Source organism: Protopterus annectens, chromosome 15.part0, assembly GCF_019279795.1.
Source record: "Protopterus annectens isolate FY-2018-M chromosome 15.part0, PAN1.0, whole genome shotgun sequence".
Taxonomy (NCBI): Eukaryota; Metazoa; Chordata; order Ceratodontiformes; family Protopteridae; genus Protopterus; species Protopterus annectens.
Genome location: NC_056749.1, coordinates 441457269 through 441529357, shown reverse-complemented (window position 1 = coordinate 441529357; position 72089 = coordinate 441457269). Strand labels below are relative to the sequence as shown.

The 72089-nt window shown below is 38.2% G+C and overlaps 2 non-coding genes across 2 annotated transcripts; one reads left to right on the top strand and one right to left on the bottom strand.

The window, feature by feature from the left end:
• The first annotated feature begins 37466 nt into the window (after positions 1-37466).
• Positions 37467-37538, top strand: TRNAP-UGG. Its single transcript has one exon. It is a non-coding gene; the product is annotated as a tRNA-Pro (tRNA).
• Positions 37539-37746: 208 nt separating this feature from the next.
• Positions 37747-37818, bottom strand: TRNAP-AGG. Its single transcript has one exon. It is a non-coding gene; the product is annotated as a tRNA-Pro (tRNA).
• Positions 37819-72089: the final 34271 nt, after the last annotated feature.

Here is a 72089-nt window from a genome sequence, read left to right as displayed (position 1 = left end):
GAAAAAAATGTGACTTTCAATTCCTCATCTGATATATAGTTTTCAGTCATCCACAAAAAGTAGATGAGAAGTTCTTAAACAAGGTTGTTTTCTGGGAGCCAAATTGTAACCATGGCCTAATCTATTAAGTAAACCACTTTTAATGGGTTAAGGGCAAAACAAAACAGCAGCATAGACAAATAATTACCCTGGAATATCCCCCTTTAAATTTTTATCCCTAGGAAAATAATTTGCTCTTTGCCGTGGCTTAACTACAAAGTGGATTGCCACTGATACATGGTCATTGCAATGTAGTTAAACAATGTAGAGTGTATCTTATAAATCTGTAAGCACTCCTTTCTCCATGAATGTGGGATGCTGTGAAATGCTTTTTTTTAATCTACCTATGCCATACTTAGATTCTTCCCCCTTTTCCAATTCTTCTTTAGAAACAAATGCTCCTTTGTTCCTTATGACTTTCTTTTGTTACCCTTCTGTTCTATTGCCATTATTGTTTTTTTTTCTAAATGACTATAAACTCTGTCTCCATCAATTCCAGTACTGGTACCCTTGATAAGTTTAAGCAATGGCTTGGGAGATAAAACATTTACAAGTAGGGGCCTGGGAAATGAACCATTTACAAGCTACCTGTGTTCTCTAAAGGCATAGGTGCCAAACCAGGGTTATATTTCCTGTTCCCCATCCAATTGTCTAAGTTCTACTTCAGTTGGGGTAGAGTAGGAACTCTGTCTCACATGGAAGGGAAGTCTCTTCCAGAGAAGAGGGTTGTCTCTGGGTTACATACCTGTCTCTCCAGCAGGTCCTATTTATATCACAGGCAAAGGTTTAAGTCTTTAGAATGGTTAATTCCAGTTCTGTCTGTTTTGCAGATATGTAGGAGGTCCATCAGGGTGGAATCTGACAATACCTTGCATGTCAGGCATAGATCTCCCCTCCACAGTCTGTAGAAGACAGACTACAGGGGTAGGGCTTCGAGGTGGTCTGCATAAGATGTGTTACTTATGCCCTGTATTCTCTTAGTGCCTGGTTAGGTACATACCAAAGGGGGAAATGTGCTCAATGATAGGTCTGATGAATGCAGACTACAGTGGAACAATGACTTCCTTGGACCTAGATGCCATGTCTGTGTTTATAAATTGAATAACATGATTTCCTCCCTTCTGTAGACACATGATGGTCAAAGGCTAGATTACTGTCTTTGTGTGTCCACAAGTCCTTGACTACTGGGTCAGCTCTTAGGGGCATGTGGTCATTATGATAGCTACCAGGGGTGGATGACTTCTCAAAGGATACTATTATGTATTTTTTGACATTTAGTTTTTGTCCATGGCTCTGACACAGAGAACATTAGTGTTGGGGGAGTCTAACACTGCTCCTAATTTGCAATTGCTATAGATTTGGTCAGCCAAAGGCCCTTGACACTGGCCTTGACTTCAGAGAAGTAGATGCCAAAAAGAAGCAGTCAGAGGACAAATCCTTGAGGGACTCCACTTGTTACTGGCCTTTTTGTACAGGTGGACTCCCCATTCTAAGTTCCTAGGTCCTGTCTATGAGCTAGCTGTCTATCCACCGGGTGACATAAGGGTTTACACCTAACCTCTTGAGTTTATCAGCAATGCTTTTGTGGGGTATTGTGTCAAATAGCTTGGCCAGATCAAGGTAGACAGTGTCAACCATTTTGTCCTCATTCATTGCTTTGGTGACCTTCTCAGCAAAGTCCACCATGCTGAGTAGGCATAACTTGTGCTTGACGAAGTAGGTTCAGTCCTGTGTTTAGAGGTAGGATTTGCTATGTCTTCAGGCTCAGTATAGATGGCTGCATTAACAGTGGGCTCTGCACAATTGTGTATTGCCTTTGAGACTGCAGACCGAGCGAAAGAGAATGTCTTGTGGTTGTCCTTGGCTTGGGAGGCCAAATTTACCTCATATGTGGCTTTGGTAGACATTATTTGTCCTCTGAGTTGTTTGTTTAGTTTGATGAGAGTGCATTTATCCTGCTGGGTGCTATACCTCTTAATTTTTCCCATGAATTTTTTCCTTGTATTATACACCCTATTAGTGTTGTGATTCCACCGGGGGGGGCTTATATTTTGAGTTAGTTTAATACTTATTCCAGATGAGTACAGCTGTTTCTATTCAATTAATAACATCCTTGAATATTTATTTATTTATTTGTTTATTTGTAAATTTATTTATTTATTTAAGTTTGATGACTGGGGAAGTCCACTGGGCCAGAAAGAGCCCCTTTTCAGTGGAGACCCAGGGAGAAAAGCTCCACAATAATGTAGGTTACATCACAGATTTTTACAAAGATATAATTCAAACATTTCAAACATTTTCAGATTTTGCAAAGACAGTAATTCAATACAGAAATGTTAAACTTTTCAGATTAGATGCACAATATCTGTAGACATAAATTCTTACAGGAATTTAGCATTTTAGATTAGATTCATTACATTTTGAAGTTTGAATACATAATTTATAAAGAAGGACATGATAAATACAGAGAATAAACATTACATAATAGTGTGAAAATTATGATATGAAACTTCTTTGTAGGTTGACCAATTTTAAAATATATAACTACTAGGTATATGTAGGTTAGGAGAAAAATATGTATACAGAGGAAGATTGGTATAATAGTCATTAGAGAGAAAAAAATATTGGTTTCAGGTGGGGAAGGGAAAGATTTTTGGAGAAATCAGACATTTTTGAAGGTAATTGGAGAAGATATCAGTGCAAAGTAGGGTTTCTGTGAACAGTTCCCCATAATCAGCAGTGACCTCAGGGCTTAGAGAGGCTTGAAATTTTGCCAGGTTAACACTTAGTAGGAAATTAGCCTTAAAGTAACTCCTGAACATTCCAGGGTTAGCTGGGCTTCTGGATTTTATTTTTGTTTCAAAGGAGACCATTTTGTGATCTGACCTTACCAGAGAAGACAGTACCCTAAGGAGTGTACAGCCCTCTTCCATATTAGTGAGTTCCAAATCCAGTATGTTTGCGTCCCTGGTCAGTATACTGAGAATCTGGTCCAGGGACTTTATGTTATCACAGTCCATGAATCTCTGTACCTGCACACTTGGTGTCATATATGATTCAAAGTTAATGGTGGGATAATTAAAGTCACTCATGAATATGGTATCGGGTTGGATGGTTAGTGTGTTTCCAATAAGCTTAAATACATGTTATGGATTTCCTGTGTCATAAACAGGGACCTACAGCTTGCAAGGAAGTGGTATGTGATTTTTTTATGGTGATTGAAAGTGGAGAAGCCTTGAATATATTTATTTTTGATGTATACTGAGACACCTCTACCTTTAGTTCCTGCTTGCATAGTAGCTGGTGTAAATGTGTGGTAGGCATTATAGGCTTGCTCTGCTAGCATTATAGCTTTACTCTCTGACAGCATAAGAGAGTTATAAATACTTACAAGTCAAGCAACTCATTTTATTTTACTTTGGCACTGGAGATTTCAAGCAATCTACAGGAAATACATATTGCCAGGGGCCTGAGGTCTGCTAGGCCCTCAGAAACCATGAAGCTTTAGATGCTCTGTGGTGAGTTATTCCCTGCTCATTCTGTCAACAATGTTATTCACAGCACATAGCTGTACTAACACAGAAAAGGTAATCCTGCAGCAAAGGTTTATCATTTATTTTATTTATTTATTTAGCATTTGCTTACTGGTAAAGTCCAACAATAATGACTATCATACTGTTTAAGGCCCAGGTGGAAAAGCTCCAACAGTTTATAAGTGTTCAAAATTAGTTATACAAAATGTATTTGCACAAACAGTAAAAACATTAAAAGAGATAGCAGTAGGGAAAATATAAATGTGAAAACATAAGTGGTATTGAGGTTTATGAGATTAGCACATTGCATTAAGGAAAATCTAACTTAAATAACATAGAGTGTAACAACTCATAACCAAAGCAGATAAATCAAGTTTATAGTAAATGCATATCTGATTTTCAGTCTTAAGACAGCAGGTAAACAAACTGTCCACTCCAAATACCAGGCTATTTAAAATACATGAACATTCTCAAGTCCATAGCTATTTTTTCTGGGGTTCCAGGGGTTGTTGCTGGTTTCTTACCTCAGTCAAAAACTGTATTCTAAATGTGATATTCCATTCTCCCCTCTATTTCCAGTGCTCCAGTTTGTGACTCATTCACAATGTATGCTGAGAGATTTAGTGTTTCTTCTGTTAGATAACTGTCCTTACTACTTACAATGGACTATGTCTCTCAGAAAAGCACTTTCAGCAGACAAAACAGTCAGCAGGCTTTCACTAATACCAGATGTTATAGGGCAAGATGTTTGTGCATTCTTTTACTTTTAGATTATTTTTATTATTTTCTTGAGCAACAACAGCAGTCGTAATAGTTTGCAAGTCAATCTTTTAAACTGGCAAGTGGGTGAGAAAAGAACTGCAAAGTGGGATGCACTCATGAAATGCAGGAAATGTGGATATAAATTAATAGTTTTGCCATGGAATAAGAAAAAAATGTAACTTGATCTTTCAGAGTGAACAAGAGGCCCACCATGGATGGCCATGTGGCATTTTTTCCTCAAGAAAAGCAGGGGCATGCTAACAAGTCATTATCATAGGAACAATAGGAAATACTAGGCTAATAGAATAGAAGCTATGTGTGCCTTGCCAATAACCTCCCTTAGACTTTACCAACCTTTTCAAGGAGGGCATAGCTTGTAAATCAAAGATTATTTTAGGATACCCATCCAGTTGTCTAAACTGTATTTGAAGGCAGACAAGGAACTGCACTTCTTAGCATGCAAGGAGAATCTATTCCAGAGCAAAGGAATGTGTTGAATGATGAATCTCTCTCCCTTTATTTTTATTTGTCCCTTATGTAGATTCTGATCTCTTGTTCTCCTGTTGGCTGTATTATTTGACATTCGAGAAAAAGGAGGTCTCGGATATTGGGATCCCTGAGGGCAAGGAAAGCAAGTTTTCCACTCAGAAGTCTACATAACATTAAGTACAGGGAGACTGACTCCAGCCATTCTTGACAGCAAAGATTTTTGAACCTTGAGATTGTCTTTTCAAGAACCTCTACAATCTTTTGAGTTTTTTTGATAAATCTAGTGAGATACATGACAAAGGGAGCATTATATTCTATAATGGTTTACGAGGGCAGAGTACAGTGGATCAATAAATTGCTTTGCTTTGGAAGATGATGGCTTCTTATAAATGTCTTAAATTATGCTACGCAAACTAAGAGAGGATATCTATAGGAAACCAGTGCCAAATTCTAACTCAAGGAACATCAAAGGAAAGAACAGAATCAAAAATGACTTCTCAGTGGTTGTACTCTGTGGGCAATTGAACTTCTACCCACATGCAGAAGGATTTAGCCCTTATTCTTAAATCTATATCACTGCAGTATGAAATTAGCAATAAACCAAGCAATAACACTTCAAAGGCTTATAATAAAAATCCAAAAACCAAAGTAAACTCACACTGGAAAATGACCACCAAGAAATAAAACATTTATTCTTTAGTGCAAGTTTAAACACTGTCGTCCTGTTCATTCAATCAGACTGCATCAGAAACCTGCAGATCTTGAGATGATGTTAGTTTGATTTTACTGACAACTATTAGCAAGCAGTTGAAAGAGGCCTTCTTTACATAAGGAAAGTTGTATGTGGATATCACATTGTTTTCATTTCCTGTTGGTCATTTTTCAAAGTAGCAATAAACTCTAAACGCATGGCCTTGAAATTCATTCACTCAGAATTCTGAGACTTCATAAATAACTGTTTCACAATGTATCACTCTCTAGATATTGTGTGTGTGTGTGTGTGTGTGTGTGTGTGTGTGTGTGTGTGTGTGTGTGTGTGTGTGTGTGTGTGTGTGTGTGTGTGCGTGTGTGTGCGTGTGTGTGCGTGTGTGTGTGTGTGTGTGTGAGTGAGAGAGAGAGAGAGAGAGACAGAGACAGAGACAGACAGAGACAGAGAGCTCTGTATCACTGTATTGATGGACTGTTCCACTGAGAACTAAAAACAGGAAACACATAGGAAAAAAATGAAAAGATTCCATCAAATCCATAGGAAACAACAACAAAGAAAGAAAGAAAGAAAGAAAGAAAAACTGTTTTTGCATGAGGCAAGCCCCTATTCTTGCAACTTTAAATATATTATCTTTGAGATTGCACTTAAGTGGGGCAAAGGACAAATTACTACACTGTCTGCCACTCCTGGGAAAGGCACATATCATATAAACACTTAACGGATTAACTGAACAGAGATTAGCAATTCACTTATGCTGCTAGGTCCCTATTAACCTCAGTTTGCCAATGACTTGCAGCAATCAAAGAATTAACTTTAGTGAAGTGCTACATTAGTCAAATCTTGTAAATACAGTCTCAAACAAAGCAATGACACACACACTATATATATATATATATATATATATATATATATATATATATATATATATATATATATATATATATATATATATATATATATAGATTTACTATTGTTTATTTGAACGGAAAAACATTTTCTGTTCACATAAATGAATAGTAATACTGAAAGTAAAAAAACTAACGTTGACAATGTCAAACCAAGTGCTCAACGCATTTGGTTCGACATTGGTGTCGAAAATGCCACGTGATAGCTGTATAGGAGCTGATGTAAATCAAACTCCTATACAACAAATCATGCTTTTACACCCCCCTGTGCCCCCCACACCCTCCCTACTTATATATTGTAACTCCAAGATCACACTACAGTAGGGATGTGGATGAATTTCCACCCCCCACTGTACTGCAATCTCCATGCAGATAGTCGACTTACACTTATGTGACTGCAGTAGTGCATTCGCATAAGTGGAGTCGACTATCTGGTGGACAAATGTTTGTGCGTTCGACATTCTGAGTTTCGGCACTGTGCAGCTGACAGAATGTCATTCGCACAAACAATAGTAAACTATATATATATATATATATATATATATATATATATATATATATGTACATACATATATGATGTTGAATTGTCAAAAGCATTCTTTTTCGTGCAATGGAGGTGTCAAAAGGAGCAAGACCGAATGCAAGTGGGTAAAGTGAGTAGGGGTTTGAGTTTTTATTGCCAAAATTTTAGGTGGTACCAAAAGTTTTGGCATTAAGGGTGGGAGTTTGAGTGTGCAAGTATTTGAGGGTTAGAATTAAATTAAAGTTTAGCAATGGGAAAGATTAGTGTTGTTCATATGTGCTGCTGTGTGTAATGAGCTTCTTTTTTTTACTCAAATGATTTTTATTTTGATGAAATAACACAATAATTTAAAACATTCATAACATTCAATAACTATTTACAGTATTTATATTCAGCCTGACAAAAAGGATTCAGATAAAAAAAAAATCTGTAGTTAAATAATAAGTTAATATATAAACTATGATAGTTATGAAAAATTTGGTTCCATCTGCAGGGTATCAGTCAAATTCAAAACTTTCCTCCATGGACTATTAACCAATAGCTTAGGAAAAGTTCTTAACTCTTTAGTTCTTTTCTCCATTCGTATGCATTTCTTCAGTGATGATAGAAATTCCTCCATTGTGGGTGCTACATTAGAGTTCCATCTTCTAGTTATACATTTTCTGGCTATTGCTAACATTGTCCGCAACAAATACAGGTCATATTTCTTCATATTATTACTACTAACAACATTCAATAAAATTAAAGACTTTGTCAAAACAAATATATCAGTATAGACAGCTTGATGAAATGTATTAATCTCATTCCAATATGGTTTAATATTAGTAAAGTCATAAAAAATATGAGACTAGTCAGCATTAGTGGACAGATGATATCTCCAACATAACTTGCTATTTGAATGGTTCATTTCTGAGAGTTTCTCAGGTGTCAAAAAGGATCTGTGTAGAAATTTCCAATGAAAAATCCTCCAGAATTGTGAGTAAGAAGTTAGTTTAACTGAAAATAAAATGTTTGCTTTATCTTCCATTGATAATGATACTTGAAACCCTTTAGTTAGGAATTAGGTAGGTAAGAATCTTTAGCAGTTGTCTTAGAGACAATTAAAGTGTTATATAGATATGATAATTCATTCTTAACATTGCTATTATTATATAGAATTCCAAAAATCCAGTTTATAATTTTTGGTATGGTTTTGACAGATGAGTTATGTATTATTCTACACAGATCCTTAGTGTATGCTGTGACACTCTTGGATTATTACGTATTAAAATGGCAAGTATTTCTATGGCCAGAGCAAATAGGATAGGGGACATGGGACATCCTTGTCTAGTACCTCTACTGATTTGGATTGCTTTAGAAGTAAAGGGACCTAATCTGACATATGCTAGATTATTTTCATATATTTTCTTTATCAATGTTATAAAAAGGGGGAAAAATCAAATAACTGTAAGACTTTAAATAAATAACCCCAATTTAAGGAGTCAAACGCCTTTTGAATATCTAGACCTATTATCAATGTTTCATGGTTTCCTCTATTGAGGTAATCTGTCAGAGTTAATAATTTTTTAATATTATCCTGTGTATGCCTGTTATGTATGAAACCATTTTGGTCTTCATTATTTTAGATATGGGTATTTTCACTCTATTGACCATAATTGACATAAATAGTTTATAATCATTATTCAACAAAGAAATTGGTCTATATGAGTTGCAATGATTAGGGCCCTTATTCCCTTTTAATATAGGGTAAATTAGAGAATATCTCCAAGAAGGAAGAATATTTGCTAATGTTTGAACTTCAAGAAAGGTTTTATGTAGGATGAACCACAACTACGAAGAAAGTGTAATAACCCACAGTTATACTGTAGTTGGAGTACTGCAAGTTAACTGTAGCATAATTTGACAAAATAAACCAAGGGCAGTTTTAAAATAAAAACTGTCCTTGATTTAATCAACTTGCGACAACATATGAAACAAATCTGTCGGTCTATCTATCCATTTATTTATCTATGTATATATTTCTTTAAATTGATGATGGACTTTGACTGCCAACATGTTGAAGAAGTTTGTTGGTGGTTGTAGTAGTCTAAACCAAAAAAAAAAATCTAATGAAAGTGAAAACTGAATTGGAAAATGTGTGGAAGTAGTTGTCACCCTATTCATACTTTAACATCTATTCCTTATGGTGAGTTTGTTAGAATTAAAAGACTTAGTAGCAATGTTAAATTGGCTTTTGATGAAGCTTTAAGGGCAGCTGATATGTTTATTGATAGAGGGTATAATGAATTTACTGTTATGGAAACCTTTAATGAAGTATTTAAAAAAACTAGAACAAAAAAATTAATTAATAAATATGAATTTATTAATTATAATAATAATGACATGGATTCAGACAAATTATTTTTTGTTACAAAATACACTAATTTTTCTCCTATTATTAATAACATAATAAAAAAATATTGGGATTTTGCAAAAAAGGAGATTATTTCACTTAAAAATGTGGAATTGGTTATTTCATACAAAAGAGGTAAAAATATACAGGATTTTTTAGTCCATAGTATATATAAAGAAAAGAAAAATAATATGTTAACCAATGTTAATGTTAATGAAATAGGAACTTTTCCCTGCAATAATTGTTCTATTTGCAAATATATAAACATGGAAGTAAAAGAAATTAATGGTAAAAAGTTCACTAACAGAGCCAGATATTCTTGCTCAAGTACTGGAGTTATTTATGTCATTTTTTGTTCTTGTAAGAAATATTATATTGGTGAAACGAAAAGGACTCTATCTCATAGAATAAAAGAACATGTTAGAGATGTAAGAAATAAAAAAATGAGCAGCCCTATTTCTGAGCACTTTAATAATGAACATCAGGGCAATATGGATTGTATGAAAGTTTCTGTATTAGAACATGTATCAGTGTATTTTAATAATGTTGATTTTCAAAAAAGTGTGCTAAGACATAAAGAATCACTTCTTATTATGAAGTATAATACTTTGTGTCCGTATGGACTTAATAAGGAGTGTAACTGGCATAGTTTTATTTGATTAGTATAGCTTTAACATTTTGAATTTTATATAATTAATTGTTTAATTGTTTAATTGCATTTGATCTGCTATATATATTGTTTAGAGTGAGTCTTGTATTTTTTTACTCTGTAAAGGCTGTGGCCGAGGTGCTAGAGAAGTTGAACTGAAGAGTTGAACTGTGCATTAAATTTTATGAAAGTAGAGCTGTTACTCACTGGTATTCTTTAGTTGTTGCTATATTTTATGCTACTTCATATTGTTGTTGCTTAATATGACCAGTGAGTCTCTGTGCTCCTTTCCGAGGATATTCAGAGAATCGGGTATGGAATTACCAAATCGGAATGGTGAAACTAGCCAATGCAGTAATGTTCCTGCACCTTTTAATGGGGACACCCATTTTCAAGGAAATAAGAATGTCAGCTCGGATGTGTCCGGTAATACTGGTATTGGTATAATGAAAAGATGGGAAGATTCCCACAAGAGAAATTCTCTCAATCCTTTTGCCATGGTGGGGAAGAAATCTGAAATTTCTGATAATCCTGATGTACAGGAACTATGTTCTAAACTTGAAAAGTTAATATTTAAAGAGACATCTGTTTTTTACAATATCGGAAGTTTACAACGATATTGTGAATTAGAAATCACTCCACGTGGACTTAGGTCCATTAAAAATCCATCTTCCCCTTTTGATTTGACTGATGAATTGGAATTAAAATTCCAAGAGCGATGGATTGCAGCAGCCCATCGCTGTAGTCTTGAATGGGTTTCCATTCTGATTGAACGGGACAATATCAAAAGAGAGAAACTTGTCTCTGAGACTAAATCAACTTGTGAACAGTTAGTTAATCTAACATCTAACTCTACACTGGAAAATCTTTTGATTAATATTAATGCTAAACTAACTAGCTATGAAAAAGTACTTGTAGATAGAAAAAAGTACAAACTAAACAGAGACATTCGTGACTATGACCACAAGTGGGCGTTTGTTTTCTCCATTAACTCTAAAACTAGGAGAAAGAATGTAACTTTTCAAAAAGGAAATCCAGTTTCAGAACCATATAAAAACAAAAGTTTCTTCTCAGGTGAAAGTGGGGCATCATCGTTTGATGAGGATGAAAGAGATGCAGAAGACTTCCCTAATTTGCCTAGAGCCGCCAATTCAGAAACTTTTCGGAAGACCTACACAGAACAACATGGGCAAAGTAATAATTCCAGGAAAAGAGGCTGGCAGAATTCAGAACGCCAAAGAGACTCGGGCGATGGACGTTTCAAAAAAGGTAGATGGACATAATTTTAGTTCAGGGACTATTACTACTGAATATGTAATTAATTTGTCTAACTACCAGTTTGATGATATTGAATTATCAGTCCTTATGAAAGGACTTAAATTCATTCCAACTAGTTTACCACGTAAACATGAATTGAAAATAGAGCTGTTTAATTTGTATCATAAAATGAATTTGAAAGATTATTTTTTTAAGATGCAAGATGGTACTCATAATGAATGTAATAATACTACTAATGAAACATTCATAGAAAGTGATACAGATAGCGAGGATGCATATTATTCCTGTATGTCAGATAATGAGGGTGATAATAATGCATACAGCTGGTTAGATACTAACAGCTTAAAAAATAACAACTGTTTTGTGCCTTTATGTAAAAATGCTAATATTCAAAGAGTTGACACTATGCTTCATATTTTGTTAGAAAAAGAACTTGAAGATTTCTTAAGTAAAAAAACATGCTTTAATTTAACTAAAGAACAATGGGAAAAGTTGCAATTATTAAGTAGAAATAATGATATTATTTTCAAACCCTCTGATAAAGGAGGGAAATTGGCTGTTCTTAATTCGTGTGATTATTATGATATGTGAATGAACCATCTCAATAATAAGGAAGTTTATTTAAAGGTAGATGCCGCTCTCCTTTTAAAAGCGGAACAAGACTTTAAAACTTTGCTCAATAAGGGTGTTAGATTACATTACCTTACTAAACCAGATGAAGATTGTAAAATTATTGTTAAAAATAGTAAGGTAGCAAAATTTTTTTGCTTACCTAAGGTGCATAAGAATTTAGAAAGGCCACCTGGTCGTCCAATTGTATCTGCTTTTGGTTTTTTCACATACAACTTATGTAGTTTGTTACATGAATATTTGTTAAAGGAAGTCATTAAATTGCCCTCATATATTAAGGACTCTTATGACTTCCTTTATAAAATACAGGATATTTGTTGGTTAGAAGGTATGTATTTCATTACTACTGGTGTTGTGAGTCTTTATACTAACATAGCCCATAAATTTGGTCTAGAGGCTATATTATTTTTTATGGGTGATAGTCCAAAAACACATTATATATTAGAACTTACTGAATTTTGTTTAACCCATAATATTTTTGAATTCAATGGTATTTTATACCAACAGTTGAAGGGAACAGCCATGGGGGCTGCCTTTGCCCCTGCTTATGCAAATTTATTTATGGGTTTTTTTGAAAAAGAATATATATATAGACATCAATTCTTTAGGAAACATGTAATTGGATATTATAGATTTATAGATGATTTAGTTTTTATTTGTTATGGAGGTTATGATGTATGTATTAATTTTATTAATGAATTAAATAATAATAATTTAGGCATTAAATTTGATGATACCCATATAGGAGAAAAAGTTAATTTTCTAGATATTGCCCTGTCTGGGGTGAATGGTAAAAAATACAAACCAGTATACATAGAAAATTTGATCAAATGAATTGGAAAATGTGTGGAAGTAGTTGTCACCCTATTCATACTTTAACATCTATTCCTTATGGTGAGTTTGTTAGAATTAAAAGACTTAGTAGCAATGTTAAATTGGCTTTTGATGAAGCTTTAAGGGCAGCTGATATGTTTATTGATAGAGGGTATAATGAATTTACTGTTATGGAAACCTTTAATGAAGTATTTAAAAAAACTAGAACAAAAAAATTAATTAATAAATATGAATTTATTAATTATAATAATAATGACATGGATTCAGACAAATTATTTTTTGTTACAAAATACACTAATTTTTCTCCTATTATTAATAACATAATAAAAAAATATTGGGATTTTGCAAAAAAGGAGATTATTTCACTTAAAAATGTGGAATTGGTTATTTCATACAAAAGAGGTAAAAATATACAGGATTTTTTAGTCCATAGTATATATAAAGAAAAGAAAAATAATATGTTAACCAATGTTAATGTTAATGAAATAGGAACTTTTCCCTGCAATAATTGTTCTATTTGCAAATATATAAACATGGAAGTAAAAGAAATTAATGGTAAAAAGTTCACTAACAGAGCCAGATATTCTTGCTCAAGTACTGGAGTTATTTATGTCATTTTTTGTTCTTGTAAGAAATATTATATTGGTGAAACGAAAAGGACTCTATCTCATAGAATAAAAGAACATGTTAGAGATGTAAGAAATAAAAATGAGCAGCCCTATTTCTGAGCACTTTAATAATGAACATCAGGGCAATATGGATTGTATGAAAGTTTCTGTATTAGAACATGTATCAGTGTATTTTAATAATGTTGATTTTCAAAAAAGTGTGCTAAGACATAAAGAATCACTTCTTATTATGAAGTATAATACTTTGTGTCCGTATGGACTTAATAAGGAGTGTAACTGGCATAGTTTTATTTGATTAGTATAGCTTTAACATTTTGAATTTTATATAATTAATTGTTTAATTGTTTAATTGCATTTGATCTGCTATATATATTGTTTAGAGTGAGTCTTGCATTTTTTTACTCTGTAAAGGCTGTGGCCGAGGCGCTAGAGAAGTTGAACTGAAGAGTTGAACTGTGCATTAAATTTTATGAAAGTAGAGCTGTTACTCACTGGTATTCTTTAGTTGTTGCTATATTTTATGCTACTTCATATTGTTGTTGCTTAATATTATAAAATATATCTCTTTTGTACATATCAGCTGCAGTTTCCTGCTCTTTTCCAATGTATGTAGGAAGTCAGTCTCTGTCAGTTCAGCTAATCTATTTTCTTCATCTCGTAACTGCTGTTGAAAAGTTTCCTCATGGTCTGCCTGATATGTCTCAGGAACCTGTTCTGCTGAATCTAAACTCTTATGCACTTTTGAAAAAATGTTTGTATAACTTGTCTAAGCTTCCTGAACACATTGTGTCTGTCTCTTAGAAATTTATTACATTCTTTTGTAAAAAAATATACTAGAGGTCCTGTCAGTAACTGATTTGACTCCTGTTGTAACTCTGAAATAAACCTTTTACATGTGGCTACAGGACATAACTGTTTAACACCTGAATCACACAATAAACATTTGTCATACCCCACATGGTTTTCTTTGAGATACCAGTCAAACATTGTAATACATGTGCATAATGCCTTACTATCAACCTGCCCCACTAAGGTTTTATGTTTACTGATGTGCTGTGTATAACAACATTGCAATTTACTAAAGCTTGGTTTACATTTGCTTGAATTATGTCTGAAAATATCCATACTGTCTAATAACATCCAAACTGTCTAATAATATGCAAACTGTCTAATATCTAAACTGTTGAATAGCATCCATACTAAAAAAATGTGATGTAAAAAAAAGTCTTACCAGTTAGCAAGAAAACAGGTGATCAGGCTGTTGTTGCTGATGGTTGGAAATTTTTCAAAGTCACTTGAGAAGCTGGAGAAACACAACAGGCAGCGGACTGCTGTGAAAGTAGATATCCACCTTTTCTTGGAGAATTTATGGCACTGCACTTTCCTGAACTAGTCTCACTCCGGATGTAGACATCTAAAAAACTTTACTACTGCAAGTTGCATAAACTGGAATACTTCTGTTTAGGATTTACACATATGTACAAATGTTAGTTACTGCAATTTGACTGAAGTAACCCTCTGCAGGGCTTACCATCACTCTCTCTGTGTTTGAATGCAGATTTTAGGTTCAAATGTAGATTTTAGGTTCAAATGCAGGCTAGCTTGCCATTGAAAAACTTAATTTTACTGTGCCACAGTACTGTGCTGTTACTCTGATGCTTACTGTGATGGATTTGAAGTCTTCTTAAGACATTCAGTCTTGCAGGCTGGTTTCTGCTGAAATCAAAGTCTGGTTGCAGTTGCATTCACAGTCTGTTGCATACAGAAACTTGCAGAATATACACTGATGAGAAAATATACTTTGGAGCACCTGTCTTTAAGAGCAGTAGCCAATAACATTTATAATAAACCACACGTACTTCTGTTACAGCTTCAGAAAATGTTCTATTTTACTTCTCATATAATACAGATGATGTGAGAAATATAACATTTACCTCAGGACAAAATGTGTCCCTACCATTACCCCCAACATAACTGGATTTAATACAGACTTTATATATATATTTTTAGTTAAACACACACCCTCTTGGTTTTGGAAAGATACTGCCTTGATGACGCAAATGCTGACACATCTGTTCTTGTGCAAATGCTGATAAGTAAACTGTCTTCAAGGAAATGCCTTGTGGATTAGAAAAGCATATTCTTAAACTTTCTTAGAAAAACATGTCCTGTTGTCAGTTCTTTAAAGAAAACAAATTACATTCTTGTCATGTCTGTAAGAAGTCAGCTTTCTTGATGTGTGTGTAATACACTCATAAGCAAGTTCCTTATTTTTTTTAAGCCACGGTCATTTAGTATGGATGCCAATCACATATTACTAAACTCTATTTCTACATTTAAGCAAGCTTTATCTTATTCCTTATTTATGTTGTATATTTGTAGCAAAGTTACATTCAACCTTAATATCTTGTTGAGCATAATCTTACAGAAAGCAATCACAAATGAAAACAAATGCATTACATTTGTGATCAAGTAAAACAAATGAAACCTCTTTCACCCCCCCAACACACACATACACATACCTCCAGAAATTAAATATACCAACTCCAAAGGCACATAGCCATAGAGAAAGAGGGAAATTCCTTAAGTATATAATGAGACCATTTTACCATTTTCACCACCAACAAAAATGACTAAAATCAGCAGTACCCATATATGTATGTTGACAATCTGCATTATCAACATTTACAATATTGAACCTCTCCTATCAGAACATGATTCACTTTAACTCCAGGACAGGCAATACCATGAGACTTCCCTGGTGACCAAATGATGTTACACATGCTTTCCAACTACTGAAGCAGGTCAGTGTGACCTTGTCTCAGGTTACTGTACTGATGGCTGCACTGCTCACTAAAATTGGAGATGCTAATGGAATTGGTCAAAATCCTGGCACATTCATGTTGTATATCCATCTTCAATAAATGCCCATCACATTGCCCTAGGAGGAGACCCTGAAACTCCTCATGCCAAAATAACAAGAAAATCTTCCTCTCCCAGATGCTCCAAGTTTGAACTCTACATTCCGTAGCACCTGAACTAGTCAGGTTCCCTTATTAGTCTATTCAAGGAGCAAAACGGTAGCCTTGTGTGAATGGCTGTATGTTTCTGGAGATTGCATTGCTCAACAAAGTGCTGCATTGTACACTACTTTATTTCCCTAATGTATCCTGGTGCTATGAACAGTAATTGTACAATTCAGTGGTACTGCAGGCATAGACATGCTGTATGTACAAGCATACTGGTCACATGTCTTGTGGCTTCTCTGCCATGCATGGGTATTGCCAGCATGTATGGATAACACAGTGCCCTGTGGTTGAAATTTAGAAACAGTGGTGATAATTAGCCTTATTAACACAGCCACCTCAGTAACTGGTCCTTTCTAGCATGGTATAAAGTAACTTTGTCATTTTGTGCAACATCATATATTACGATACAGCTGATGAACAGTGGAATTTCCATAAAGATTCTGTAGAACTGTAGCTTTACTGAGTTAAGGAAAGTACTACAGAGTTAAAGATGGAGTCCTTCATGGTAAGGTATCATCTTCTGAATGATGTCAGTCACACTGAAGTAGACAATGTGACATATATGCAACTGGAAGCCCAGGACACTGGTATGGCATGGCATGGCATGGCACAGCACAGTCTACCTGTTGTTTGATGGGGGGCAGAATCATGTACAGTGAAAACCCTATGAAGGACATGCCATAGGGGTTTGAGGGTTCCAGGTACACATGTTAAAGCATGGAAACTGTAGGTAATTGGAGGAAGCCTGTATGTAGCACTAACTGCAGCTGATTAACATGTGATAAAGGTGTGGGGGAGGCTGTGGCCACAAGTACAGTGCAAAATGACAGGAGGATATGTACAGCACTAACTCTAGCAACTAAACAGGGAGTAAAGTTGGAGCTGTGGTCATAATTATGACAATCCCACAGCATACCATATGCACCAACTGACTGACATATTTTCCCCTAAGATGTTCATAAACTAACTATCCAATATAGCAAAAATAGCCACCAGAGGAAAACAATGCCAGGAAAATTTCACCACCCAGGAGAATGAAAAACTACTGCAGCCCTCCACACACATTGCATGCACCTCCTGGACAAAGGAGCTGTAGACAAGTATTACTGAGACCAGATTTTACTAAAATCAGTGCCAACACACACACACACACAAACACGCACACACACACACACACACACACACACACACACACACACACACACACACACACACACACACACACACAGACACACACACGCACATACACACACACGCACATACACACACACGCACATACACACACACACATATATATATATATATATATATATATATATATATATATATATATATGTATGTATATATACATATGTGTTGACAATCCACATTGTCATTTACAGTATTGAACCAGTCCTATCGAAACTTGATTCACTTTAACTCCAGGACAGGCAATACCATGAAACTTGCATGGTGGGGGTAAGTACCTGATTTGCTGTAATTTAACTACAGAGTTAAAGATGGAGTCCTTTAAGGTAAGGTAGCACAGCTGTAACAACAAACCTTCTGAATGAATAGTGCAGGATATGAATACTTTAGCTAACCATAATAGGTCTCTGCAACATGTTTTACAAAAGATTACTAATACAATACCACATGTAAAGGAAAAAATGCAGGGCACTATGACAGACTGCTGTACCACAGGGACAGGCCATCAACATTAAAGTTTTTAGAGTTACTCCTCAGCCTGAGACAGCAACCTCTCATACCTGGTAGTGGCTCAGATGTGGGAACTGGGTTGATGCTGGTCGCCTTTGTATGAGTAAGGGATGTAACATATTAGTATAGTATAGCACACTTGACTGCATTTGAAGGGAAGGATTGACTAAGGTCTACCTGATATTCATCTTTCCAGGTACCTGTGGTCTGCAGCTGCAACAACTTGCACAACAAAGTATGTATGCCAAAGTATGCTATAACTTTAGTTTAATGTGTAGCTGTCAACATATCAAAGGGTTTTAGGGGCATCTCTTTGTGGGTAGACAATGCTGTCATGTATATTCCTGTTTTTATTGGTTCTACTACTGGAAGGTCTAGCAGAACAGGTTAACAGAGAGTTGACAGCAAGCACATATGGTTAATGATGTTGGCAACATGCATTTGGCATGGTTCGATGACACAATGGTAATATTTGCAACATTACAGGGAGAGGTGTCACTCACATCCATCATTACAGTGATCTCTGCAGTAAAGGCTGAGAACACAGCATCACCAGGGCATGACAGACATCTTGCATGTGACAGTCCCACATGGGCTCCACTTAGGTCCCTAGCAAACACAGCATTTGAACTGTGCAGAACATTTGAGGTATACATACTTGACACAGGAGACAAATGTTGGCATGCTTAGCCACTGCTGTGACTAACGGATCATCCCTTATGTGGTTATGATGCTTGGCATTAACCATTGGATATGCAGGTCAGTGATCCAGGCACAACTGACTGCTCCCCACATTGTGAAGAAAGGGAGCATGCTTTCTGGATTCTGCTTTGATGTGCAGCAAGTGTACAGTGACATGGGGTACAGGGACAGGGAGTAGATGATGGCAAGTAGGGCCTCCACAGAACTTCATTGAAACACACTGCGATTGGCCTCAAGTCTGTTAATAGAGGGCACAATTTCCAAGTCCATCGGAGATTCTTGATGCACAGACATCAGACACAGCCCATCCCAGGGTAGACTGCAGAGGATGTGGTGAAAAGGTATCACTGTTAGCTGTGGGCACTCAACTTGCCATACCTGGTCATGGGCATTATCTAGGACGTGAACAATGGTGCTCTTCCAGCTCAACACCCGAGATGCAACATCAAGCTGCACATGCATGTTCACATAGTTCTAACCTTACCCTCATATCTCTGGGCAAACAGCCTGCCACCTCTACTTATTGTTGATGTCCACTTTGAAGTCAGCAGTACTTATCCGGATTAGTACACAATACATAAATCAAGTTATATGTGCATTGTCCCATAGTTCTTTCTCCTCCTCTAACATGGACTGCATCAAGCCCTGCATTATAAGCCAACAATGTGGACAATGCCAATTGTCCCATCACGGCAGCTTGACTCAGCTACTGCTGGATGTGATTCTTGACTCCTCACAGCCTCCTAGAGTATGTGACCTTCATGTTCACCTCCTATATCCCTAACATATATACAATTGCAGTTACCTATCACTTTCTCTCCCCACCCATGCTAGTAATGATAACTAAGCCCTGCCACCCCCTAGCATGTATGGGTATGGTGATGTCTGAATCATACTGTGGCCAGTCTGTGCACTGCCCTGCATAACCTAGGTATGAGAATCCATATATAATTTTCTTCTGTGTTCTCTGAGCCATGTCCCATAGTCATAGGGTATATGCTACCTCTGTCCTAGTGCTGCAATGTACTGTACCTGCCTTTGTCTCAACTGTAGTCCTGTTGTTCTTCAGCCACTCTCCACCCTGCCCTTCTGCAGCTGGTACTACTGGTATGGAAGATCATGCCAACAAAGTCCACTCAATGCTCCATCTATCTACACAATGCCAAGTTGTGTACCATTGCACACACATCAGATATCTTGCTGCAGACTTCTGGACTGTATTTCTTTGCTAACATATCTGGCCAACAGAAGCATACCTTGAGTAGTTCGGATAGTTACTCTGCTATATTACATATTTCAACATGCAATGTACTATAAGCAGTTTCCTGCACAGTCTGTGGGTTGTGGATTGGGGTCATCAACCAGGGTTCTAGAACACATCCAGTATTGCCTGCATCACACAACAGACGTTTTATAAGTAGCCTGCTCTCTGCCTGAACAGTAACTTTGTATATACTCCTTTCTATGTAGCCTGTGAGAAATCCCCTCACAGGAACCTTTGGTAATGGATGAACATATGCTAGAGGGGAGAATAATGTGAACTGCCCAGGTGGCACAGAGACACATTGCAAATAATGCCGTGATTATTACAAACAACTTGGCAATTAAGGGAATAGAAGATTGCATAGCAGTTCCCCTGGACCAAGTGGTTACATGATGGCAGTGTGTGTGTGATCTATAGCTCCCAAAAGCTCAGAGAAAAGGACACTTGTAAAATGCCAGCATGGAATTGGTTCTCTCCTCTGCAGTCATGGTGAACCAGGTATGATCTCCAAAATGCTGCAGCATAATATCAAGGAACTAGTTCAACATTTATGAGACTGATGCCTGCAATATCCCTAAAGTGTCACTAAAAGGTCACTGCAACTAAGATGGTTAAACTGAAATATAGCTTAGTATCCACAGGAATGGGCATAAAATACATTTGATTTGATTCTGCTTGTAAGTGACAGGCTTCAACAAGATTCCTTACAGTTTCCCTGTCCACATGGAAATGATCCACAATCTGCTGGCCACTCAGCTGGTGGTATGTCAGGTGCTGTCTGTACCTCCTCTGTTGGTGCAAATGGCCTAAACATGCAGCAGTGTACTCACTGGCTTGTTGGCACCCATTAACATATGTTGCCTTGCTATAGTTGCTGCTAATCCAAGCATCACTTCTCTCATCTACTCCATTATTCTCGGTTTATAAAACATGTATGTGCTACAATACTTTGTGCCCATTTTATACATTTCTGAATTTATCCACCATTTTGGATATTTATATATACATCTGGCTTATCTGCATGGAGATCCCTATTCCCATGTCATTATGAACTCATTATTGCATTACATGCTATTTTGCCTCTTGCATGGCCCTACTGAGTCTTTCACTTGCCCATACCCTGCACTTTGCTGCTACCCATCTTTATTTGGTCTATGTATTGTGCTAAATGTCTAATGAATCCCAGCCATAAACATACACATAAAAAAGACACTGGTGAAATGTAAAAGTAGATGACAACCCCAATATATTTCCTGAGGAATCAAGCCCAGCCATTAAGATTACTGGACATATTTTAGCACTTTTCTATAGATTTGCTATGGCTACTTCTGAATACACAGAAAATAATATGGTGTCCTGAGTATGGCTGGTAAGTCACTGCACATAAGCTCCCAGGATGACTTCCCCACTAGGCACCTTGTGCTATTTTAAATATGTAGCTTCAAAACACATCCCCATCTGATATCGACTTGTATTATAAACTAGTATAGTATAGTATAGTATAGTATAGTATAGTATAGTATAGTATATCTTCTTTTGGAGTGTCTGTCCAGTTCCTGCCTCATACTCAGGATCTACAGACAGAATATGTGATGTCCTAACTGAATATCAGACATTTTCTGCAGATGTCCCAAACTCAGGAAATTATGTGTTGCTTCGATTTTCCACATTAGAGGTTCAGTTTTTAACTTCAAGCTTGTGACTGAATGTTCCTCATTATGTCACAATTTGTAAGTGTCCCTAAAGCCAGCTGCAATCATATTTTTTCCATTAATGGAATACTCTGATTCCTTATTAAAGGCCCCATCCACCCCATGCATCATGGGAATGAATCCCCATCCACCCCATACATCTTAGCAATACTTCTTTCCCCTTTCCTGTCCCTGTGCATAGTATTCATTCCTACCTTCTACAGCTCCAGTCATTCATTCATGTTATTATCGTAACTGTTCTTAGACAATGAATTAATTCCATTTATTTAGTAATATGGACTGGATTTTACATATTCTTGTCAGCCATTACCTAGGATGAAGGGCCCAACAGTACATATAATAGGCCTAACACAAATGTCTTTATTGTTTTTCTGGTTCCTCACAGCTGACTATGAGCTGTTTCCTTAGCCTCAGCTTCTTCACTGGGTCTGCTGATCTCTCTTTATAACCCCTGGACTGATTGCAACACATGTTTAAGGCAGTGAGGAGTTCAAGGCAACTGCTGTTGAGGAGTGTTTTCTTTTTTTGTGCCCAGTCCTGACCCCATACATGTCATCCCACGGGCTTGTGTGAAATGGGTTTGCAGCAAATTATCCATGGGGAGGAGTCAGAACATACATGCACACCATACACTGAAGGCTTAAAAGCACCACATAAAACCAAGTGGTATAAAATGCTAATGATAACTACTCCTCCACAGTGCTATTATGGGAAAAATGTTGCTTCCTTAAATGTTAATTTGTACAAGGTGGTATTATAGAGCCATGCAGAATACATTAACATAGACGTTTGTGGAAGTTCTGGCATCTGTGAGCCATAATGTTTCTGAGAAATGCTTAGAAAAATCTATACTCAGTAAAGTTCATCAAATGTGTCTGGTATGGCAACGTCTTTTCAAGTAAATGGCAGAAGATCAAAAGAACTGTTGGGCACTTCCCTTTAAGATGCATGACTGTTTTTGCTCATCTGGTAAGGTATTGGCTGGTATGGTTTCCCAAAAAAGTTATTCTGTATTTGTCTTAGACTCTGATTTTTTCCCTATGGGAACGTTCATCTCTTCAGTTGTTTGGCATTTCTTTGCTCTTTGGCTGCTCTTCTCTTTTCTCCATTTACTATATCCATGAATAACTCTGGTCTAGTATTAATATGGCTGTTATTTTTATGAGTCGTCTCTCTCATTTTACCTTTTTATAGCTTGTGAAAGTACATTTCCTTTGTCACCATTTTCAGGTTGCAGCCAGGTTTCTTATGTGTACTCTTAAGCCCTACTATGACTGCAGTCATACTTACTGGCCTGTCCTCTTATGGCAGTCCATCACAAAGCCAGTACATGGTCACCAAATACAGCAGCAGTTAACCTGTGGTTGTATACCAGCCTGGACCACCATGCTGTTACACCTGTCATAGTTTGGCAGTTAGTGCAGAGGATTAAGACTCTGAGCTGTTAACAAGCTGCTAATTGTAGTCCAGGATTCCACTCCATCAACCTCCATTTGCCTTCTGTGTGATTCTGAGTAAGTCACTTACCCAGGGAGTGCTCCAGGGAAATTGTGAAATGGGGCTATACAACCCAGTGATCTCCTCAACTATATATCAACTACCTACCTACAAAGCTTCCTGTTTATGATTTTATTATAACATCACTGCTACAGTCAAATAATCTAATTTACGCTCAGCATTTTGTAACAGTGTTGCACTACAAAGGGCAATCTTTACCTATTAGCAATTTCCCACTGTCAGTGTATGTCAATAATTGTAAACGTCATTTTTTTGTGTGTATGTCACCATTACAAATTCCCCAGTCTTCAGATTATAGCCTGTATCTTAAGAAGAGTTTTTAGAAAAAACAATGAATTTTTGCTGCACTGAGATGCATTTAGCAGTGCCAGTATTACTACTGCTTCTGGTTCTGGACATTAATATTCCTCATCATGCACTATTAAATAAGCAGTTCTGTTAGTAAATTCAGTGAAGGTCAATTTATTTGATCAACTCAAAGCCTAGGATGGGTAAAAAAATATAAATTATAGCAAGCAATTAAAATAAGCAATAATACTTCACTCTAGCATAGGTAACAAGGAAGATGAAATCTGTAACATATATGAACAGTATCAGGACTATAAATGATATCGAAAGTGGGTCTGCATTAAAATGGATTTTATGAAATCCATTAAAATGGATTTCATAAAATAAGTACAGTTTAAAAAGCCTTTTGAAATGCTTGACACGTGGCTTTATTCATTAATTCTTACAAAACAAGCAAAGTGATGATATTTGAGCAGAAACATTTCCTTTCCTGGGCCAACTATGTATAATCATGCCTCATTTAATCAGCACACATTTATTCAAATCCTTAATATCTAAAACCTTGGCAGGTCAATAATCAAAACAATGGCACACCCGTGATTGTTAAACACACACACACAAAAAATTGTTGCGGGGGGAGGGGGGGGCTTTTCCATGCATGTATGTGTGTGTGTGTGTGTGTGTGTGTGTGTGTGTGTGTGTGTGTGTGTGTGTGTGTGTGTGTGTATGGATCCCCTTCACTACATCAAAGACTCACATTATAGAATCCTACTTCATCAAACCCACTTTTTCGAATCTTCATTATGTCGAACTCCCAGAACAACAAAAACAAATCCTGAGAAAGGAACTATTTGGCTGCCATGGTGAACCTTGCCCTTCCTCCACTGTAGTTCGATCTTAAGAGTTGGTATATTTAGTTAAAGGGGGGTGTGAGGGGGAGAAGCCCCACCACTTGGTGGTTTTTTTTTTTGTTTTGCTATTTATTTTATTCTGGTGCTCAAGTGGTTCCTTTCCCAGGGTAAGTTTCTCTTTTTCCAGGACTTCAATCTAATGAAGATTCGATGAAGCTGGATTCAATAATGTGAGTATTCAGTGTTTTGAAGTAGACCCGTGTGTGTGTGTGTGTGTGTGTGTGTGTGTGTGTGTGTGTGTGTATGTGTATATATATATATATACACACACACACACACACACACACACACACACACACACACACACAGACACAGACACATACTATATATATATATATATATATATATATATATATATATATATATATATATATATATATACACACACACACACACACACACATATATATATGTATATATGTACATTAACTCTGAGGCCATAAAGATCACACAAACTCAAAAAAAGAGGCAGAAAGTGAGAAAATGTCAACACTCACCTTCTCAAACTTATTGGAGTCTGGCCTTCATGACAGGACACTGGCAGTCTTTTATATTTGATGCTCTAAGTGTCAATCAACTATATGGTAACAAACAGCAAGCACCAAAACCACTTAAAAGCAAGAAAAGGCAATGAGAGACACCTTGGAAATTAACATATTCTTTATTTAATCTCCGCTTTCATCACAAAACAATGACTTCATCAGACAAACAGCAAGGCTGACCCTTTCCTGATGGTTTTGAGTTGAAATACATTAATTAATTAATTAATTTACTTACTTATTTACTTTTGTTTACCAGGGAAATCAAACTGAGTGTCAAACCCCTTTACAGTGAAGGCCTAGGGGAAAAGGTCTAAGTAAAAGGATACCTTGTAACATTAAAATACGAATATATAATTCATTATAAAGGCAAACAGTAAATTGGAATGCATATATTATACATACAATAAAGCTGAGTAAATAGATTTGAGGGAGTAGAGGAGGCTAGTGGAGGGAAAATATGTTAGCAATCGGGTGGCAGAAATAAAGAGAATAACAATGGTGATAACTGATGTTAGATTTGTGAAGAGTGCTGCACTTGGTAAAATAGGGATGTGCAAGTTTGAAAGGGACATGGGTATGAAATAGATAGAAAAAGGCATGAATATTTAATGGAGAAGAAAGCAAGATAATTAAGGGAGAAGAATTAAGAACTGCTTTTTATAAATGACCACTAAGTTCAGAAATGATTTAGCCAAAAAGCACGTATGCTTCAACAGCAAAAATGGTCCTCCTCTGAAGTGATAGAAAAAGAAAAAAAACTTGGATAGATGTTCCAGAAATGATAAAAGATGGCAAGTATCGAAATGCTGATGAGTGTTTGTTATTGGAAGTTACTACTGTTGTAGTTTTTATGTGTACATCAGCAGTGATTTATTTGTTTTGGGAGATTTATGATGACTTTGTGTTTGTGTGAACCCAGAGATGATATATACATGAGATATAAAAAATGTTTTCTGGAGTTTTTGTTTCCATGTGTTTCAGACATTTGTTTTCAGCAATGTGCTTCACTGTTTTTTTATTTTTCAAGGGTTCATAAAAGAACCCCTGAAACTAGGGTTCATTAAATATTTGTTTAGCTGTGTTTTAACTGCTTATGCCACTACTATCAAATCTTAATGGTGACGTGATGGAGAATGCTAGAATAAAAATAACCTGATCATGTAATGCTCATGAAGCCACAAAATGATAATATCAAAGTGAAAGTAAACATTATTGTTATTTAGACCCACACCTCAGTGCAGGCTAAATGAAATGTTGATGCTTCGTGCTCTTTGCGCAGGCAATACATATAAATATAATGGATTCACTTTATATCCTTGAAATACTGAAATGTCGAAATTCAGTATTTTGAAGCTATAAAGTCGAAAATTTAAAACCATGAAAACTCAAAACCGCAAAATTCAAAATCTCGCACACCGGAGATTTTGAACTTTGTGCTTTTACTTCACACACACACACACACACACACACACACACACACACACACACACACACACACACACACACACACGCCTACCTCCCCACACACAAACACAAGCTCTCTACTACATAAAAGCAGGGGGCAAGCCCCCTGCACCCCACATGTGTGGGGCTGCGCCCCCACCCCCCCTACTTAAATATTCTCACTCCGAGGTTTCACTTCATACAAACACACACAAAACACCACCACACGAGCTACATTCTCCTCGCACACACATATCACGGCAACAAAACACACTGACACACACCACAGCCCCTTCCCAAAACCCTTAATGCACACACATTTACCTGAATCCATAACCACAGCAAAACCTCAGAAGCGTGAAATTCAAAACCTCCGGTATTCGAGGTTTTGAATTTCGCGCTTCTGAGCTTTTGCTCTTCTCAGGATTCCACTTTATGGGCTCGAAATACTGAATTTCGATATTTCAAGCTTCTAAAGTGAATCCAAATATAACAGATTTAAATAAAAAAAAAATTGAAACATTTGACATGACACTGGGACATAATTACATTTTTATGGCTCTGTCTATCAGCAGCACTGAGTGTTGCAATGGTAGATATATTGCACAGTTGAGACTTGAGCCTTATAAAACTAGAGCACTTTTAAGTGTGCAGAACTTAACTTGTTCTTTGAGTTATTGCACAAAAAAGTAAGAAGCTTTCAATGAGCTTTGCACAGGTGAGAAAAACCTAACAGTGGGTTGATTGCACTTTAAGGAAAGAGATTCCCTTCAGACTGTATGGCCTCTGAGTAGGTGACCTATTGGTTTGCATTGCTACTAACGTTTAGTCGTCTGATAGCCCCAGGAAAGAAGTTATTTCTGAATCTAGTAATTTTGCAACATATACTTCTGTATCACTGGCCCGAAGTCAAGTAGAACAGTTCCTGAGCTGGATGGGTTCGGCATCTGGCAATCTTTGTAGCTCTATCAAGACACCGTGCAGAGTGCAGATCCTGTATAGATGGAAGTGTGGACCTGCTGATCCTCTCTGCCACCTTCACCACCCTTTGGAGAGCCTTACAATCTGTTGCCTTGCAGTTCCCATACTGTTCTGTGATATTGCTTGTCAAGATGCTTTCAGTGGAGCCTCTGTAGAAGGTTCTGAGGACCAAAGATGAAAGGTTTGCTCTCTTCAGCCTGCATAGGAAGTGGAGCCTTTGTTGTGCCTTCTTGACAATGTGATTTGTGCTAATGGACCATGCCAAGTCTTTTGCGATGTGCACCCCCAGCAATTTGATGCTCTTCACCCTTTCTACTGTTTCTCCCTTGATTGTGAGAGGCGTTGTGCCTCACGTTTTTTCCTGAAGTCCAATATTACCTCTTTGGTTTCGTTTACGTTCAGAGCCAGGTTGTTGTTGCTGTGCTGTGAATCACAGCTACTGAGAAAAGTGACATAAGAAAGTTGCATGACGGATCTTACAACATATTCTAGGAAATCGTTAAGGTTTGATCGCAGTGCTTGGTACCATCGCATTCAACCTATATGCTTGCCTAGTAGCAACATTTCTTATTTAGCTTGTGTACTAACTGAATTGCTCTAGTAACTTAGAATGGACAGCTTTGGATATTCTGTCTTACTTAGCCGTAAATATAAAATACAAATTGTAAATCTCAATAATGTTCTGATGTCTCAACCTATGAACATAAAAAAAATCATAGTATCGGTCTTTAAAAAATCATAGAAGAGGGTCCAAAAGATGAGCATTTTCTTATCTTTTGAAACAGAAGGTATTTAAATGCTAGACCCCATACAGTTAGTGATAAGAAATTCTTGCAGTCACTTATGTAAGTTACTTAATAATACTTGTATCATTGCATGGGTGTCAGGAGACATATTCAAGTTTACACAGCTGCATACATTCCTTGCAGAACAGTGTTCCAGAATAGAATTCTGTCTTCAGTGATACTGCGGGTGCGAGTGAATGTGATTGAGTGTATGTTGGTATGAGTGTGCACAATTGCATGTGTGTGTGTGTGTGTGTGTGTGTGTGTGTGTGTGTGTGTGTGTGTGTCTGTAAGAAGGTCGAGTCATTAATAAAATAGAATGGTAGACAAAAATAACCACAGAAGAGTCTATACAAGATGGAGTATGGGGCAGAGTTTCAAGACTGTCTTGGTAACTCAGGATCTGTAGTCTGGTGGATCATTTAGTTAGGAACCTCTTTTGTCTTTGGAGCTGTGTGATATAGGTTCATAGGTGTTTACTAGGCTAACAACCACAATGGCCTTTTTAAGCCTAGCTATGCATCCCAAATCTCTGACAAGTTCTGATAGCCTTGATAAGTGTAAACACTGGCCTGGGAGATGAACCATTTATTGGTTACCTGTGTCCATTACAGACATAGGTGCCAAACCAGAGATGAATTTCCGGTCTGCCATCCATCTGTCCAAGTTGCACTTGAATTGGGTTAGAGAGGAAGTCTGCTTCACATGGATGGGGAGCCTGTTCCATAGACAGGGTAAGGCCTTGAGGTGGTTTGCATAGGACATATTACTTACACCCTGTGTTCTTTTAGTGAGGAACCTCTGTGGACGTTCCAGTTGTTGGATATGCCTGGTTAGGTACATACCAAAGGGTGCATTGTATGCAATGATAGATCTGATGAATGCCGAATACAGTGGAACAATGACTTCCTTGGACTTAGATGCCATACCTTTGTTTATAAGTTGCGCAACATAGAATGATTTCCTCATAACGGAAGACACGTTATGATCAAAGGCTAGATTACTATCTATGTGTGTCCCTACGTCCCTGACTACTGGGTCAACTCTAAGGGGTGTGTTGTCAATATGATAATTACCAGGGATGGATGACTTTCCAAAGAATACTATTATGCACTTCTTGGCATTTAGTTTTAGTCCATGGCTCTGACACCAGTTGTTTACCTGTGTTAGCCCCTTCTGGAGAATATTTGTGTCAGTGTGGGATTCAGTGACAGCTCTTAATTTGCAATCATCTGCAATTTTAGTCAGCCAGAGACCATTGGCAATGACCTTGACTTCTGAGAAGTAAATGCCAAAAAGGAGCGGTCCGAGGACTGATCCCTGAGGGACTCCACTTGTGACTGGCCACTTTGTAAAGGTGGACTCCCCAATTCTAACTTCCTGGGTCCTGTCTGTGAGCCAGTTGGCTATGAACCGGGTGATATATGGGTTTGTACCCAACCTCTTGAGTTTGTCGACAATGCCCAAGTGGGGTATTGTGTCAAATGCTTTGGCCAGGTCAAGGTAGGCAGTGTGAATGATTTTGCCCTCATCCATTGCTTTGGTGACCTTCTCAAAGAAGTCCACCAGGTTGAGTAGGCATGATCTGCCCTTAGTGAAACCATACTGGGTTGGGTTCAGTGTCTGGAGGTTTATTATATCTCTATTTATCATCTCCATAATTCTTTCCATGGCTTTACATATGAGACTAGTGAGACTTATGGGTCTGTAGTTTCCAGGGTCTGTAGATGGCCCATCTTTGAGTAGAGGGATGACTGTTGCCTTTCTCCATTCATGAGGCACAAAGCCTGATCAGAGACTACAGTTAAATAGTAATTCCAGTGGCTCTGATAGGTCACATTTCATGTTAATTAGAAGGTATCCTGGAATATTATCTGGGCCCATTGATGCAGTGTTCTTGGTCTTAGAGAGAGCATTAAGGACCTGTTTCCTACTGATAGTAGGGGGAGTTATATTTGATGAGGGAAGGTTGAGGGGGGAGAGAGGAGTAAAGCTGGAGTTGAATTTATCAGCCAGGAGGTTTACTATATCTTCTGACTCAGTACAGGTAGCTCCATTTACAATGAGCTCTGCACACAATTGTGTACAACCTTTGAGGTTGCAGATGTAGCTAAAGAAAGCTATAAAATGAAAGCTATAAAGGAAGTATGAAAGTTTGTCATAATGGTTAAGGTATTTATCTTACAGGCACAAAGTGCAGGGTTAAATTCTCACGTGGGATAACTGGCTAGGCTTAAAGTGGCCTACAATGGCAGTTAGCCTAGTACTAATCTATGAACCTATAAACTTATCTGTTTGAATAGGTGTGTGTAAAAGTGGCATTATATTCTATGATTGGTCTGATCAGGGTAGAATATAGCTAAAGGATAACTTCTTTTGACTTGGTGAGCTACCTTTACTTATTAACTGGGTTAGACAGAAGGATTCTTGACTACTGCTGCTGAAAAGTGGTAAAAAGATAGGAGTTGTCTACAAGGGCAATGAGATATGCGACGGCCATATCATTCTGGAATGGGTGCCATCTATAATTGAAGCTGTTGTGATTTTGTTTATTTATTGTATTTTGAATTTGATAACCAGGGTGGAGAACTGATCCCAATGGACCGATTTCAGTCTCATGTTTTGTTCACCAAAGGTGACAATGCTACGCTTTGCTTTTCACTTAAACGCGTTTCGTAATACACCATTGATGTGTATGGTTTAACCTTTGCTGGTATCAGCTGCTGAGTGAATGACAATACCCAACTTGTATTAACTGGCACATTTAGTTTAATGATATGTCTGGGTTAGTGGTTTGGAGATCCAGCAAGTAGAAACTGAACAAAGGTTCCCAGTACTGAGCACCTGAGAAATGCCTCTAACCACCTTTTTACTTTCCGAGGTGACACTTGCTACTTTAACTTCATGCCAAAGTGGTTAGAAAATCCTTCTATGTAACCCATCTGATTATGAAAGGGTTCGCATCAAGATCTAAGGATGTAATGGTGCCCCTCTACTCTTCCCTCATCAGACCCATTATTGAGTACAATGCACCAATTGGAATGTGCCTGGCTAGACATCTCCAGCAGCTGGAGAGACCATAGAGGTACCTAACCAAGAAGATTACTGGTCTCAAACAGTTGCCCTATGCAGCACGATTAAAAAAGCTAAGACTGTTCTCTGTTGCATACCGCTTTCTCAGAGGCGATCTCTGTCTAATGTACAGAGCCATGTCCAACCCAGAATTGTTGAACATGCTCCATCTTAGCAAAACCAAATCTACTCGAGCTACACGCTCTAGGGATATAAACCTCAACACAACAATCAACAGAACATGCTGCAGGGACAGATTGCCTTCGCAGAGACTTCCCTTACTATGGAACAGGGTCCCGAACTGCATAAGACAGAGCCCCTCACTATCACTCTTCAAGAGGAACCTTGATGAGTGGATGGGTAACAGAAAGTTCACACCTGGGATCACACCAACAGCACTACTAGATAAGGGCCAAGGGTACTAGCTGCTAGTACAAGGGTCTAGGGAACTACTAAAGGGGCGGTGAATACCGCACAACGTGGCTGGGCTAATATATGCCTTCGGGCAGATAGCTCAGTACCAACCTATGAACCTATGAGTTCTATCAGCCAGTCTTACAATATAAGGGTCTACATTTAGGCACTTAAGATTACTTGGAATATCAGAATGAGAAATTGTGTCAAAACTCAAATGTCTTAGCTAGATCCATGCATGATTGCTATCTACAGCTTCAGTAACGCTTGAAGAAGTTTACAAAATTAAATGGACATGATCTCCTTTTGACAAAACCATACTGTTTTGGGTCTAGAGCATTAATCTTTATTATATTAGTGATGATGAAATAAAAAATTATGTGTTGCATGGCTTTGAATCAGATGTTAATTAATGTGTTGCAGTGCCTTGCAAATTGTGCTTATTGGGTCTGTAGTTCTTAGTATCTGAGATGGGGTTCCTTCATGAAGGGGGATAATGTTAGCTATTTTCTGCAACTTGGGAACATACCTTCTGGTTATGCTTGAAGTGAACAGTTTTAGAAGGGATTAAGCGTGGTTGTGCCTGGTGCTTTTGGTTAAGAAGCCCGGTATATTATTATTATTGAGGCTCACAAAAGTGATATTTTATGCTTTGGTGAATACAATTAAGACATGTTCCATAATAATCCTGTGGGGGTGGAAGAGACTCAGGAATGTATGGAATTTCAGTAGCTGTTTCTGGCAGAGATGTAGCTACACAACTGGTATACTGGATAACCATGCCAGTTGGTGTCCTTCCCTTAGAGTTGCAGAGATGAGGACCAAAAAACAAATGATCTGAGCATGGTGGTATGTTTTACATAACAGCTCTTTACCTGTCTGAAACATGTTTCAGAAGCTGTAGCAAGGTCATCAGTTCCTAACACACAATCACACACACACACACACACACACACACACACACACACAGGGGATAGCACGATCCATGCACTCGTGTAAGTGCTCATAAAGTGCATTTGTGTAGGATTCAGCAGTCATACCTCTATTGTCCATCTGCATGGGTGTTGTGAAGTTTGCCACTTCTGTCGTAAGAAGCGTGAAGTTGGCTTTGGATAATTTTTTTATGGTGGTTTCCCTAATGGGGGGTGGGGTGGGATGTGGATGTGTAGGCTGATTAGCTTGTGGACGGATCTGACCAACAAGGAATTGACCTCTGGTGGGGAACACCAGTCGCTCATGTTGGTAATGACCAGGTCTAGGATATTGCTGCCCCTGGTGGGGGTGCGATTAAGATGATCCAAGGCGTTGGAATTTATGAATTCCAGAAAACGTTGAGCAAAAGAGTTGGTACATGAGTAGTTATCCCAGTTAATGGTGGGGTAGTTGAAATCGCCCATTATTAGGGTGTTGGGTTGTACCCTAATATTTTCCAGTGTATCAAGAAATGAGTAGTGGGAATCCTGGGGCATGGTGGGGGATCTGTAGCAAGTTACAATTTAGATTGCGGTCTTGCCCAGAGTTAGTTGCACTTGGATATTATGCTGAGCAACTAGCCTGGAGGTGTGGATATCCTTAATGAATATGGACACGCCTCCACCTTTAGTGTTTCGGTCCAGGTTAGGTGGCCGAAAGGTGTGGTATGAATTATAGCCTGGTAATGCAGAGGTGCTCTCTGGAGCCTTGAACAAGGTCTCTGTCACTGCACAGATGTTGATGTTCTCCATTTTAAGGAGTGCCTTGAGTGAATGCATTTTGAGGTTTAGACTTCTAGCATTGAGTAGAATTACCCTCAGATTTTGCTTGCTTGTACCTGTTACGGTGGTGAATTTGTCATTTGAACTTTGCCTAAAAAAGACACTATAGGAGTGGCAAGAGCCTTAGCCAGTATCTGGAATCCCAAGGGCGACAGGTGCAGGCCATCTCTGACAAAGCACTGTGGTCTGTCGATCATGTCATCCCAGGCAGACAGATACTGGATCCCCTTAGAATGATACCAGAAGCTTAGCCAATTGTTGAAGTTAATCATTTTGTCCTTGTACTGTGGTATCATTCTGGGTGATGGCAGGATGCTACTCAGGGCTAGAGTCATACCTGCCTGGGCTACAAGATCAGAGATCTCTTCCATGTCTCTTTTCATGTAATCCAGAGAGGTACGTCTCAGGTCATTCACACCAACATGGACAATGACGGAGTCATATTTGTACTTGTTGTGGAGTGACCTGAATGCTTGCATTATGTGGCGGATCCTGGCACCCGTCAGACACCTGCCAGTAACTTTCTCCTTGTTTAGCCTGGTGAGTGGAACATCAGTGTGCCTGACTATAGAGTCACCTATGACTAGAGTGTTGGGTACGTTGTTATGCCTTATGGGCTGTGGTTGAGTGGCACACTGAGTTTGTGGGCTATGTGTCATTTGGGTTGTGTTGGGGGGTGGAGGTTGCATGTGTTTCTGCTTTGGAGGTCTCTGTTGCTTGAGCAGATTTTTATTGAGAGCCTCCGCGAATGTAGGTGTGTGTTTTGTGTTGCTATGTGTGTGTTTGGTGGTGTAGGTTTTGAGGGACTATGTGATGAGTGTGGTGTGCTGCAAGTGTTTACCTTCTCCTCTTGACTGTCTAGTCCAGTCTTGGGTGAAGAGAGCTTTGCTTCCAGTTTGGCTATATAAGTGCATCTCTCACAGGTTGTAGTGTTGGGTGGTAGGAGGAGAGGGTTGGCTGTGTACATGAGGCAATTGCTGCATTGCCCCAAGATGCCCAGATTCATCAGGTAGACAGGAGAAAACACCGGGAGCTGACCCTTAGACATGCCTGGATAGGTGCTTATTTATTATGTACTAAAAACTGTTTTCCTCTAGACAAGTGAGGAAAGTTGAGTATGTCTCCTAAACCTGATTGACTTCTTTGAAGCAGTCTCCAAAGCCGTAGACAAGGGTAAGGTGGTTCACACAGCCTAGCTAGATCTCGCCAAGGCTTTTGACACCATCCCCCACTCTGGAATTATAGATAAATTCACTAAACTAGGTATAAATCCCTATGTCACAAGATGGGTTGCCAACTGGCTCACTGACAGAACCCACACTGTGAAAGTAGCAGACTCCAAACCCAACTTCAGATCAGTGACAAGTGGAGTACCACAGGGTTCAGTCCTGGGTCATCTCTTGTTTGGTATATACTTTTCTGAAGTACAGGCTAACACAGAAGGTCTTTGGCTAATGAAGTTTGCAGATGACTGCAAACTAGGAGCCATAAATGTGGACATCCTACAAAAGGGCCTCACTGAGACAGATGCCTGGTGTCAAAGCCATGGCCTCAAGCTCAATGCCAAAAAGTGCATCATCCCCTTTGGTAAAAACTCTGTACCCATGAGCTACCACATAGGTGGTAGTCTACTTAACACCGAAAGTGTGATAAGAGACCTTGGAATACAGGTGGACAGTAGTCTCTCCTTTGATAATCACATCACCACAGTAGTCAGGAAATCCTTCTACGTGGCACACCTCATCACAAAAGGTTTCTCATCCAGGAAAAAAGAGGTCATTGTTCCCCTCTACTTGTCACTCATTAGACCCATTATAGAGTACGACGCTCTTTTGGTATGTACCTCACAAGACATCTACAACAACTGGAAAGGCCACAGAAATACCTCACAAAGGGGATTACTGGCCTCAAACAGATGCCCTACGTAGATCGTCTAAAAAAACTCCAGCTTTACTCCGTTGCATATCACCTACTCAAAGGCGATCTCTGCCTAATATACAAAGCTATGTCAAACCCAGAGCTGTTGGACATGCTCCACTTAAAAAAATCACAATCCCTCCAAGTTACATGCTCTAGGGACCTAAACCTTGTCACCACTATAAACAGAACATGCTGGAGGGATAGATTCCTGTCCCAGAGACTTCCCATACTCTGGAACAAACTACCTATCTATATCAAACAAAGCTCCTCATTAGCACTCTTCAAAAAAAATCTTGATGATTGGTTGGCAAATAGGAAATTCACCCCAGGGATCACCTCTGTGGCTCTGCTCGACAGGGGCACAGGAAAATAATGTTCTTGGTTTGCAAAAGCCAGGGTGCCTTTTTGGCAAGGCTTGTATAGGCCCTAGGACTGACAGCCTAGTACCTACCTATGAACCTATGAGACATAGGCCAGAGGACAGATTCAGGGACAAATCCAGAAATAATCAGGGTAGTGTTACCACCTGTCCCACTTTGCGAGGGACAGTCCCTCTTTGGGCAGTTGTGTCCTGCAAAAAAAAAAATTGTAAAAATGGCAAATGTCCTGAGATTTTAGGGTAAAATTATTTCCTATATTTTATGTAATCGTTGCATAAAACAGTTATTCTGTATCTGAAACACCTAAATGTTATAAGAAACAGAATAAGCAACTGAAATGCTATAATAATAAGCTTTTATTTAGGCAACAAAATGAAATTCTGTCCTTTTACTAGCCGTGGATATGTTTTGGCCTTCAAAATCTGAAGTTTGTACCAAAAACGTCCCACTTTGGGCATTTTAAAAGGTGACAACCCTAAATCAGGGACACATTTAAAATCAGTACTATTAACTTGAGAAATTGACAGAATAATAGAATGTTAGCGTTACCACCTCTTTGCACAGGATGGGCCTTATTTAGGCAGTTGTTTCGTGGGGGGGGGTAAAAAAATTGCATATATCCTGAGATTTTAGGACATAAATTATTTCCCAAGTTTTCTTTAATAGTTATATGAAACTATTTCGTATCTGAAACATCTGTTATATGAAACAACATAAAAATGCAAATCCTACAGGGATAAGCTTTTATCTTTGGCAGAAAATGGAACACTGCACTTTATGGTTTGTAACGTGTCCTGCAAAACCGCATATTTCTACAAAAAAGCCCCACTTCGAGCATTTGAAAATGTGGCAGCCCAACATAATGTGAATTAATTTATATTTTCTTAAGCAAAATAAGTCTATAACTCAATGTTTGCCATTCTTAATACCCTTATTACGTGCAATTCAACACCTTTTCTCGGATTTCAAAATCAGGAACGTCCTGAAAATTATGGACAAGTGAGAGGTTTGCAGAAGAACAAGGTGAATTTAAAACAAATGTGCATTCTTCCTTAGCACATGCATGCCGACGTCTCTCTGTATTGTCGGGGATTTCTATCTAGGAAACGCCTCGTTTATTAACACGTGAAAAGAATTTAAACGACTTATTGGCAGCAGGCGCTCTAACTTCCTGTAACTTCGTCGTACCTTAAATATGGTAACAGCTGCTATCCTATGACATAGTAAAGCGAAACTTACAATAGTCAGTAGTTTGTGATGTTTTCATTTGGTTTGGGTTTAAATACTCTAGCTACATCTTTTAAACACGGATTTTATTTACCGAAATAAATGGCATAGTAGAACGCTTAGGCATTACCTTCACCTCCGGAAATAAAATTCGAAGCGCTGCAGCTTACTGTCTTGGTATCACAGTAGCTGTTAGGAAAAACTATCTTTAAACAGTATAGTCTATTTTATTGGCCTGCTAACCACCCTGAAAAACGATCGGAAACAATTGAGCAGCAGATCAGCGAGTCGTTGGCCTATACCCTTATATAGAAAAGGGTATATCGGGCTTGGTGGCAGATCTATACATTAACAGTTGCTCTGTAAATGTAACGCTCCTTGGGGAGCGAAAGACAATGGAACTTAAAAGAACTGTATGTAGTAAGTAGAAAAATAGTAAAAAAAATTATAGTATGGCTCGTTGGTCTAGGGGTATGATTCTCGGTTTGGGTCCGAGAGGTCCCGGGTTCAAATCCCGGACGAGCCCTAGTACTTATATTTTTTTACGATAATTTAAACAAAAAATCATGTATTTTAGTATTGCGATTCCTGCATATATATTCCAAGACACATGCGTCACTCCCGTTTTTGCATATTTTTCAAAAACCGTAATACAAAGTATTTTAACTACTAATATGGTGAGGCGTGTTGAAGTGAAATACTAAAAATGATTTTTGAAATGTTTAGGAAAAAATGGGCTCGTCCAGGATTTGAACCCGGGACCTCTCGCACCCTAAGCGAGAATCATACCCCTAGACCAACGAGCCACCGACTTCAAAATGTAGTATTTTTTCCATTGATAAATGTACAGCGTGACTTCTGTTAAATATTTTTAAAGAATGTTTATTTAATGGGTACATTTTACTTAAGACGTGTTATTCCAACAGTAATTATAATATATGCTGTGATTTAGTAACAAATATTAATTTTAAACATCCCAAATGAAATCTCATACCTAAAGGCTTTTTAGTAGTTGTCACATAATACTGACTGGCGTCACCTGGAAAGTTAGGCATTAGTCACTTGAAATATAATGTAAATTGTTTTGCAGCTCGCTTAACTTTCTACGATGAATAATCACGCGATTATGCAATGAAGGGCAAGTGAAAAAGGTGACTCCCACAACTTTGATGAGGATGATCCTGAATGACTGTAAGCCCTACGATGCCTGCAGTCCTTCCACCAAACTACAGGGAACTGGTGATGTTGGAAATGTTGCAGAAAATGATGCCAGTAAAATGCTGACAAAAGCGTCACCCTGATAAACCCAACCGAACAGGTTTCAGCAAGTCTGGTAAAGAAATGCAACAAGCTATAAAAAGAAAATAAAGCGTAGCTCCTTTAAGAGTAAGACATTTTCTTAAATGTCATACAGTTAACTAATAACTGTGCGTGTTAATAATGTCCGCGATTTTATGGTGTATAGACAAGCTTTTTTGTGTTATGTATTTTAGGCTGGTGTTGATGTAGTGCACTAATACAGCGTAACATGACTTCTCTAGTTACTATACACTAGTATTATGTAGGCCAATTTAACGGTAATTCTCCAACAGTATATACGCAAGTTTGTTACACCGCCGTGCAATACTGTGTGTGTGTGTGTGTGTGTGTGTGTGTGTGTGTGTGTGTGTGCGCGCGCGCGCACAATCTGTCTATCGATAGACACACACAAACCACTTGCAGATACCACTACCGAAATGTTAATCTTGTACATAGTGCAGTTTTTAAAATGCCTTATTTACCACTGATTTAAATTCTGGGAGGTGTTCTGCAAACGTACCTCTCAACCTTAGCACTAGAATTTTGGGCGAAGCCGAAAACAGGGAGGGGGTAAAGGTCCTAAATCAAAAACAGATTTTAAATGTTATTCTTATAAACTCAAGAGTCCTAGAATGATATGGTTTGCATTTGCATGCGTTTTCTCAAGGATACTAAGACAGAAACTCAAGGGCATGTGAGCATTAAGTGACCTTAGTCCTCAAAGGGTTGCAAGAAAACCTTACATTTTATGAGGAAGAGACTAAAATATTAGCAAAAAAAAAACAAACGTTCTGCAAAATTCTAGACAGTTGAGATGTATAGTAAAAAGATAAAGTTTTTGGGCTACAGTTTAAGATAATGACTTACACACCACTACTTAGCTTACTCAATATAGTCTACCTAATTACTTCCTATGATAAACAACATGCCACTTTTATATACTGTTCCACTAAACCAATCACTACCACCCCTACAATCAGACACACAAACATTATCGTAACACCACATCTCTATAATTCCTCCAACACAGAACCCTTTTCATTTAGATACACTCGTCCAACACTTTCAACATACTTGCTCCACAAATATGCTAGACTAGTGTTTAAACTAGAACCTTGCTCTATCTCTGCTGATAGCATTCCTTCCTACTTCCTCCAACTAGCAGCCAATACTATTGCCCTTCCTGTATCTATCTTGATTAACTGCTCTATCTCAGTCTCATGTTCCATCCATCTTTAAAGAATTCTATACATTACCTATCCACAAAGGAGGAACTTCCCAAGAAATCTCTAATTTTAGACCTATAGCCATTCTATCACACCACTCAAAGCTACTTGAAAAATGTATACACAAGCAAACTCCCACTCAGCATGGTTTCCGCCCAAAGCACAGTACTAGTACTGCCCTAATCTCCTTTACCAACACTATTTCCTTGGCTCGCAATAACAACAAACTTGTTTCTTGTTTATTTCTAGATCTATCTAAAGCCTTTGACACTGTCTCACATTCTCTTTTTACTAAACTGACTAATCTTAATTTCTCCCCTCCTACTGTCACTTGGTTTTCCAGCTATCTCTCTGATAGATTACAATCAGTGAAATGGCTCTCTGCACTCTCCCGTCCATGTAAAAATGGGAGTTCCCCAAGGATCCATACTGGGTCCATTGCTATTTAATATCTTTGCCAAACTACCCTGCACCTCTTGCTTTCAGTCATCTCTAGTTCAATATGCAGACGGATTCTACTGTGATTACCATCTCAGACTGTCCCTCTGGTCTTATTGCTATTACTCAAGCAGCCTTTACATCAGTAGAAACCTGGCTCATCAACAACCAACTAATCCTAAATCCCCCCAAAAAACAAACTCCTATTATTTCTCCCCAAATCTCTTACTAATCTTAAATCTACTTTTACTATATTATCCCTTAATAACACTCCAAAAGTACATGAACCTAGCTCCAAACTCTTAGGTGTCACTATAGATGATCAACTTAAATTTGACTTGCACATAAACAACTGCATCAGGAAGACCATCAGAAACTAGTTCTCCTTTAAAGAAATAGAAAGTTTCTCACCTGCAAAGCTAAAGTAACCCTATCTTACACCTATCTACTACCCAGTCTACTATATGGTTCTCAAATGCTCACAAACCTTAACGCCTCACTCCTAGCAAAACTTAACTCAGCCTATAATAAAGTAGCCAGATTCTCTGCCCAACATACTTATAAAACTCATCACTGTGTTTCACTTAACCACTTAAACTGGCTGAAACTACCTAACCTGTTTCTGCTCTCTCACTTTCAGATTTTACACTCTACAATATATCAACCTCTCTACTGCCCTCACCTATCCTCCCTCATATCCAACTATTCTCCAACTAAATCACTTGCAGCTCTGACCAAGACTTTGTACTTCTCTATAAACCTAGGACAAAAATTGGAAGCAACCTATATAGTTACCATCCTACCATAGCATGGAATAAGCTTTCACTTCAAATTAGATTACTAAATCAACCACAACAATTCAAAGCAGCCGCCAAAGAACACCTAAAAACACTCTGGTCCTGCCACTGTACTCATCCACCATGAAGTGTTGTCTAACCACTTCTCCTAACTTTGTACTATTACTCTCTTACTATCTCAACACTTCTATTCCTCCTGGACTGTCTACCTGTACTTTGGCAAACCCTGACTCCTATATACTCCAGGATAATCTCTCTCCCTTACAGATGTCCTTTATAATCTTGATCTGACAGCATCATGTATCTGCACTGAAGAAATACTTAGACTGTTAGAATGTCTTTTTCCCACATTGACTGCATTACTAATTGACTTGTAAATATTCGATAATTGTACAAATGTTGTAAATACCAGCTAAAACATCGCTGTAATACCTTTTTTGATTTTGCCTCTGTGTTTGTTTTACTGTACAGTCTAATGAATGTATTACTGTAGTTTATAATATATTTCTGGAGCTTTTCTCCCTGGGCCTCCACTGAAAAAAGGCTAATTGCAGGTTATTAGGACTACTCCTGGTCAACAAATGTAAAATAAAAATAAATAATAAATAAATAAACTCACATCTATTTCTCTTTAAGTTAATTTAAACTAAGTGGAGATAAACATCCAAATTTAGGCCCAATACCACACCAACAAACATCCCAGCCACCAGAAAATACTTTCTACCAGAACATTTATTTATTTATTGCCATCTGTTAACCGGGTTAGTCCAGCTGAACGAATAACCCGTTTTCAGTGAAGACCTGAGGAGAAAAGCTCCAATTACAATTACAATCATTCCAAAAAGGAAAATTACATCACAAAACAAATTTATACAACAAAAGATGCTAACACAATTAAACTGTTTTGTACAAGTTTTTATATAAATGTATTTATGTATAGTATCAACATGACGGTGTGGAAGCAAGGAGAAAAAAGGAACTATTTACTCATAGAGGGAGTTGGAAATTTTTTCCAAGGAAGAGGGGCAAGAAGAGAAGAAAGAGAAAAGGTGGTGAGTATAAGGAAGTGGTATTAGGAAGAAGGTAAGTAGGATCAGGTTGGAGCTAGACAGGGATAGAACCAGGTGTTCTGTAGGTAGTGCTTGAGTGCTACTTTGAATTGGGACTTATGGGGGATACTTCTTATATTGTGAGGAAGGGAGTTCCAGGAATGAGCAACTGAGTATTTATATAATGACTTGCCAATGTTTTTTGATAGTTTGTATATGTCCAGAAGATGTTTGTCTGATGAACGGAGTTGACATTGGGGGTTATATAGTGATACAATATTAGAGATAGAGGAGCAGGATGTGGGGTTGTAAAGAGTTGAGTGTATTATATGCAGTTGTGGAAGGAGAAGTTGTTCTGGGGATTCAGGCCATTGCAAAGATTTAAGGGCAAGGCAGTGATGGGATTTATAGGAGAGGTTAGTGGCAAATTTAGCTATTTTATTATAGGTTTGTTCTAGTTTGCTGAGAAGAGAAGACTGTAGGTTAGTGAGGACTGGGGCTGCATACAGAAGACTGGGTAAGAGGAGAGATAAGGCTAGGGGGGGGTTCAGAGGAGTTATAAATAAATTTTTGATTTTGGTGCAGCAGACCAAGTTTTGGAGGTTTTTTTATGCATAGATTGATATGTATGTCGAATTTTAGTTCATCATCGATAGTAACACCAAGTAATTTGGTTTGTGGTTCTGGTCTGATAATGGTGTTATTGAGGGAAGTAATGAAGAAAGAGGATTTATGTTGTGCAAGGTTTTTTGGTAGGACTAGCAAACGTTTAGTTTTTTTTGGAGGTCTAATATTAATTGTCTGTCAGTGAGCCAGCTCTCAATGGAAGTGAAAGTGTCTTGAGTGCAAGAAAGGAGTTCAGGGATGGTGTGGGCCGTGGTTATAATAGTGGAGACATCAGCATATTGTAAAAAGGTTAAGAAGTTCATAGCAGAGTGCAAGCTATTAGTAAAGATAATGAACAAGAGAGGATCCAGGATAGAGCCTTGGGGGAACTCCAGTGTAGATGGGTAGAAAAGGACAGGTGATGGTTTGCCAGCATATAGATTGAAGTCTGTTAGATAAATAACTAGAGAACCAAGATATAGAGAGGTGAGAAAGACGAAGGTCAGAAAATTTAGTTAACAGTTTAGAGTGGGAGACACTATCGAAGGCCTTGGAGAGATCAAGAAATAGACAGGAGAGAAGTAGGCCTGTTATCACTGCCTTCTGCCACAGTTTGGGTGAAAGAGGGCAGTGCAGTAGATGTGCTGTGATGGGATCTAAAACCATGTTGGGTGGGTGTTAGGAGATCATTTTCAAGCAAGTGTTTAAGTAACTGGGAGTGAATGCATTTTTCTAGTATCTTGAAAAGTGGGGATAGTATAGCTATTGGGCAATAGTTTGAAGGGTCAGTGGAGTTACCTCCTTTGTGGAAAGGATTGTGTAAATGGATTTCCATATGTCATGATGATAACATCATCAATCAACCACATAATAGCACTGACCTTTTAATTATAAATATGAATTTCAGGAGCATCTTAAACAAAATTCCTGAATTTCATGCAACCCTCTCTCTATATTCTCCAGATATAGCAGTCTTAGCAGAAACTTACAAAGACATGCATCTGGAGCTTTTCTCCCCCGGCTCCCACTGAGAATTGGATTTGTTACAAGTTGGACTTTCCCGGTAAACAAATATTAAATAAAAAATAAAATAAACTTAATTAAAACCTCACATGAATGATACTGAAATCCTAACCAAAGGCTACAATATACATAGACTTGACATGACCCAGAAACTTGGCAGAGGTATAGCCATAATATACAAAGACTCTCTTATACTTGAACAATTAGAGCTTAACACTCCAAGCCTCATGAACTCTGAAATTTTAATCTCACGCCTTAATCTAAATGCCAATAAGCAAAATTAAATAATTATAGCAATTTATACTTCCCCAGGTAACATCCCATCCATTATTGAAAACCTTCTTAGTTGTGCTGACGCTCATCTTTAACCAGAAAACCATAATAAAGGGGAATTTCAATATGGAATGGTATACTTAGTCTTCAGACACCACCTCCAACTTTATTAACCTCTATGGTTTCACTCAAACAATACAAACCCCAACCAGGATTGACAAACATAGTAACAAGCAATCTATCCTAGACTGGACACTAACAAATAGACCTTCCATCTATTACCACTCCAGCTGCCTCCCAGCCAGCCTCAATGATCATCTACCCATGTATATACTTAGGGGTCTGACTGGAGAGATGATAAGTCAGCAAGTAATGGAGAGTATTATTGATGAAATTGAATTCACCTCAAGTCTTGGTGAGTACTTTTGCTAGGTGCACCCTGTTTTTCACAAAATCTCACCAAGACAACACTGATAAATAGTCTGTATTTATACAACATATATCATGGACAAAAGAAGGTTAAAATTAAAAAAAAAAGATAGCTGGGTGCACAAAACTCAGGATAAAAAAAGTGCCCGATCCTGGTAGGCTACTAGTGTCAGGACTGGAAAAGATGACAGTGTAGAATCCTCAATATATGAAAACATTCCTACAATGGGGCCAGGCCAGGCCTAGGGGAAGGATGCCCCCCCGAATTGTAGAAGGAAGTAGTATTCCACAAAAATCCCAAAAATTGATAGGCCAAAGAAGAGCTGATAAAGTGGACTATTGAAGATAAGAAAGAAATATCTATTGTTACTATTATGCAAAAAGACCAGAATTACCAGACACAAGATATACAAAACAATTGAGAGAAATTAGAGAAAAGAAAAATACTTCCACAAGAAAAACTGTCAGAAGCTTCAAATAAAAAATTGTATTCATTAATACAGCAATTTTTTTAAAAACGGTACATAGATCAAGAAACTTTGATCTGTTTTGAAAAAGAAGCATCTGAGAAAGTGTAAAAACATAAACAACAAAACCTAGAGATTTTTGAAAAGTATAAAAAAGAAATATGGGCATGGAAAAGAAAGAGAGATTTCATATGGTGCAATATTTATGCAAAGAAGAAAGCCAAATTAATCAATATAAAGAAGTCAGCTTCAATGATATTCAAAGAGAAATACAGACAAAGACATCCAGATATGGAAAACTACACAATAAAAAATATCACAAAGAGGGAATGTGGAAAAGTTGATTAGTAAAGTAGAAGTTAAAAATAGAACTTGAAGTTATGGAGTGCCTGCAAAGTGAAGGATTTGGTGTAGAAGGTCTAACACAGGTTATATCACAGCATGATGGAGTGAGTCTCCAAAGTTAGGAGAAGCAGGAAGATCAGGAGACATCTGAAGAAGAAATATGGACATGGGAAAGTAAAAGAGATTTAATATGGTGTAATACTTATGCAAAGAAGAAAGCAAAACTAACCAATACAAATAGAGCACCACCAAAGATATTTGAAGAGAAATAGAGGCAAAGAAATCCGGACAGGGAAAACTTTACAGTACAAAAAATAAGAAGACAAAGAGGAAAATAGAAAAGGAGATTAGTAATGTAGAAGTTAAAGAAATAGAAACTGAGGTTATGGAGCACCTGCAAAGTGAAGGATTCGGTGTAGAAAATGTAATTCAGAAAGCACCACAACAGGAAACAGCAATGGATATCCAAATTAAGGGAAAACCAGTGGAATGGGAAGCAATTGGTCAGGTGCCATATAAAGATATTTTGGAGCCTTCCATAGGAAACCAGTATAAACATTCACTTGAAGCTAGACAGCAAGGGAAGAAACACAAAATTGTGGAAACTCTGATGCAGTCAATGTTGAGGAGTGATAGACCATTGAGTTCCCATATGACAGAGCAATGGACAGCACAGGATGAAATTGAAGAGAATGTGCCACAGGAAGATGCTATAGAACTTTCTATGAAATGCCTGCAGGAAATGGTAAACAAAAAATATGCCCTCAGTTTAGAAGAAAATGAGCTAAGAGAAGAGTTGCTTGATTTAATAGACATAGATAGACATATTAAGATCAGTGAAAGAAATAGACTGCGGAAGGTCAATAAAACCCAAAAAGTCAGAAGTTTTATAAAACAAATGAACAAGTAATTAGGACTGTCCATAGAGATCCATGCAATATAGCAGAAGTAAACAGGATATATTACTGTGCAGCTAAATTAATAACTGATAAAGTTCTACCACAAGAACACAGGTTAGTAAGGGAAAGGAAAGGGAGAAATTGAATATCATCAAGGAAGTATCGAGAGAAAACAATAAAGCAATTAAGACAAAAAGTGCCATTGTTAGAAGAATATAGAAAAGGGAACAGATCAACAAAAATACTAAGAAAGATAGACGTGATAAAAGCATTGCGCAGTATTAGAACAGACCCAGGATCTATTATGCACTATCACAAAAAAAAACTAAAAATCTCAGCACAGGTGGAAAACTTAGAAGACATGCAGATAAATATAAATGAAAAGTACAAAATAAGCAATTTATTGATGACCCAAAATGTGTTATAAAGAATTGGGAAACAAGGTAAAAGGAATTTAAAGACCACTAAAAAAAGAGAAGAAATAGATACATTTTGGAGAAGTATCTATGAAGAATCCTGTGTAACACAACAAACATGCTAAATAGATAGAAGTAAAAGAAATAATAAGAAGTTTAAAGGTACAGGATATGAAATGGGATAAAGTAACAGCCAGAGAGATTGAAACAAAGTTAAGTAAAGCCTCTAATTGGAAAACCTCAGGCCCAGATGCAGTACCTAACTTTTAGTTAAAAGTATTAACATTTTTGCACGAAGATTTATCCATGAGTAAGAAATATTTATACACGCACCCCAAATACACACCAACCTGGCTAACAACAGGAAAAACAATGCTCCTACTTAAGAGTGAACCTGGAAGCTACCCTAAGAATTATAGACCAATAACTTGCCTTCCCACGATGTATAAACTATACACAGGAATTGATGCCGACAGAGTTTATAGTCATTTATAAGAAAGTTCAATTATGGCAGTAGAACAAAAGGGCAATAAAAGAAAGTCATATTGAACAAAGGATCATTTGTTAAATAAAGTCATAGTGGAGAACTGTAAAAAGAGGAAGAATGTAAGTATGGCATGGATTGACTACAAAAAAGTGTTTGATAGTATCCCACATTCGTGGATAAACGAGTGCTTAAAATGTATAAGACACACCCTACACATTACAGTGATCATGAAACAGTGGCAGACCTCTTTGCAATTAAGCCATGATAAAGGATAAATTATTATCCCAGATATAAAAATTCAAAGGGGAATATTCCAGGATGACTGTCTGTCACCGCTGCTATTCTGCCTTGCCCTTAACCCATTAAGCTATGTACTTAACAGCTTAGGCCATGGCTATAATTTGGCTCCTAGAAAACAACAAAGTGTAAAGACTTCTTATCTTCTCTTTGTCAATGATTTAAAACTGTATAGCTCATCGGATGAGGAACTGAAAATACAACTGCAAGTTGTCAAAACTTCTTCAGATGATATAAGAATGTCATTTGGTCTTGATAAATGTGCAAAAGCAGCCTTTAAAGCAAGAAAATTGCAGCACCAGGAAATCAGCAGTTTGGGACAAGAATGTCATATACAGTAAAAGAACTTAAGCAAGAGGGATTATATAACCATTTGGGAATTGATGAATGATCAACAATAAAACATAAACAAATGCAAATAAAACGTATTAAGGAATACTTTAGAAGAATTAAATTAATCCTGAAAACAGCATTGACATCTTGAAATAAATTAAGAGGCCTGGTGCAATAAAATTGCATGATTTGCTACTAACCAGCCTTACAGATCTCACCACTGCTGTGCTTTGCACCGACTTAAATGGATCGAACTACCCAACCTCCTCTCTTTCAAACACTATTGCCCACTCCATCATTCATCAACCAGATAATTGTCCTGCACTCAGTAACTTGGTACAGCCCTATTCTAACTGCAGAACACTAAGATCCTCTGGCAAACTCCTACTAAAAGTTATTAAGTCCAACAATAGTTATGGAGACTCTATGTTCTCCCACCAAATATCTAAGTCCTGAAATTCCATCACTCAGCATACTACTAACACCACTCACACATTTAAACTACTCCTCAGGGAGCACCCAACCAAAAACTGGCTTTGCTCCTGCACAACTCCAGGCTGACCATACTATGCATTCTCTCCCATTTTACATAATATGCTATCTACCTACCTCTACTAACCACCTCCTATCTCTCATATTTAGGCATTAAGAGTGCAAGTCAACTTTGTTGACGTGATATGTTTCATGTTCAGCCAATTTTCACTGCTATATATTGTGTCTCTGTATATTCCACACATGTCCTATTAGTTGATTTTTTTGTCTGTGTTAATTTCATCATTGAGCCTATGTTTTATATTATGTTACTTTGCAACTTATGTTGTATATTCCACATGCCCTACTTGTTGACCTCTTTTTGCCTGTATTAATTTTGTCATTGAGCATATGTTTCATATTATGTTACTTTGCAACTACTATTGTAACTGTTGTATTTTTTGTAGTGGAGCTTTTCTATCTGGGTCTCCACTGAAAATGGGCCTCTGGCCCAGTTGGATTTTCTCGGTAAACAACTGTAAAATAAATAAATGCATAAGACAAAGGAGAGTATTAAACTGATTCCACTCAACATAACGTACATGCAGAAATCTGGGGTTGCACCCCACACACATGTTGCCAGCATTTAGTAACTCCAGTAAAACCCTGAGATACTGCAGTTTCATTCTAAGGACAACAAAGAATAATTGTACATAAGTCATTCACACTCACACCCTGATTTGCAATTATCTGTGAGTCATATGCCAGTCTGTCCCCCACTTTATCACTGATTGCAGTGATATACAAAGCAGAGGGTAAGAGCCTTAACATATACAGAGGCTCAGCTAAACTTTATAAAAAGGATCATACCTCACTGTTTATTGATTTCAGCAAATGTGAGTGCTATCAGTAGTTCCCATTTCCAATGTGGCAAGTTAATAGTTCCAGTGAGCCCTGTTCTGCTTTGACCTGAGCCATTACTTCTGCTAAAACTCATGTCTGCATCTACACTATGTTAAGTGTAATCATTTTAACACCCTCTTTTGTCTTACACATTTTATTATCTTGAACTGTAGCCTAAGAACTTTATTTCCCTTTTTACTATCATTTATTTCTTCAAATATATATATATATATATATATATATATATATATATATATATATATATATAGGTTCATAGGTTTATACTAGGCTATCTGCCCTAAGGCATTTATAAGCCTAGCCCAAAGTTTTGTGGCTTACGCCACCCCTTATATGAAAAAATACTGTACCCATTAGTTTGTTGTGCCTCTGTCCAGCAGTGACACAGAGATGATTCCCGGGGTAAACCTACGATCTCCCATCCACAGGTCAAGATTTCTCTTGAACAGAGCCAGCGAGGTGCTCTTCCTCACATGGACCGGGATTTTATTCCACAGCATAGGGAGTCTCTGAGTGATAAATCTATCCCTCCAGCACGTCCTATTTATATCCGTGCTAAGGTTTAAGTCGCTTGCTCTAGTGGTTTTGGTGGATTTGGATTTTTTGAGGTGGAGCATGTCCATTAATTCCGGGTTGGACATGGCCTTGTATGTCAGGCATATGTCACCTCTGAGCAGACGGTATGCGACTGAATAGAGCTGGAGTTTCTTCAATCTGGCAGCATAGGACAGATTTTGGAGTCCCTTTATCCTTTTGGTGAGGAACTTTTGGGGTCTCTCCAATTGCTGCAGATGTCGGGTGAGATACATCCCGAATGGGGCATTGTACTCAATCATTGGTCTGATAAGTGAAGAGTACAGGGGAACAATGACCTCACTAGATCTGGATGTGAATCCCTTCATGATCAGGTGGGCAATGTAGAAGGTCTTTTTAACCACTTTAGCAACGTGAGTGTCAAAAGAAAGGCCACTGTCAACCTGGGTCCCCAGGTCCCTGATAACTTCTTCTGTGCTTAGTGGATTGCCACCTATATGGTTGCTTGGGGTTACCTTGTTTTTCCCGAAGGGTATGACTATACATTTTTTGGCGTTTAACTTCAGGCCATGGCTCTGGCACCAGCTATCTGTTTCCGTGAGTCCCTTCTGAAGGATATCCGTGTCCGATGCACTTTCCACTATGGCCCAGTTTGCAGTCGTCTGCAAACTTTGTCAGCCAAAGTCCTCCCATGTTGGCCTGTACTTCTGAGAAGTAGATGCCGAACAATAGGGGGCCAAGGACCGAGCCCTGTGGGACACCACTTGTGACCGGCTTGGAGTCTGACATAGCGCCAGCAACTCTAACCCTGTGGGTTCTGTCCTTAAGCCAGTTTGCAACCCATCTTGTGACATATGGGTTCACATTTAAGCTGGTAAGTTTTTCTACAATACCCGAGTGGGGTATTGTGTCAAAAGCCTTTGCAAGGTCAAGGTAGGCTGTATGGACTGCCTTTCTCTCATCAATGGCCTTGGTGACTGTTTCAAAGAAGTCGACCAAGTTCAAAAGGCATGATCTGCCCCTGACGAAGCCAAACTGGGTCGGATCCAATGTCTGCAATTCCCCTATATCTTTGTTTATGAGCTCCATTATGATCCTCTCCATAGCTTTGCAGACTAGACTTGTTAAGCTTATGGGGCGGTAATTACCAGGGTCCGTAGAGGCACCGCCTTTGTGGAGTGGGACCACAGTTGCCGTACGCCACTCCTTGGGCACGTATCCTGTGGTAAGGCTGAGATTAAACAGCTGCCTTATGTGCGGGTTTAATTCCTCATTTAGCTTGTGTAGCACACAGCCGGGGACACCATCCGGTCCCATTGATGCTGTGTTTTTAGCTTTAGAGAGAGCAGCTTTCACCTGCGCATTTGAGATGTCTGGGAGGCTACACTCTGCTGGGATAGTTATCTCTCCTTTAGGGGGGGAGAGGGGGGTGAAGTTTGCACTGAACCTGTCTGCCAGTATGTTGGCAATGTCTGTGGGTTCAGTGATATATATATATATATATATATATATATATATATATAGAGAGAGAGAGAGAGAGTTATGACCTCTTTGCTACTACCATCATTTTACAGCCTGTGTGTTGGCACAACAGAATTCTAGCTGTACTTTCAGACTGTGTGTGTGGATAGATATGAGAATTACACTAAGTGGCTCACTTAATGTTCTGCAGCATAAGGGAATTTATAACAACTAAATTCAACTTTACAGTCAGTTAAAATGATGCATATCCTTTGACCTAGCCTGACAGTTGGCATTTTAAAGTAAAACAAGCTCAGAAAGCAAGCTGTTTCTCACTGGACAGTCACACTCACTGTTTATGCAGAAGCAATACCGTAGTGAACATATACTACAAAGATGTGAGGTACACAATGGTACCAGGGTGTAATGAATGGTGTGATTGACACCTGTGGTTTTATGTCATTAGGACCTCCCACCCCTACTCCCCCTCTGCTCCCTGTTTTCATCCTTTAATTACTATACCTTACCCCTCTTTCTGTCCCCTCTCTGCTCCTTCCTTCTACCCCTTTAACTGTATCAATCCCTCTCCTCTAGCCCTGTCTTCACAAAAATCCCTCCTGCCCTTTCCTTTTCTGACACCACCTCTTCCATAATTTCTTCCATCCTACAAAGCATATAACTATCTATGTCCTCTGCTCTTTTCTGCAGGCTCACCTTACCTCCTAACTCTTCACCAAATTTCCACTCTTGCATACTCGGTTACCAATGCCTGCTTTAAAACACATCAGTGCACCACTGCCTACCATGTAAACAAATTTTCCTGCCTCAAGGCCCAGAGCCGGCCTTAGGCATAGGCCAACTAGGGGACCGCCTAGGGCGCCACTCTAGTAGGGGCACTTTTCCAGGAATCTGGATGGTGAAGGTAGACCAGGATGGGAGCAGAGAGGGTGTGGGGGGGCTGTGGAGACCTTTTGCCTAGGGCCCAGTGACCAAAGGCAGGTTCTGCAAGTCCACTGTTGGCATCTTAACCCACACAATACTCGCATCTTGAAATTGAAAATTCAGTCTTTGCTAAACTTGTGTATATAATTTTTCTTGAATGTAGTAATTGTTAGAGTTTAATAATCTTACGAATGTACATAATATTATATATCATTTTGTAATTATCTAATATTTTCATTTCTCTTTGTAATGGAAGCTTTTCTCTCCTGGCCTCTGCTGAAAATGAGCCTCTTTGACCCAGCCAGACTTTCCCAGTTTCCAAATGTCAAATAAAATAAATAAATAACATAAAATAAATTATAAAGCCTTTCCTAAACTGCAACAAATTAAAACAGGAACATTTGTGTGACTTGAATAGGGAGCAGCAAACAAACACAGGAAAAAAAGAAACCGTCATTGACTTTATCTTATCAAACAGCTTAGCAGAGCTCCTTTTACAATAAAGAGAACAAAGACCACAGAATAAATCACATAAAGCAGTACACTTAAGAAATGCTTGGGGGGTGGGGGGAAGCAACATTTTCTGTAAAATGTCTGGGCATCCACAGTGCAATCAGCAACAAATTAAAGAACAAATTGTAGTTTTTTTTATTAATAGCAGCACACACTGATGTATATGGAAATAGCAGGATTCTACCCACTGATGCCTTCTGTTTCTTCATTCAGGAATCGGGCTTATTGTCAAACAATATCAACAGTTAATAACTGCTGCATTATCAGCATCCTTCTGGTGATTATAGTTTACTTACACATAAGTTTTCTTTTCCTAGTGCATCAAACCATTGCCTTCAGTTTATACACCATTAAGCTTAAACAAAATAATGATTAGTAGAAGTTTTTTTTTTTACCCATTTATATGATCGTTGTTTATAACTATACATTGTACTAATTTGTGGAATATTTTTTCAGTTCCAATTTGTTTAATATCTGCCCATTTTTGCAGAATAATTGTAATATTGTAATAGTATTTACAGCTGTCTTCCTTCCTTTCCCCAAACTGTGGACCACTTCCTCTCACGATATGGAACAAATGGGCAAAATGTGGGACACTTACTAATGACTCAAGTAGAAAGATCACAGCATGGTTGCTGACTATTTCGTCATAATTAAAACAAATTATTTTGTAGAGATAATATCATTCAGAATTATTCAGTACCATTACTATGGATATTTGTTCAAAAAAATCTTACTGAATGTGTGACAAACCCTTTCAGTGTGGAAAATAGAATTTTGAAGACTGAAATGAGGAATGTTCCTCATAATGAAATACAGATGAGAGGTATATGCTCATAATTATTTGTCTCTTTTTGATTATATTCACCAAGCTGTTGGGGGTATAGTTAGGATGGTAGAAGATGTGCCACTGGAAACTGCAAGCAATATCAATTAATAATCAAAGCAGCTTGATTGCAATTATGGCTGCTTAAATGAAAATCACTTAATATTTGTATGTTAGGAAGTGTACCAAAAATGTAGTACATCTCTTGGCTACAGTATAAGAAAAGTGTTAGCACAGCCATACCTTACAGAAAGGGCACAAAACCTAAACATGTCCTAAATGGACAGATTCAGTATCCTACAGGCTGCTAAGGGATTACCTGTGTCTGTCATAGAAGGCATGCCTGACCCATTACTGATGGATTTAGTGCAAATCAGTAAGTCAGATTCTGTAACATTAACACAACAGTTTGGTGGGACAGGTATATTTTGCAGAGGATACCACTACTATGGAACAGACTCCCCATCCATATACAGTAATGTTTATTCCTGTCTATTTTCATGTGTAACTAAGGGAAACAGAAAATTTAACACAGGACTGTCTCCTGTTCTACTAATGGACAGCTATGGCTCTTAAATGCTTCATCCCATGCATGGGTCCCCTCAAATTATCTATGGTATGACCCAAGTTATTTTCATTAGGGATAGTATATAATTATTGACAATGGGATGAGGAAGGCCAGTTTATAACCAAATGGGATAAGTTATTTTCAGCATAAAAAGGAAAATTGGCTAGGCTTAAAATGGCCCAAAAGAGGCAGCTAGCCTTGTACTTAGCAATTAACCTATGAATATACAATAGTTCCTTGCTTAGCTTGAAGAACATTATTTTAAATGTAAGTGATGGCCAGCAAATTGTAGCAAGGAGCTTGATCTTTGACTCTGACAGAACATTTCCCCTCTTTGTCCTCCATGCTGAGGGGACTCATTTCTGTTTCTCTACTTCAAACTAGAGGAGGCCATAAATGGAGCATTGTCTAGGATGCCAACCACCCTTACTAAAATTCTAGTAATTAATACATATTTAATTAAGAAGGTGGGCTGGCCCAGATAGTCCTTTAACAAGCATGTTATAAAACAGAAGAAAATGTATGATAGTGTAATACCACAATGAAAGTTTGCAGAATCGTATGTCATTTCATGATGCATACTGAATAAGAAGCAGTCAGACATAAGGAGTTAGTCTATATATCAAACTGACAGAAAAAATACTTCAACTGAAAGCATAACAATGCAGGAGCAAAGCAAGCCAGAAAGGTGAATAGACACAAAAAGTTCAGTGATATCTAGCTGACAGAATTTTGACCAAAGTCTGGTAAATATTAATGAATAAAGATGTGCATTTTCAGCAGTAAAGCTGCACTGAGCTGTTTAACTCAGAGCACACATGACAGGTCGTATACCTAAGAAACCTGTTATTTCTCTATTCAGTGCTTGACTGGTTGTCGCCTTATTCCTAAAGCATATTGCCTGTGTTTTGTAGTAGTTATACTATGCAATGTAACTGTGCTCTCTATGAACTTCTGGTTTAAGCTGATTACTCTAAGTTAGGGATAACAGCCTATATACTGATTACTGCGTCACTATAACTGTTGTCCTTTTCCCTATCTCATCCTAGGAAGCCCCCCTCACTATCCTCTACCGCGTGGCTCCCAGGATTTATCTACGGACTCCAACCCAGTGCGAATTCACAGACCTGCCTAAACCTTAAGAAAAGTTGTATTCATTTAAAAAGATTTAAGGGTAAAAACAATTATTTGTACCATTAAAGTGCTCACCAGGAAAGCGTTCTGCGGGTAGGAACTAGTCAGTACCTATATCATAACTGGCAACAGTAACTACATTGCCAAACAACTAAGACCTGTTCCTTTGAAAAGTATTTTACTGTAATAACAGACTGCAGAACCTACACATAGTTACCTTTGGGACCCTGCAGACTCCTGGTGGTGTATTCCCCGCTCCGCTTCGCCCTCGCTTCGCTCGGGCTCGCTCCACGCCCCACCCTGCCCCCATATCCCACCCGCCCCCACTACCTCTACATTTATTAGGTTGTTAGCCCATCCCCCTCACTCTCTACCAATCACGACCGCCCCTCAATCTGCCACTTCTCCTCCCACACTCTCGGCCCTCCTTAACTACCAAGTAAACTCTTCTGCTTCTTTATACACACTGGCCTTCCTCTTGCTATACCATGGACAAAACCACATATTCTATTATCCTTCCTATAGTTTTAGTCCTCCTAATTCCGTATTACTCAACCAGATATGAAAACCAAGCACTCTCGGGAATTCCCTTCCCCAAGAGTTACACTACCACAAATTCAAACCTCCCCTACAACCCTATCACACCTTCACTCCACCCTGCTAATACACTGAGCTCCAATATACTGTATCTCACCCTCCACCACCCCAAAGTATCCACCAGTAAATCTAATCTTAAGTTGTTATTCAAACTCCAAAGGTTCTTAGTCCACCTGAAAAAATGTATCACCATAGATGGGGACATCCACCCCAACCCAGGTCCTATCACGGCCGCAGACTTTAACTCCTTTAATTCCACCCGGACTTCTAACAACTCCCTCCTCATATTCCATCTTAATCTAAGAAGTATAAACAATAAGGTTCATAATTTACACGCTCTGCTAGCTACCCAGTCCCCCGACATTATGTGCCTAACAGAAACATGGCTCAAACCAGCCACCATGGATGAAGAAATTCTTCCTCCTGGATATAATCTCCTTAGGGCTGATCGGATCAACAAAAGGGGTGGGGGAATAGCCGTAATGTTCAGGCATACACTGAATATCATTATTAATCCACTCCAAAGGTCTCTAACATAGAACTTATTGCCCTAAAGATTTGCCTAAACACCCAAAAATGCATTAATCTCATTGTAATTTACATTCCACCTGGGAATAATTCAGAAAACCTTGAGCAGATGCTTAGCTGGTTAGCCTGCAATTACCCTCAAGAAACCATAGTACTAGGCGATTTCAATATCAACTGGTCCCACTGTTCCTCACTCATAAACCCCCACTCCATCAACTTATATGGTTTCTCCCAAAATATTTCATCTCCAACCAGAATTGGTTATGCTCAGCAAAATGAGAGCATCATTGACTGGATACTTACCAACAAAGACACACACAACTACACCACAGGGACCATTCCCAATGACCTCAGTGGCCACCTTATAACTTATATACTAAAACATAAGTGCCCACCTACCAACCCTCCCTTTTATAGAATTGTCAGGAACAAGAAGAAATTTGTCCCAAAACTATTCCTTGCAGAACTCAAATCCTGTAATTGGTCCATCCTAAAAACTCTGCCCCTAGAAGAGAGTGTGGCATACTTTAATGACACATTCCTGAAGATACTTGACTCTCACGCCCCAAACCGACTAATCAGAACCAAGGAGCGGATAGCACCTTGGCTTACTAGTGAAACTAAATCTAAAATTAAACTTCGTAACCAAGCCTGGGATAAATGGAGAGCTACCAAAACTCCACTAGATCGCATCAAGTTTCAACAGCTCAGAAACACTACTAAAACAACCACTACTCAAGATAAAAAACAGTACTTCTGTCATCTCCAGGATAAACACCAGAATAACCCAAAGAAATTCTGGGCGGGATTTAACAACCTCCTCCATCCGGGTAAATCCACTACCCCCACTCCAGAGAAACTCATTGGGAAAGAACCAGAAAAAATAGCCAATGCTTTTAACTCTTTTTTTATCGAGACCATACAGTCCCTAGCCAGTCAGCTTACCACTACCTCCTCACCTGTAACTCATACTAAAGACCCATCTTACCCATCCTTTAACTTACAACCTGTACCTACCTCCTATATACGCACCCTCTTAAAAAACTTAAACCAACCACACTAGCGGCCGACCAGCTCCCAGCGGAATACTTACAAATAGCGTCAGATGCCATTGCCTATCCCGTATCACTCTTGATTAACAGAACTATAACTGAAACTACCATTCCCTCTATTTGGAAAATCTCATATATCATCCCTCTTCACAAAGGAGGAACCTCCACGGAAACTTCCAACTACCGACCCATAGCAATATTGTCACCAATAGCTAAGGTCATGGAACGGTGTGTTCACAAACAACTCCTTCACTACCTTACCCTTAACAATCTTTTGTCCCATACCCAACATGGATTTCGCCCCCATCATAGTACTACCACTGCCCTCCTCTCCTTTGTCGACTCAATCAATAACAACCGTAATAATAAATTAACATCCTCTGCTCTCTTTCTTGACCTATCGAAGGCCTTCGACATGGTTAATCACCAGCATCTACTTCACACCCTGGAAACCCTACATCTCGACTACCCAGCCATAAGCTGGTTTAATGCCTACCTCTCTGGCAGGAAACAAGCTGTCCAATGGCAAAACAGGCTATCTGACCTACTTCCAAACACCATTGGCGTTCCTCAGGGCTCTATACTTGGTCCTCTTCTTTTCTTCGTCTTCATAAATGATCTTCACTCAGTCATCCCCAAAAATACCTGCATCCAGTATGCAGATGACTCCACCTTAATCTGTTCTGACGCCTCCCTCTTGAAACTTCAAGCAATAACCCAAAACTGTTTTACTATAGTTGAAAAATGGTTCTCTGAACTGAAACTAATACTTAATCCAACTAAAACCAAATTATTACTATTTCCCCCATCTGCAAATACTCCCCTTGGAAAAGAGCCGCCAAATGCAGACAACACGTTCCATGTGGTATCCACAAATGGTACCATCATAGAGCCCGTCTCTCATACCAAACTACTAGGTGTGACCATTGATCACAAGCTTAAATTTGATATTCACATTAACCTAACCATTAAGTCCGTAAACAAGAAACTCGGCTCTATGTATAGAATAAAGAACTACTTAACCCCTTTTACCAAACTAACCATTGCTAGCACTCATCTCCTCTCCACCCTCCTTTACGCCTCCCCAGTACTTTCGTTCCTCAATAAGCGTGAGCTCAACAAACTATCTGTTGCCTACAATCACATAGCCAGATTTGTAACAGGAACCCCATATCGTACTCACCATTGCCTCAACCTAATGACACTCGGTTGGTTAGAACTGCCCAACCTTCTCAAACTCAACCAACTCACTGAAGCTTTTAAAATAATCTACCAATCGGATAGAACCCCCTCACTGAGTAAAATACTGACCCCTTACTCCAACCTAAAATCCCTCCGGTCGTCAAATAGTGTCCAGGTACTAACCATTAAATCTAATAACTCAGGAGCTGAAGCCCTCTATGCCAACTCCATCGGAAAGCTCTGGAATTCCCTACCAAATAACCTAAGACTCATGACCTCGATTAATCAATTCAAAAATCACCTCAAAGAATTCTTCAAGTCCCACTGGTCATGCCCATGTCCTAAACCAGACTAACCTCAAATGTCTTATTCCACCTTTGACTCTTCCCTATCCCAGATTTTACTAACTTAACCTCTCGGACCCACAACGTAAACTATGTTCAAGATTATCTATACAATTATGTGATTGTTATTTAACCAATATGTAAGCACACTGTTTTCTCTAACTATTTGTCTCTATGTTATGCTATTTACTATTCAGTTTTAAATGTATTGTGTTTCTTTTCTTTTTGTTTGGAGCTTTTCTCTCCGGGCCTCTACTGAAAAAGGATATGTATCCAGCTAGACTAGCCCGGTCAACAAATGTAAAATAAAATAAAATAAAAATAAAAATAAGTTGCCTGACTAGGATAAATAATAATTTAATACAGGCTGCTGACAAAGCACATTTAGATTAAGGTACTAGATATGTCTGTGTCCATGTGAAATAATAATAATACAGGTAAAGCTACATAACAAACCTGGTCAGGATAGAAGTTTTAGGTTGATTTTACATAGAAATGGTAGTGTTACAGGAAATGTTTTTCTAAGGTAAAGTGCAGGGTTAGGGGCATGGTTAGCGTTAGCCCACATAGTTGGGATACATAATCAAACTCTGGAAATCTGTAATACTAAACTGAAAAAAGAAAGCAATGTTGCTTGTTAGGTAAAATCATGGCTCTCTAAAGAAAAATGTTAAAGTAAATTGCAGACACTGCCTTAACTTCATGTGCTTAACATGAAGTTTACCAAAGAAGTATAGTTCATAGTGATGGCCTAGTGATCCTAGTTTATTAGCATGTAGATATCATTATCCCATATAGAACAGTATGTATACAAGGTCGGCAGTAGAAGGAGACTCACTTTATCCTTTGAGACAGATAGAGAAAGGGAGAGATAGGAAGTAGTGCTACGTTACTTTTCTTTAAAGGCAGAATGACAGTTAGCATATCTAATTTGCCATTTAAGTACATATAACTGTTTACGTCTCTTTCTCTCTTATCCCCCTCAACCTTTCTCCACCTGTCCTGTACCTTGAATGCCTCCAAACATTCCCTTTTCACCCTTCTTTTTAGTAGACCATTTCATAGATCTACATGCCTTTCTGTGAAGAATTACTTTTGGAGATCAATAAAGTAGTTGGTCCGCAGAGTTTTCTAGTTGGACCACGTCTCATAGTCCTTCCTTTCCAGGATGACCCTTTTATATTTCCCCAGTAAGTTCTTATACATCTATATCATATCCCCTTGTTTTCTCTGGTTTCTTCATCCCACAAATCCTTACTGGTGGCATATGTCTTGACTCCTTCAATTAACCTGTTGTGTACCTCCTTTTATAGCCTTCAAAACTCCATTCAGTAATAAAGGCATGGTGCTACCATAACCTTTTAGTCGATCAGCATTATTTCTTTGTTTCCTAGTCAGTATCCCTGATGATATGCCTCAACATTCTGCTGTTTGCTGCTCTGCTGTCTCGGTCCACTCCTAGTGTACAGACTAGACATGTCCAGATCTTTCTCATGCCATCAGCATCAGTACCACTTCCCTTGGCTACCACCTTGAATCAGAGTTGTTGCAGCCTACATGCAGTACTTTGAATTATCAGCAATGAACTCAGATGCCTGCATTCTATGTACTAGATAAGCCTTTCCAAGCCATTCCATAGACTCACACCATCAGCACCACCCTTCACTGCTGCACCTCTCATTTTGCCATCACTGAAGCGGTTTGTCCTGTCCTCTATTCCTTCACATATATTTTTCCACAAAGATAGGAAACTGATGAAGAAAGAGTAGTACTGAAACTGATGAATAAGTGTCCTCTGCAGATCACATTAATGCTTCAAGGCTAAGGAACCTTCAGCTCTCTGTTATCTTTTGCTGGTCAGTAGTTGAAGATGATGGTGAATATATAATAATGGAGAACCACTCAGATTCCAATGTATTGAAAGTCACCTATTATTTGAATATCAAGGCAAAAAGATGTTCAAAGTAAGCTGGTACTTCTCCTAATTTACAGCATGTCCCAGACAACACACCTTTAATTTTTTGGGGTTGGCCTGCTATTGCTGGACATCATACGATGGCAAGAGTGCTGGAGGTGAAAGATCATTTGATAAGACGAAAAGGTCTCCAAATCCTACATGACAATCAGCCCACGTGCTGGCTGCATTCCTAAGTATGTCAGACATAGTTTGATTAATAAAAGTGAGGACTAGATAGGAGTATAGCAACAGCTCTGTAGCATAGATCAAGAACACACTGCACAGCAATTCTTATCATTTTATCCTAAAGACTGCCTGAGCACATAGCTGCTGTCCTAGTTAGAAGGTTCTAGAGGCTTAGCATGTGCCTACATATGCCAATATGAGAAGTTTGTGATTACCTGTGCCAAATGTTATACAACATCAAGAACCATGGCTCTATTGAATCCTTTATTCATGACAGTGAGAATACATTCATAAAGTGACTGTCTAGGACTACCATTTTTATTATTCCTAAAATTATTTTCCTAATAAATGCGTTACTTTTTGTACGTATTGCACATAACACTGCAGATATCCTTGCCCCATTCCGTCACAATGTCTTAGAACAATTATACGCGACTCTTCAATGTGTTCGTACACAATTTTGATCCAGCTGTTTTCACTACTGTGATTATTTGAAAGTGCATGCCTATGTAAATATTTATCCTAAGGTTGCACTTTTACTTAATCTACTCTGTATACTCTTCTTTCCCTGACTATATTCATGGTATAACATTTTTGTACTCCTCAGGCTGTGGCTAAAATGAGTCCTCAGTGGAGGACTCTACTACCCCATTGTCAAACTTAATGAATAAATAAATTAATTAAGCAATTAATTAATTAAAGTAAAACTATCCTTAACTGTACCCACTTGATTGCTGATAAGAATGCCGTAAGGATGAATATGCTCCTGGAGGTGATCACCAACCACAATCTCCATGCTTTTTGTCAGGTAAGGGAGTGCAGTGTAATGGTGAGCTTGTAGCAAATATAAAGCAAAACAATATTACTGCTGGACCTGGAAATAAAGCCTAAACAGGTCCTTATGAATATAGTATGAAATCAGTCTGTTCCAGGTTTGTCTGCTTCAGTAAACAGTTATAGTAATTTGCAGATCTATTTTGCCATAACCGTCATAAAAATAGAAGGAACAATCAAAAGAGACAGAATTACCCTCAATGAACTGACATTAAGGAAAAAGGAGATTGAAGAAGTGGTTCAGAGAAATGGGGCAGAAATTCCATTTTTTGGACTTATCACTAGGCCAGCAAGTATAATTGTAACATTGGTTAAATCAGTTCCATGCGTACTTCTACTGTCAAGCCCACTAATTTCTATCCAGAAGTCCTTGTTAATTAGTAATGTCTCTTCTACCACTAACTAAGGTATATAGCTCTGCATCTCCACAATACTTTTTTTTTTTTTTTTTTTACAAAGATTAATTCTCCTTGTGGACTAATAAACCTAAGTCCTTAGATTCCATCCAAGACTCGTTTTTGAGCCTGAGAAGTTGGCTGATCTCTTTACTAAACCACAGCTGTTTCTTCAGATATGATCTATAGCTGCAAATAATTTTTTCAGTGACTGCTGAATGCAAATTGTAAATAATAGTACAGATGAGCACTGAACCTTTTCTTACATGAAGGCGATACCATCCACACAGTCCATCTTTGAGCTTGCCGCAGCTTGAGGTAAGCTAACAAATGTTTTAGTGATGTCCTGCTGTACAGTTCAACCTCAGATATTCAGGATTCAGTGAAAGCTGCTCACATATATAAAATAGATCCTTATTTTTCCTCACATTGTTTCTTGAAAAGTGAGTGTGAAATGCTTATTGTGATATCAGGTAAAGTGTATAATGAGGGATAGCAGCATTGAAGGAAGCATCCTGGATACCAAGGACAGCCACCCTGTGCAAAGAGTCCATTTCCTTAGCAAAACTGTACTCCCCAACATCATGGAATTTTTCCAGATAAATTAAAGAAGGCTTGCTCAATTTGCCATACCAGCAAAAAGGGCAGGAGTGCCTACTCATGTCTGAGAATGAACTGGCCATAATATGTATTTGTTCCATCCTATCAGTGGTTTGGAGTGAATGGTGCCCAATAACATTCCAGTGATGACTTTACACTGATTAATGTGCATCACATGATTATTATTACGTCATTCATTAATTAGCTAGCATTTACTTGCTGGGATTGTTCATTTGGGCATAAATTACCCTTTCTTCAGCAGAGGCCCAGAAAGAAAAAAACTCCATTTATTATACTGAAAGGTAACTGTACTCCCCAGCAGCAGATAATTTGCTTTTTATTTACCAGTTTTGTTAAGCTGGTATTGGCTATGAGTTAGGAAAGTCTAACACCTTTGAAACTGAGGACACTAATACTGCACTCCATGAATAGGAAAACCTATTTTTTGTCTTAATACAGGATTTGACTTATTAAAGAATTCCTTTTGCTCCACTAATCAAGGATGATGGGGAATGTAGTAAAGTGTAACATGGAGTTTATTATGGCAACCACTACAGACGTCAGTCACTAATTAATCCACGCTCTGTTCATCTAGTTAATGATGGATGTTTCCTAATCAGCATAATACCCATCACCCCCTTTCTTTACTGGTACTTTTTTTCTCTGACAGTAATGCTGTGAGGCAGTATGTTAGAAAAACTCAGAGTTAGACTTAAACCAAGTTTCTAAGGGAATTAGTATGGCAGCTTGTTTGATAAGATTATTTGCTAAGATAGCTGCATTGAGCTTGCTATGGTGCTGGGTTGAAGAAGCTGGGGAAGCTGTCTCAGATAAGGATAATAATAATAATTCCTGTCCCCTTGTTTCTTACTCTGTGCTATGTGTGAACGGAGTTCTTCGATATGTATGCAGCATTGCAGTTTTTCCTCAATTCTTTGTTCTCCCTGACTTGGATTTCAAATTTTATTTGCAGTTGATCATTCTCAACTTGTTCCACCCATGATGCATTCAACAGATTCCATTGTAGGTCCAGGTGTATTGGGACCCGGGAATGGCTTTTTATGTTCCATTCTATAACTGTACTTTGTAAGTATATGGTACAAAAGAGGCACTTCAGAAAAAAGGCAATTGAAATCATAAAATGTCTGCACCGGAAGTCATGTAAACAGAGAGATGTAAATACTTTTAACTTGCTTTTTCTGAATAAAGAATGTAATTACGACCATGCTAAAATGTTTTTGTACATTACCAGAATACATGGAGTCCAAGTAGATGTTGTTCAAAAAATAAATTTATAACACAGAGGAAATTACCTTACAAAGGATGTATTTCACAGAAAAGGTGGTGTATGATTGGAATTTTTTTTTTTTTTTGTGGTGTGGTAAAAGAGTCATAATTTTAATATAACTCCAGACTGCATGAAAACAATGCAAAGCAATTGTGTAGGAAACAATTTGTTGGTTAAGAAGTGCCTACAGTTTATCCAGTAGGTAGGAAAATGGACATAGTTGATGGATGACATGATAGTTATCTTCCATAAAAACATGTTATTATGTTATATTCATACTCAGCTATACTTTGACATTGAAAAGACCAGCTAGAAAGGGAACCTTTCAAATAAATGATTGGGGAATTATTGTTTATATACATTATTGTTAAAACTATAGATTATTTTATTTGAAATAAACCACCTAAGCAGTGTGATATGAAGTGGAGAAAGCTGCTGGTTATTTGTCAGTTCTCTGAGAACTAAAATGAGGGGAAGTGGATGCTAGGGTGCAGTCATGCTAGGCTTATGTGTGACTCACAGAATATGGAGGCTGTTTAGTCAAATCAGACTGGGTGTATGTAATGACAAGGCATTAATCTCTTATGCAGTTTGAGGAGGGGGGGTGGAAGGAACAGGATATTGCTTTTCTACTTCTGTTAAATAGAATCTTCAGTAATCTCTGTTAACAAAGTGTATTCATGCATTAATCATTAAACAAACTGTACATTTAGCTGTAGTGGTTACCATTCTCCACATGGGGTATCTGCTTTTCAAGCACATTTCATGATAATAAGAACTTAGCCCGTACCTTTCTGTAGCCACACCGCTTACTGTGATAATGCATTCTTCACCCTTTTGGACATCTTGTTTGTCATTACTAAATGTTTCTATACTCCTTATCATTTAGAGGAAAAACATTTGCTGAATTAAGCTGACTTGCCCAGAATTTCTTTTCTCTCTCTCTTTATCAGGATCTATAACACACCCCTCATTTACAAAAGCATTCTGTCCTGTCATGTATTTCACTGGCATTTGGTCTTCCAAGTACCCTCAGAAATGCTTGAAAAAAGATAAGGATCACTTGGACTTTTTTTTAGCCAATGGACTACACGTCACTACAGTCTTCTGATTTGTTATCTTGATTGTGATAACCCCCTATTCTTATTAATATTATTCTTTGAAGGAAGTCAGTGACTACATTTTCCTGATTGAAAATGGGAACTTATTCCATAATCTTAGAAGGCAATGTATATTTTCACTTGTTGTTTTGCATTACTGATATTTATTTTTGAGTATTTTGTTCATCGATCTAGCATTAGTTCCAACCAGTAGTACATGCCAGACACTGAGGGACGGAGAGAGAGTTGTTTACAAAAATGTGATATTACTGTACTTTTTGTTTTTAATTTAAGCCTTTTTTTCTATATACCACTATTTATGTGGATTAGTTCTTGTAATGAATGGGAATCAGAGAGAGTGAGATCGAGAGAGAGAGAGGTTCGGCAATAATGCCCAATATGGAGTCATCTGCAAACTAAGTTAAGCAAATATCCTGATTCTCAGACTGGAGATCAGAGAAGTAGATGACAGACAGGTAGGGTCTCAGTACTGAGCCCTGGAGCACACCACTAGTTACCTTCACTTTCTGATGGAGGAGCCTATCATCTTAACTACTACTACTGTTGCTCACAAAAAAAATAAAAATAAAGGAAATCTCATTTGTTCATCACTATTATTTTAATATCTACACAGTAGTAATTTTTATTCTTCTCGCAGTTATCTTTACTGAAATGCTTCTGTTATTTGTCTATCTACTAGAAAACAGTATTGAATACTTCTTTGTATAGACTAACTGGGTGATGTGTATTCTGCATCTTACTATATGTATGCTATTGTACTATTGCATTTTGCTTATGTTTCTGTGGAGCTTTTCTCTCTAGGCCTCCACTGAAAATGGACTTCTGGCCCAGTCGGACTTTCCCAGTAAACAAATGTAAATAAATAAATAAACAAACAAACAAAAACTATGTAGGGTCTATTTTTCCAACAGCTTGCTATCCTTTTCACCACACGTGACTCTACCTTTAAGGGACTTATCTTGTTTAAAATGCCAGCATGGGGTGTAATGTCAAATGCTTTGGCCAGACCTTAATAAGCTGTATGAAAGGAATGACCACAATCAACAGCTTGTGTGATGTTATCCAAGAAAATAAGTAAACTGAGTAGGTAGATATTATTTTGAGGAAGCCAAAATTATATGGGTCTAGCTTAATATGTTTTTTGATATCATAATTTATGAAGTCAGATGTGATGCATTCCATGGCTTTGCAAATCAGACTAGTCAGGCTAATATGCCTGTAGTTTCCTGGGTCAGTGGTAAGGTCACCCTTGTGTTGGGGCATCACTACTTCAGTTCACCATGTATTAGGAAGAAATACTGTAACTAAGTTCAGGTTAATCAGTTTAAGGAGGGACTCCACAAGGGCATGTTTGGTGTTATTAGGCATCCAGATAAATAATTTTATATATATATATATATATATATATATATATATATATATATATATATACACACACACACACACACACACATATATATATATATATATATATATATATATATATATATATATATATATATATATATAATTCTTTTGTAAACATCTTTATTAACATCACATGTTTGTAGGTTCATAGGATGATACTAGGCTATTAGCCCAGTGGCCTTTATAAGCCTAGCCAACAATTTCACTCATGTTCCCTCAAAGTCAGCACCTGTTTCCCCTTTCCAGCAGGAACACAGATGGGACCCCAGGGGTGTATTTTCTGTTTCCCATCAAGTCATCCAGGTTCCTCTTAAACAGGGTTATAGAGGTAGTCTGCTTGACATGGAGAGGGAGTCTATTCCACAGATGAGGGAGTCTTTGGGACACAGATCTATTCCGCTAACAAGTTCTATTAATGTCACAGACCAGGTTAAGGTTTGTGTGCGGGTTGCATGAGTGGAATTTGACTTATGGATATGCAGCAACTCCATCAAGGCTAGTCTGAGATGGCCTTGTATGCCAGACACCAGTTACCTCTGAGCAGTCCGTATGAGACTGAGTAGAGGGACAGGGCATTTAGCCTATCTGTATAGGACAGGTGTTTGAGACCCTGGATTTTCCTGGTCAGGAAACTCTGTGGTCTCTCCAGCTGCTGCATGTGCTTGGTAAGGTATATGCCGAAGGGGGCACTGTACTCAATAATGGGTCTGATAAGGGAGTAGTACAGGGATATTATGACCTCTTTGTTCCTGGATGAAATACCCTTACTTATGAGATGGGCCATGTAGAAAGCCTTCCGTACAATGGAGGCAACATGGTGGTCAAAAGTCAGGTTGCTATCAACCTGGGTGCCCAAGTCCGTCATGACTGATTGCATGCTTAGTACACTATTAATGTGATAATTAGTGGAGATGCCATTTTCTCCAAAGGGGATTATGATGCATTTCTTCACATTCACTTTGAGACCATGCTTCTGGCACCAGTCATCAGTTTGGGTAATGCCCTCTTGGAGGATGTTCACATCACTAGGGGAATTTAAGACAGTGCCCAGCTTGTAGTCATCTTCAAACTTGGTCAGCCACAGACCAATGGTTTTGGCTTGCACCTCAGAAAAGTATATCTCAAACAGTAGAGGTCCCAAGACTGATCCTTGAGGTACACAGCTTGTTATGAGTTTACTACTAGAGGTGGCTTCCCCTATTTTTATTGAGTGGGTTCTATCAGTGAGCCAATTAGCTACCCATCTGGTAACATATGGGTTGATGCCTAGCTGGAAGAGTTTATCTATTATGCCTGAGTGAGGAACAATGTCGAAGACTTTGGCTAAGTCAAGGTAGGTGGTATGCACTGTCTTCCCCTCGTCCATGGCTTTGGTGACTGTTTCAAAGAAATCTCCCTTCGACAAAACCAAACTGTGTGGGGTCAAGAGTTTGGAGGTTGCCAGTGTCCTTATTTATAAGGTCCATGATAATGCATTTCATGGCCTTGCAGATCAGGCTAGTTAGGCTGATGGGCCTATAATTGCCTGGGTCAGTGGACGCTCCACCTTTGTGTAAAGAGATAACAGTGGCTGTCCTCCATTCAGCTGGGATGAAGCTGGTGCTCAGGCTTTGCTCGAATAGGATGCATAATGGAGTTGAGAGCTCATGCCTGAGTTCATGTAGGATACAACCAGGGATGTTATCGGGTTCCATGGAAACTGTATTTTTTGCCTTTGGAGGGCATTAAAGACCTGGTCCCTGGTGATGAGGGGAAGGGGGCAGGTGCTGGGGATGTCCTGGTTTACTGATGGGGGACAGGGGGTGAAGTTTTCACTGAACCTCTCTGCCAGCAGGTTGGCTATATTTATGGCGTTTGTGTACATGGTGTTATTGACCACCAGTTCAGAGCAGATTTGGTTGTTACCTTTGAGATTGTGGACATATGTGAAGAAGGCATTGTGATTGTCCTTAGTGAATGTGGCCAATTTGGACTCAAAGTTAGCCTTAGAGGATTTCATCAGTGACCTTTTTGCTTGTTCAGACAAAGGAGGGATTGCTTCCAATTTGGCACCTGCTACTTCTTGGTTACATAGTGACAAGTACAGATTGTCATAAAAGAGAAACCAGACAATTACAAAGATTTTATTTCCTTTTTATGCATTATACAAATATAATTTCTTTCTTAAAATCTATTATTCAGTTTCACATTATATAGACTGATCAGTCCATGCCATCCCTGAAATATCACTCCTCCTCCTAAAAGTTATTCTGTACGCATTGTTCCCACAAATTCCATTTATTTCTATATAGTCTTTAATATGTGAAATTTTCAATCTGTTGTATAATTAATTTTTTTTACTTGTTATACAGTACAGTGTTATAGAGTACAATGGTGGTTTGTTCTCAGACTTCCTATTATATTCATCTCTAGGAGGAACAGGTAGTTCTGGTCACAGTTTCCATCAGGCCTGAATGCATGGTAGGCACAAAACTCAGACAAGGAAGGAGTATCTTCTTTATGCTGAAATCAAGTCTCTGGAACTAATAAGCATGTATGAGTTTAAGTTGCAGGAAAGTCTCAGGATGAGGCGATTGTTGTTAAGACTTCTGACATTGACAAAGGCCGCCTTGATATGGTCCAGTTCACAGTTAAATGGCTACATTGGCATTTGCTATGTTGGGATGTCCATTAGTCAGTGTCTGTCTAAAAAAGCACTATGGGGAAGCACAGCTTTAGCCAGTATGGAGAAGCCAAGGACCGAGATGTGCAAGCCATCCTTGTCAAAGCAAGATGGACTTTCAATCTTCTCATGTCATGCTGACACATATTGGACCTTACAAAAAATAAGTTTCATATGATATTTAGTCCTCTCATTGTGGTGTTTTTGTACACCAAGGCTACTTTTTTCACACATCTTTTTTAGCAGCTTTTTTAACCAAATGTGGTCTAGCTGTATTTGGAAATGTTAATCCCTTGGGCATAATTGCATGCAGAGACATGGAACATCTGTTAGTAGTTAGGTAGTTTATAGGTAGCAGCACACTGCCAACATTGCCCCAGCTCTGGTCTTGGCCATCTTTCAAACTCCCTTGCATGGCTCATTTAGTCTGTCTCAGTACATAATTCCCTAATGACTGAAAGAGTAGTGCAGCTGAAAGGTGAAAATGGTTGCTGTATAAGCAGGCTTTGCATTGGTTTCTGTTATAAAAACAGTTATAACACACCTTGTTACTTTTTACATATTTTTTTTAAATTTACCGCTAATGAAGCTGGTGTCATTTGCCTGTAGTGAATTTATGAAATAGTGCACAGGAGTACAATGGAAGCTTTTCTGCTATAATCCCTTAGCTGCTATATAATGCCACCATTTTGTTTTGCATCTTCTCCAACACTGCCTCTTACTCTATCATTGTCTTCTGTCATGACTGTAGCTGCATGTTTATAACTTGATTACTTCAGCTCAACGACTTTTTATTGGCTTCTATCATTAGTTAGTGTTTGTTGGTTGGTGTACTTACTACAGGCCCGGTGTTAGTATTTAGGGAGCCCCTAGCAAATGCCACATTGGGGGCCCCTTAGGCACTTCCAGTGTAAGCATCACCCTGTCACTGCCATCCTTCCTAAGCAATCTGTTAGTTCATGCTGCAAGCTTTTAGGAGTGCTACACAGTCTAACCTGTAGCTACAATGGTCTTACATTATAGCAGGTCAGTGTATCATACTATGTTGACAAATCTCACAAAGGGACTTTCACTGTTACTGACATTTAGTTGCAACAATGATACATCACAGCAACTCTATGTAACTGTCTGGAACTGGGTGAAATGGCACCCCCCCACACACACACACACACACACACACACACACACACACACACACACACATGCCCTCCAGACCTCCCTTCTGATTCTCCCCATACAATGCACAATACTTTTTTCTTTCTTTTCTCACATTTTGCCTTATTCTTCAGCTTTTTCAAGATGCCATAACTTTATATATGCTCTGAAGTGCATTTTTATTTTTTCCTTTTTACACAACCTGTTCATCCCATTGGCATAAACAGAAATTATGATCAAAGAAAGAAATGCAGTGTTTCTGTTCAGCTTTAGTTTTCCTGGCATCCTTTCAACACCCTTTTCCTAACCAAGATAACCCAGAAATAATATTTTAGGAAGTAATGCAAAACGGCCAGGGTCCAAGAAGCCATATGGTTATAGATGCTCTGGGATGCACTTTAGAGCATTTCCCAACCTTTTAATCCAATGGTGACCTAAACAAAAATCATGAATACGAAAAGAATTTGTCTTTTTTTTTTTTTTTTTGTGTTTCAAGGAAGGTATTAAGTTCTGTCCAAGGCTAAATGTTCAAAATTAACAAAATAGTATATCACAATAAACTAACAAGTCAATTCTTGTGAGGATACACAGGTCTATTCCAGAATACTGCCTGCTTCCCAAACCTTCCTCAAAAGAGACAGTCACTGCCTATGTATCCCACTGGTGCTAGATTGGGATGAAAGTGACTGCTGACATACATGTACACAGCTTGCCTCCTCACTCCTCACCTGTACCTCCCTAAGGCACCCACCAATATACATGCCTGATGTATGAATGAGAGGACAGTGAAAACATGATTACAGTAATGGATTCTACTTTTTTGCTCCTAGACAGTACACTGCCCCTACAGAAGTTGTAGTAACCTTTTTTGTACACCTGTGAGGTCTGTTAGAAAAGTAAAACAAACAATAACCACACTGTCCTTAGGCCAAACATTAGCTATGCTGACCTTCTGTGTACACCTCTAAGGTTTGACTGTGATGAAAATTAAAGTAATAGCCGCACAACCCCCAGACCCCCCCACACACACACACACACACATAACCTACAGTAGTTTTCTGTACACACACATCTAAGCAGGGTTGGGTTTAGAATGGGTGCAGTTGAAAGCAGTGGCCATTATCAGCTTTATCCTAACAGAGTCATATCACAGCCCTGTTCGGGTTAAAGAGCAGAATTAAAAAAAATAATAATTTTTTTTCTCCTCATTTTTCCCCAACCAGCAACAGCTTTTATGGGCCCCCCACACAGTCAAGGGTGATTAGGAGAGCCTCCTGTATCCATTTATACAGTCTAGAAAGGGAAAGCCACCAGAATCCTAGAAGATCTAAGTGTCTGAATGTTTTATGATATATTTTATGACTTACTTTTGAAATATAATTACTTGTTAGCTGTATTTTTACTGCTACCCAGAAGAATAACATATGTGTCCTAGCATTACTGGGTGCGTGCACAGATAAAAATCGGTGATAATTTTTACAAACACACAAGCATAAGCCATAGCAATATTAGTCTTGCTCTTATTTCAGCAAATAGCAATACATTATGCAACACCAATACTGCCACACCATATTAGTGACTGCTGTTTAGCAGTCATCAAACAGCAGCAAGGCAAAGTCACTTTTATTTACCTCATTGAGGAGTAATCATATATGTCACTGTCCCTGATTTTGCTCTGTCCTTTGTAAAAAGTTTGATTTGCTGGTAAATCATTCAGAATTACAGAGTCAGTAAATCCAGACATCCGAGTTTTATACTTCTTATTGTCCAAAAAATGCATGCTGATGTAATAGCTGTTATTCTGTTACCTTTTTAAGTGAATTAGAGTAATATTTAAAGTGTGTTCTTGATTTTGAAACTTTATTCTGCTATTATTTTTGGCATTGAGCTGAATTCCTCAGCAAAGAAGTTGAGACTTGTAGTATCAAGTGTTCTGCCAGTATTTATAAAACTCCCTGAAAGAGAAAAGCATCTCTGAAGATTAGAAGCATCAGCTCTTCTTATAATGCAAGGTA